At 43.9% G+C, this 72,089-nt stretch overlaps 2 protein-coding genes across 2 annotated transcripts in view; both read left to right on the forward strand.

Moving 5' to 3' along the window:
• Nucleotides 1-17,743: 17,743 nt before the first annotated feature.
• LOC309560779 (sepiapterin reductase-like) lies at nucleotides 17,744-45,185 on the forward strand (the record flags this gene model as incomplete). The annotated part of the gene is made up of 3 exons (XM_082264438.1): nucleotides 17,744-18,239; nucleotides 28,975-29,265; nucleotides 44,998-45,185. The coding sequence occupies exons 1-3, from the start codon at nucleotides 17,792-17,794 to the stop codon at nucleotides 45,183-45,185; spliced, it is 927 nt and encodes a 308-aa protein (XP_082120564.1). The 5' UTR covers nucleotides 17,744-17,791.
• Nucleotides 45,186-69,196: 24,011 nt separating this feature from the next.
• LOC309560800 (sepiapterin reductase-like) overlaps nucleotides 69,197-72,089 on the forward strand; it is a 22,762-nt gene continuing 19,869 nt past the window's right edge. The window contains exon 1 of the mRNA XM_082264477.1: nucleotides 69,197-69,547. Within this exon, the coding sequence (XP_082120603.1) occupies nucleotides 69,232-69,547 (316 nt within the window). The 5' untranslated portion in view covers nucleotides 69,197-69,231. The remainder of the gene's footprint in view (nucleotides 69,548-72,089) is intronic.

A 72,089-nucleotide genomic window follows, 5' to 3' on the forward strand; every position in this document is an offset into this window, starting at 1 on the left:
CCCGATCCTCCTCTTCTGGGGTGCCCCGGTGTCGCTTCTGGCTCCTCCTCTTCATAGGGTGCCCCCACGGAGAGCTGCTTTCCATGGGGGCACCTGTGCGGGCACGCTCCCGAGTTCTGCTGCTGCGTCCCTTGACACAGACAGCAGGACTCGGCTCCACCCCTGCTCTCATGTCACTGGATTTGATTGACAGCAGCGAGAGCCAATGGCTCCTGCTGCTATCAATCTATCCAAAGAGGACCCGATACAGCGGCTGGAGCTGCTAGGCTCATGCTCATTGCTGGAACATTCGGGTTCAGGTAAGAATAACAGGGGAGTCTGGGGGGCAGCTGCAACCAAGAAGGTTTTTCACCTTAATACATTCTAAAAACCTTGAGACTTTACAACTCTTTTAATTTACTTGCAAAGTACAACTTTGCTTTCAAAGTTAAGCGCCTATTTGCCTTTAGTAAATCAACCCCAATTTCTTAAGACCAATAGATGCACTGGGGTTGATTTACTAAAAGCATATAGACTGTTGACTTTGCATGGGAATTGTCCCTTAGCTTAGTGAATGCGGTGAAAATGTACTTTGCAAACAATATACAATTACATGCAAGAAAAAAAACTGTTTTTGCTTGCCCATGACCGGATGACTGAAGTCAGCAGAGTTTCCCCTCATTCACTGAGCTGGGGGGAAATTTCTCTACAAAGCGAACATCCTTTTTGCCTTTAGTAAATCAGCCGCTTAAATCCTTAGATGTTCAGCAAGAAACAAATATGTACTGACTGCTCAGAGACTAACCTTTCCACCACAAATGTATGAAATGACCGTGTCAGTAGTCTTTGACATTTAGATGTTTGGTTGTGTTCTATTCCTATACTATAATTGGGCATGGAAAATTTCCCCGGTCATCATATGCATCATATGCATAGCTTATTGTAAGTCACATGAAAGAAACACAGGTCAATATACTATTTATTTTCTTTTTCTTGATGGGAAGTGAATTAGTCATGTTAACCACTTTACCACCGGAGGATTTTGCTGTCTTCCGTCCAGGCCACTTTTTGCGATTCGGCGCTGTGCGACTTTAACTGACAATTGCGCGGTCGTGCGACGCCGTACCCAAACGAAATTTACGTCCTTTTTTTCCCACAAACAGAGCTTTCTTTTGGTGGTATTTGATCACCTATGCGATTTTTACTTTTTGCGCTATAAACAAAAAAAGAGCGTTTATTTTGAAAAAATAACAATATTTTTCACATTTTTTTATATGAAATTCCCCCCCAAAAAAATGTAAAAATCAAATTTTTTTAAAATTTTTGGCCAATTTGTTTTCTGCTACCTATTTTTGGTAAAAAAAATCACGATAAGCGTATTTTGATTGGTTTGCGCAAAAGTTATTGCGTTTACTAACTACGGGAAAGATTTCTGTCATTTTTTTTTTTTAACGTGTAATGGCGGCAATCTGCGATTTTTTTGCGGGACTGCGACATTGCGGCGGACAGATCGGACCCTTGACTGACATTTTTGACACTTTTGGGGGTACCAGTGACATTACTGCAGTAATCAGTGCTATATTACTGTAAAAATGACACTGGCAGTGAAGGGGTTAATTTTATTGGAGAGGGAGGGGTTAATGTATGCCTGGTGCTTACTGACGTGTGGGGGGGGAGGTGACTTTGTGAGACAGGGACAGATCGGATGTCCAGCTATGCTGAACACTCCGATCTGTCACTTCCTGTCACTATGGAGATCCGCCCGCTGTGTTTACACACAGCGGGCGGATCTCCAGACTCGATCCCCGACGATCGGGTAAGAGCAGCGGCGATCGCCGCTGCTCCTCCCCTGGCCCGACTCCCGCTGTGAATGAAAACAGCGGGAGCGCGTCTCCGGCGGCGCGCGAGCGCCGCCTACAGGGGAAGGAGTCCAGCGACGTAGGTCTACGTCGCTGGACGGGATCGTGGCAAAGTGCCGCAGTAGCCTCCATGTGAGCGGAGGTAAAGTGGTTAAAGTGGACCTTTCATCTGCTTTTCAAGTCTGCATTGGAAAATCAACACATCAAATTATACAGCAATACTATTATTTTAAAAAAGCATCACTTTTTATCATTAAAAAGCAGTTCAAGTAAGATGATGTTGCCTAGGCTGAGATGATGTCATCGGTCTTCTGCTGGTAGGAGGAAGCATTTCCACCCTTCCCGTGATCAGACTGAAACATTGTAACTTTGCAGCAAGTCACAAGCCAAAAGGAAGAAGTTGAATCCAACCAGGAAAACAATGACCACCAGAATCCTTTACAGTACAGAGGCGTAACTAGAACCTTCAGGACCCCGGTGCAAGAAACCATGAAGGGCCCCCCTGACTCCCCCCCTTCCATCCGAGCTCCGGACTTCCAGTTCTGGGAGGGCGTCTATGGACATCCCCCCCCCCCCCAGAATCCTGCCTCTTACGTGCCCCCTGGGGTGCGCATCCAGCATGCTCTGTGACTGCTGTGTTCTTCAGACCATCACAGTGGCCCTTTACCATGTGATCAGCTGATCAAATGTAAACAGACTTGTCGGTTATCGGCACTCCTTTCTTCCCATGCTGTGTCTGTGTGAGCAAAGGAGAGCGGTAACCAGCAAGACTGTCAGTACATTGTTTACATTGATAATCAGGGCTCTGATCATCAGTGTCCTGATTATCAGTGCAGCCCCATCAGTGCTGCCTATCGGTGCTCAAGAATGCCGCCTTTCAGTGCCCAATAGTGCTGCCTAACAGTGCTCATGAATGCCTCCTATCAGTGCCGTCTTTTAGAGTTGCCTATCAGTGCCACCAATCAGTGCTCCTCAATACCGCCTATCAGTGCTCATCAATGCTGCCTATTAGTGCCACCTATAAGTGCTCATCAATGCTGCCTCTCAGTGCTCATCAATGCCTGTCAGTGCCCATCGCTGCCTATCAGTGCCACCTATCAGTGCTCATCAATGCTACCTATCAGTGCCAATCAGTGCTGCCTATCAGTGCCACCTATCAGTGCTCGTCAATGCCGCCTATCAGTGCTCATCAATGCTACCTATCAGTGCCACCTATCAGTGCTCATCAATGCTGCCTATCAGTGTTCATCAATGCCACAAATCAGTGCTCATCAATGCTGCCCATCAGTGCTCAACATTGCCGGCTATCAGTGCTCATCAATGCTGCCCATCAGTGCCACCTATCAGTGCTCATCAATGCTACCTATCAGTGCCCATCAGTGCTGCCTATCAGTGCCACCTATCCGTGCTCGTCAATGCCGCCTATCAGTGCTCATTAATGCTACCTATCAGTGCCCATCAATGCTGCCTATCAGTGCTCATCAATTCCACAAATCAGTGATCATCAATGCTGCCTATCAGTGCTCAACATTGCCGCCTATCAGTGCTCATCAATGCTGCCCATCAGTGCCACCTATCAGTGCTCATCAGTATTGCCTATCAGTGCTGCCCATCAGTGCAACTTATCAGTGCTCATCAATGCCGCCTATCAGTGCCCATCAGTGCTGCCAATCAATGCCCATCAGTAGTACTCTGAGCTGAGAGTGTCTCTCTCATACAGCTCAGACTCAGAGCCTGCACTGACAGTCCCTCCTACCTCGCACAAATAGGAGACAGACGATCTTCTCCCCTCCCCCCCCCCCCTCTCCTGTGTGCACAGTGGGAAGGGTGGAGCTCAGGAGCTGAATATGATCATTCACACTTCCCGTGGTGCACACAGGAGAGGGGCAGGAGGAGAAGATCGGCTGTCTACTATCTGTGCTAGGTAGGACGAACTGTCAGTATAGACTTTAAGCCACTGACAAAACAGGTGGGCAGGGGCGGCCCCCTCATCTCGCAGTGACTCCCCCTCCCCTCGCAGTGGCAGAACAGGCGGACAGAGGCCCCCTGTTCTCGCAGTGACCGCCCCCTCCCCTCACAGTGACAGAATGGGCAGGCGGAGGTGGGTCCCCTCCTCTCGCAGTGACCGCCCCCTCCCCTCGCAGTGACAGAATGGCGGGCCCACCCACAGTGGCGGGAACTCCAGGGTCCAGTCGCAAGTGCGACTGCTGCTACCCTGGTAGTTCAGCCACTGTTACAGTATGTAAGAGAGTGTTGTCACCCTAGTACAGAAATTGGCACCAATGTAAGTGGGATTTCACCACTAATTACCAAGGTAAGGGAGTGTAACACTCATGACTAATGGAGAACTTCTCCCAAGACCAGTGAGGTAGGAGGGAGTTGTCAATGCAACACTAAAATAGGGGGGCACTTCTGCCCTTACCACCAATATAACTTGAAATGAAAAAGGCACCTTACCAGTGATGACCATGTAAGTAAGTGCTTCATCACAGACTACCAATGCAGGGGGGACTTTATCACTGACCATCAATGAAAGACAACACTTTACCACCGACCACCAATAAAAAACAACACTTCTCTCTAAATTGTCTAACCTCAGATATATAGATGTAGCACCCTCCTAGGTAGGTGCTGGAAGAGAGAGTATAGTTTTGGGGTCTTTCTGCTTACCAGAGAGATGGCCAGGTACATTTATATTGCTCTCTGCCTACCAGAGAGGAGGATCTGCTAGTGAGGTCTTCACATGGTGTTCAGGTGCAGCTCAGTTTGTCTGAAGTGTTTCACACTGGTCCAATAGGGAGACATATTGGACAGTGGGAGGAAACCTGACAAATGAGCGCACGGGCATTTAGTACAGCCCTGGTGATTGACAGAGGAAAGTGCCTCGGTGCATGCTGGGTTACTGTATAAATGCCAAGGGCACATGTGCTCAGGGTCTTTTCGCTGGAGATTGGGGTTCCAGAAAGAGAGGGTGGCTGCCCCTCCTCTGTAGAAGCTGCCATGTGGCCTCAGGTGGTCAACCTGAGGGCCTGAGAGTCAGAGAGGAGCCGAACCCAGATGTCCTGCAGCGCTGACTGGAAGGAAGACACTGGGGAGGATCTGATTCGGCCTACATTGAGTACAGAGCTATGTAGTGGGGTCTGTTCTGTGAGTGCTAGAAAAAGTCCTGAAGATAATATAGTTGCATCAAGTCTGCTGCGGAGAGCAAGAGGACCTAATTCTTCCATACAAGTGGCAGTATGGTTAAAGCAGTGTGTCTGCTTCCACAAGTACCCCGGTGAGGCCAAGTGAGAATTGTCCTTATCTACTGTGAATAGTTCAAATTGGAGTATCCCACTATTCCCTTCTCCCATCCAAGTTCCACAATAAATACCAAAAACCAAATCCCCTGGACTGTTTATTGAGTAACGAGCAACTGGGTGTAAGGATGAAAGAGTGAACTGTCCCTTAGTGACTGTCTGCAGGTAATCAGAGGAGATCCAAGAAGTCATCACACAGCAAGCCCTACGGGGACAGTGCTGCTACATATAAAATATTAAATTTGTACAACATGGACAGTCAGGGCAAACATAGCTATATGACCAAATGGGAGCGAGTTCTTGGGAAAGAACTTTCCATTTACCATTGGCAAACTATATGGTCTCAGACAGCCAAAAGCTTTATCTGCACTCTCTACAAAGAAAATACATAAAAAGTGCTATTTGTTTGGTACATGACCCCACCCGTCTGCATGCCATATATCCATCATCCCCAGATTGCTGCTGGAGGTGTTGTAAGGACGGGGTACCTTAGACCATATCTACTGGCAGTGCCCGTATTTGCAGTCCTATTAGCGCTCGGTCCAGGGGCTCCTCCACCGTCTCTTCGAGGTAGAAATCCCTCTCCTCCCAAAAACGTACCTTTTTAGAGCTACTCCCCCTAAATTAACTGGTTTAGATAAAAAAAACTGGCCAGTCATGTCTTGGTGGCAGCCAGATGCTTGATTGCCCTTCAATGGAAGAGACGTTCTCCGCCAACACCAACAGAGCTTTACGCTAGGATCAAGGATGTAGAGATTATGGAGTCCCTGAGGGCATGCCTGGCTGATAAGACATATCGTCATCGCCCAGTCTGGGAGTCCTGGCATCTCATAGAGGACTCCCCCAGGCTTTGAGCCCCCTCTCAGCTTGGGAACCCAACTCTTTGTGGACCCAGGGGTGATGAGCCTTTTCTTCCCATCTTTCTTATTCTTCCTTCTTTCATTTCTTCTTCTATTTCTCTCTCATTTTATGTTGGATTATTTCATCTTTGTGAATCCAGTGAGCATCTGGTTTACTCTATTGGGCCTGAAGTTGCTGGAACAGTTTCCTTGGGAACCTACCATAATGTTTCTATACGTATGATATGCCTGTTCTCCAGTAGTCCATGTCCTATGTGTTAGCTGAACATGGCGGAAGAATTGGAGCCTCACTACAATACTTGAGAGAGTACTAGTGTATGTATGATGTGACAGATTGCTCTTGGAAATTTTGTAACATATTCAGTGTTTACTCTTATTTTGTTTTTATTTTTGTATTTTAAAAATATAAAAACCTAATAAGAATTGTCAATTTTTAAAAAATAGAAAGACAACACTTCAACACTGACCACCAATGAAATAGGGCACTTCACTACTGACAATTAATGTAAGAAAGTGCTTCATAAGTGACCACAAATACATGGGAGCACTTCACCACAGATGACTAGTGTAAGGATGCACTTCATTACTAACCCCCACTGGAAAAGAAAACTTCTCCCCTGACCATCAGTATAAAGAGGCACATCATCATTGACCACCATTGGCAGAGGGCATTTCACCACTGATCACCAATGTAATGAAGCACCTTGTCACAGACCACAATTGCAAGGCAGAAACTTACCACTGACCACCAAAGTAAGGATGCACTACATCACTAACCACCACTAACCACCACTGGAATAAAGAACTTTGCCACTGGCCATTAATGTAAGGAGGAACTTCACCACTGACAACCAAAGTAAGTGTCAGGACCCGGACTTGAACCTGGGACCTCCATGGTGTCTGGCAATGACTCTACTCGCTGAGCTACCTGGTTGATCCTGCCAGTAGCATATGCTTGTCTCAAAGATTAAGCCATGTCTTTGCACTTCCTGGTTGCCAGAATATTGTGCCTTCAACAGCCGATATCTCGCTTGTCTCTCCTGCTGCCGTCCGTATCTTTGCTATCATCCGTTATCGACACTTGGCTTGTTCCTCGACTACTCTTCTGCTTGATCCCAACCTGCAACTACTGGTTACCGACCTTTGGCTACTCCTTGACTACGCTTCAGCTTAATCCCTATCTGCTACTGGACTCTGACTTGATCACCTCCTGGTGGGGCGATCTTGAGGACTGCGACCTGGTGCTAACACGCAGCAAAATCCATCTCCACCTTCAGGAGCGCTGGTGAACACCGGTTAGTACTTAGACCTCATGTGAGCCTGCGTCATCTGCCTGGGTGACCTGCCAGTGTTCCTATCCTGCTGGTTCCTGTGTGACCTGCGACTGCTATAGCTACTGGTCTTCGAGCCTGACCACCAGGTAGCTTAGCGAGTAGAGTCATTGCCAGACACCATGGAGGTCCCAGGTTCAAGTCCGGGTCCTGACAGTAAGGAAGTACTTTTTCACTGACCACTAATGCAAGGGGGCACTTTACCACTTACCACTAAAGCAAGGAAGAGCTTCATCAGTGATGACCAATAAACGGGGGCACAGCACCACTGATGATCAATATAAGGATGCACTTCATTACTAACCCATACCGAAAGAGAAAAATTCTCCACTGACCATCAGTATAAGTAAAGCCCCGTACACACGTACCGATGGTCGGCTTACAAATGTTCCTCTTTTCTCCCCGGGATGTCGGTGTCTGCTGAAAAGTGCAAAGACAGCACAAGGACAGCACAAGAATTTTGTCCGCCGACTGCAGAAGTGATGTCATGTAATGGTTAACTTTCCCTGTGTTTTCTATTTTCTGAGCATGCCCAGTCTTGCAAATCTGCGGTCTGTCGGCCGAATTGTGTACTGACAGGCGAACAATCGTCCGTTCTGGTGTCGGCATACAAATATTTTCATGTTTGCACGAAAGACTTTTGTCCGCGGATTGTGCGCAGACATCTGTCGGAGGCACCATACTAACACGCGTACAATCGGCAGATCCTTCGTCCACCGACGTTTGTATGCCGACGATCGGTACGTGTGTACGGGCCTTAAGGCTTTCATCGCTGACAACAAATGCAACGCAGGAACTCACCACTGACCACAGAATGTAAGGATGCACTACATCACCAACCACCACTGGAATAGAGCACTTCTCTACTGACATCAATGTAAAGAGGCATTTATTCAATGACTGCCAATGGAAGAGGGCACTTCACCCCTGACCAACATTGTAAGGATGCACTTCGGGCGTGTCCAAGATGGCGACTTGAGAGGACGTGTTGGAAAGAGCTCCGCTGACTAGCCCGGTTTTTATCCTGCTTTTTATCGTGATTTTAATATGGCCCCTGAGCCGGCTCTGGACAGGTTGGGTAGTGACCCGGCGGCTGACTCGGCACTGGCCCGTTGGGCGGAGGTCCTGGGGCTGGGGCTGGGGGATGCATGGCGCTGGAAGCATCCCACTCTACGACAATACACTTGCCATTCGGCCACACATGCCTCGTTTTCGCGTATAGATGTGGTCTATGTTGGCTCGTCCCTATTGCCGCGGGTGGAGGAGGCTACCATTTTGCCCCGGGGCATTTCTGATCACGCCCCTGTACTAGTGAGTTTCCTGACTGATACGGCTGCGGGCCAGGGCCTGTGGAGACTGTCTAGATTCTGGGTCACAGATGAGCGGGTAGTGCCACCAATGTCCTCTGAGCTGCTGGAATACTGGGGTCACAATGATGGTACGGCCCCTCCGGCCATGGTATGGGATACGTTTAAGGCGTATGCCAGGGGACGATATCAGTACACGATTGCTAGGGTTAGGAGGGAGTCACGGGCCCGTCTTTCCCTGGCGGAGTCCACAGCGGCATCCCTTGAGGCGGGTTATCTGGCCTCGCGGGATGGCGGTGCTTATGCTGACATGCAGGCGGCCTATAGGGAGGTGGCACTGAGCCGTGCGGAGTCCTGTCGCAGGTTTCTCCTCTCCCAGTCCCAAAGAGTATTTGAGCAGGGGGAGAGAGCGGGTAGGTTGTTGGCATGGTTGGCGTCGGAGCGTTCAGGGACCGTGGGCATTGCCAATATCAGGGCGGGGGACGGGACCCTACTGTCTGATCCGGGTTTAATGAATTCTCGGTTTGCGGAATATTATGCTCAGCTATATGAGTCCAAAGTCACTTATTACCCCTCTGAGTTGTCGGATTACTTGGAGAGCATAGACTTCCCCTCACTCTCTCCCGCCAAGGCCCAGCTTCTTGACGCCCCCATCTCTTTGAAGAAGGTTTGCAAGGCTATTAAGTCTCTCCCAGTTGGCAAGATGCCTGGGCCTGACGGGCTCCCTACAGAATTTTATAAAACTAATCTGGAGATGGTTGCCTCTCACCTTCACGAGACGTTTCGCAGTACGCTGGAGGCGGGCGCCCTGCCACCCTCTATGTCGGAGGCTGTTGTGGTTGTCCTGCCTAAACCCGGGAAGGATCCCGAATTGTGTGCCTCTTACCGGCCTATTTCACTTTTGAATGTAGACGCAAAAATCCTTACTAAAATATTGGCCAACCGCCTTAACTCAGTGATACTGTCTCTGGTGCCTGGCGACCAAACTGGCTTTATGCCGGGTAAGGGCACGGACATAAACATTCGCCGCCTACATGCCAACTTAGCACACGGGGTGGCCAGTGGGTCCCGGGGGGCAGTGGCCTCTCTTGATGCCGAGAAGGCTTTTGACTCAGTGGAGTGGGAGTACCTGTGGCAGGTGTTGTCCCGCTTTGGCATCGGACTGCGCTTCATTGCCTGGGTTCGCCTTCTCTATGAGGCCCCTGTCGCCCGGGTCCGCACTAATGGCCTCCTCTCCCCATCTTTTCGGCTATTCAGGGGTACTAGGCAGGTATGCCCGCTCTCCCCAGGCCTTTTTGCCTTGGCTATTGAGCCTCTTGCAATTTTGCTGCGGACGTCGGACGTGGTGGTTGGATTGGTGGTCGGCCCTGTAGTAGAGAGGATCTCCCTATATGCTGATGACACTCTGTTATACTTGAACGACACCACTGATTCTTTGGTGGCGACCTTGAGCATAATTGATCGTCATGGCGGTTCTCTGGGGTACGGATCAACTGGTCCAAATCTAGCCTGCTCCCTATTGATGCTGCGACGCTCCCTCCCTCCCCTCCGGTGGCCCCACTAGAGTGGGTCTCTCAGTTCCGTTACTTGGGGGTCATCGTGAAACTTGATCTCTCCTGCTACCTGGAGGACAATCTGGAGCCGGTGTTTCGGCAGCTGGTCGCTAAGTGTCAGGTGTGGCGAACGCTCCCCCTGACTCCTGTAGGACGTATCAATCTATTGAAAATGACCTTTCTCCCCAAGTTTTTATACGTTTTTAGGAATACCCCCGTACCCATACCGGCGTCTTTTTTCCGTCGCCTGGATAGTGTTGTCTCTTCCTTCGTTTGGGCGGGGTCGGTTCCGCGTATCTCTCAGCGGAAATTGCAGCTGCCCCTATCCTCAGGGGGACTGGCCCTGCCGTGCTTTCGGAAGTACTACTGGGCTGCGGTGCTGGTCTCTGTTTGCTGGTGGTTTGCTCAATCTAGGTCCAATCCGGCGGTCAATCTTGAGGCGGCGATTCTGGGCTCCTATGCAGCGTTGACTAACCTAGTGTACAGGGGGGCCGGGGGTTGCCCCTCAGGTGACACTTCCTATGCGGATGGCAGTGTGGGTGTGGGAGCAGATGTTAGGGGCCACTGGAGAGGCTGGCACGATCTCGCCTTATAATCCATTGTGAGGTAATCCCAGGTTGTCTCATTTTCGCTCCATTCCTGATCCGGCCGTGTGGGCGCAATATGGAGTGACTATGCTACAACACATAATGCCCTCGGGTTCTCTGCTGACCTTTCAGGCCCTGCGGGATAGGTTTCACCTCCCGTCCCGTATGCTGTTTCGGTTTCTACAACTTAGACATGCTGCCCAGGCCCAGTTTCCAACGTCTCCTACGCTTGCTCCCCATGTGGTGGAGAGATTCTTGACTACGCGCAATGCTGATAAACTGCTCTCCTCTATTTACCTCAGACTTACGTGTAGTCGGCTGGCACAAGATCCTCATCTGCCCCAGCAGTGGCGGCAGGATATCCCTGGGTTGCTGGAGCAGGATTGGGATCAGTGTATTCCTCATTATATCCCTACAGTAATTTCGGCCAGAGATAGATTTATTCAATTGAAGTTTTTGCATAGGGCGTACTACACCCCGCAACGGTTGGCTAGGATATACAGCACCCACTCTGACTTGTGCACTAAATGCCAGCAGGCGGTGGGCACCTTTCTCCATGTTACGTGGGAATGCCAGCACCTTCAGGATTATTGGAGGGGCGTTGCTCGGGAGATCAGCGCGGTGCTACAGGTGCCGGTGCCCTTGGACCCTAGAGTCCTTCTTTTGGGGATGGGGGAGTTGGTGACACAGGCGAAATACTCTAAGCTGCTATTGTTTTTCCTCTGTTTTTATGCCCGGAAGGCGTTATTGCTGAAATGGAGGGGTGCTGACCCCCCCACGGTTACACAATGGAAGGCGTTGGTGGATGCGGCCCTGCCCCTCTACAAGCTGACCTATATGGGGCGTCAATGTCCTCAAAAATTTGGGAATATATGGGATGTTTGGATTGCGGCTAGACCACTGCAGATCTAATCAAGATATGTTGTTCGTTGCTCCCGGGGCCCTGGTGGCGAGGTTGCTGCTGTGTGGCTATGGGCTGTGGGGTGCTGTGGGGGCGCTTTTGTGTCTCTGCTCACCCGCGGCTCGGCCTCCTGGGACTCCCCCCGATGCCTCCCCCTCCCGGGGGACCTGGGGTCTAGGGGGGCTGTGGACTGTTGAGGCCCTGTAGTTAATACTATATCTATGGATGAAGGCCAGTATCTATGTCTGTTTAATTACCTTGTCTATCATTAATGTGCATTTGTTCTCTTTGGATCATTTGTTTTTTTACTCTTGCATCTTGCGTATCCATACCTTGTTGGCACTGTTAATTTATTATTTGTTTTATATCAATAAAACGTTTCTGTTAAAAAAAAAAAAAAGGATGCACTTCATCACTATCCACCAGGGCCAGGACAATGGGTGGGCCGAAGGGGCGGCTGCCCTGGGCACTGTGGTATCATGTGAGGTCCGGGGGGAGCACCATGAGGAGATGGGAGGGGGAAGTTGGAGGGTGGCAGAGGATGAGAATAGGATGGGAAATTAGGAGCGGTGCTAGGAATGATGATTTGAGGGGATTTGTGTTGATGGGGAATGGGAGATGAGGATTTGTAATGTTTGTTCTAGAAGAGGTGATATGGTAGAGGGGGAAGGAAAATTGTGCTAGGAGGTGAATTTTATGCTGGTAGGTAGGGATGATTTGTCCTAGAAGGGGACATTTGGGGGAGAGAATTTGTGCTAGGAGGGGGAATGGGAGTGGGGGGAGAGGATTTGTGCTCGGAGGGGAAATTTGAGGAGTGAGGATTTGTGCTAGGAGGGGAGGGAATTTATGCTTAGGAGGTAAGCATTCTGATTAGTGCTCAATTTTTTTGGGGAGGAGGAGGAGGAGATTTTTGCTGACACATGATGCTCATATGTGGGCTGGGGTGTAGCGGCGCGCAGTTTGGTATGTTTGCCCTGGACTCTAGATGACGTTGTCCTGGCACTGCTAACCACCACTAGAAAAAGGGCACTTTATCACTGACCATGATTGTAAGTTGGACTTCACCACTGGCAACCAATGTAAGGAAGCCTTTCAACACTGAAAACAAATGCAAGGCAGAAACTCACCACTGACCACAGAAGGTAAGGATGCACTACATTACCAACCACCACTGGAACAGAGCACTTCTCTACTGACCATCAATGTAAGGGGAAACTTCATCATTGACCACCAGTGGAAGAGGGCACTTTACCACTGACGACTAATGTAAGGAAGCGCTTCATCACTGACCACTAATGCAAGGCGGCACTTCACTACAGACCTCCAATATAAGAATGCACTTCATGAATAACCACCACTGGAATAGAGCACTTCTCCACTGACCAGTAATGTAAGGAGGCTCAGGCCAGGGGTCGGCAAGGTGTCCGCTCACGGGTCCTTGCTGGGTCCGCCGCACCGCCGCTGACTTTTTTCACTCAAGTCTCACTGTCTCTGAGACTCAAAGTCACGACCAATCCCAGACCCGATGGCTCAGGGGCAAGGCTTCACCGCCTCTGGCCTCCCTCGGCTCGGCCCAAGTTCCGCCTCCCGCTCGGCTCTCAAGTGAAGTGGTGGTGGCGAGAGAGGAGAGACACCTGCCTGCAAAGCGATCTCTCTGGGCCCTGGCTGGGGGAGGGACTGTGAGTCTCTAGAGTCTAGACTACTAGACTGTCTCTGTGCACTGTGCAGCGCGGCCGCCTAGCGCGGGAGAACTGGATGGAGGGGGGAATATATTCTTCTTTCAGCAGGGGGGACTGGACTGGGGACTGGAGAGAGAGGCTGGAGGATTCAAGACAGCCTAAGGTAGGAGAACTTGTAAGAACTGTCTTGAAGTCAAGTTACTCACTAAAGGGATTGGATCTATTCAAAGGGGGGAGGGACCTGCCCTGGCTTGCCCTACTTTAAGGTGATCTATAATGGGAGGGGCACCCTGGCCTGCTCTAAGGGGGATCTATAATGGGAGGGGGACCCCGGTCTGCTCTAAGGGGAATCTATAATGGGAGGGGGACCCTGACCTGCTCTAAGGTGATCTATAATGGGAGGGGGACCCTGACCTGCTCTAAGGGGGATCTATAATGGGAGGGGGACCCCGGCCTGCTCTAAGGGGAATCTATAATGGGAGGGGGACCCTGACCTGCTCTAAGGGGGATCTATAATGGGAGGAAGACCCTGGCCTGCTCTAAGGGGGATCTATAATGGGAGGGGGCCCTGGCCTGCTCTAAGGGGGATCTATAATGGGAGGGGGGCCCTGGCCTGCTCTAAGGGGGATCTATAATGGGAGGGGGGCCCTGGCCTGCTCTAAGGGGGATTTATAATGGGAGGAGGACCCTGGCCTGCTCTAAGGGGGATCTACAGTGTATAAAAGGGGGACCCTGCCTGGCCAGCTCTAAGGGGGATCTATATGGGGACCGTCACCCTTGCCTGCTCTAAGGGGCACCTATGGGGGACCTGCCTGTCCTTGCCTGTGCTAAAGGGGGATCTATGGGAGATGGTGGACCTGCCTGCCCTTGCCTGCTCTAAAGGGGATGTATAAATATGGGGGACCCTCACCCTGGCCTGGCCTGCTCTAAAGGGGGATCTATGGGGGACCTGCTTGCGCTAAAGGGGGATCTATTGGGGACCTGCCTGCCCTTGCCTGCTCTAAAGGGGGATCTATATGGGGGACCCTCACTCTGGCCTGGCCTGCCCTAAAGAGGGATCTATGGGGGATCTGCCTGCGCTAAAGGAGGATCTATGGGGGACCTGCCTGCCTTTGCCTGCTCTAAAGGGGGATCTATATGGGGAACCCTAACCCTGGCCTGGCCTGCGCTAAAGTGGGATCTATGGGGGACCTGCCCTGGGCAAAAAATGTAAAGTAAGAATTTTGAAAATCTTTTAAACCGTTTATAACAGTATACCATAAGCAGTCTTTATATATATGTTATTTTGAATGTATTTGTACTTGTAGAACTAGGCCAGAGAGTAGACAGTGTTTTTTGATGGTTTTAATTTGAAATGTACCTCGGTGTACTTCACTAAGGTCTGTACTTTGGAAAATGTCTGCCACAGCCTTGGTCCGTGCCTATTCCTGGCTCAGTCTCTTCATTAATGACCACCAATAGAAGAGGGCACTTCACCACTGACGACTAATGTAAGGAAGGGCTTCATCATTTTCTGTTTAACCATTTGCATAAATGTCACAGTTCAGCAGGTGGCTCTAAAGCCTCTGAAACTCGTTGGGGTCAAAATACTGGATAGCGCACTTGGTATTCAGGGGTTCATGGACTTTCTGTCCTTGATCTGCAGTATCTGGAGGTAATGAAGGCATTAGACTCCATAAAGAGCACTTTTAGATGCCTAAGTACTATCCCAAAGGGAAGTGAGGTAGCAAAGTTCAAAAAGGAAAAAAAAAAAAAAAGTGTAATAAAAAAAAATTAATATACCACCCTCCCCTAACCAGTGTTGGGGTAGTTACTCAAAAAATGTAACTAGTTACTAGTTACTTCTGTAAATTGTAACGAGATTACTTTACTAGTTACTGCATTTGAAAAGTAACTTCACTACTTATTACTTTACTTTCCTCTTTCTTAACTGACCGTGTAGAACAGGGGTGTCAAACTCCATTTCATCGCGGGCCACATCAGCATTATGGTTGCTCTCAAAGGGTCGGTTATAACTGTAGGATTAGATGTCCAGAGCACCCCATGTCCTGGGGGGGCAAAGAGGAGCCTTTCTACAGCTGCACAGAGGAGTGCAGGATCTGGCAAAGGAGTTCTGTCCTCTCTGCTGTCGACTACTGAGACAAGGTGGGGGCAGAGACAAGGGGGGTGTCACTGCTGCAGGAGAGGTGCGAGGGCCACATGAAATGGCCTGGGGGGCCGCATTCGGCCCGCGGGCCTTGTGTTTGACACTTGTGGTGTAGAAGAAGATACATGACACTCTTTCTGCATAGAGTTTATTGTATAAACACAGGCTTTGGGAAACATGAGAACAAAACCTGAAAAAACAGAATAAAACATAAAGTGCAACAAAAATTCATAAACTTCATCCCTCTCTATTCTTCTAAATAACGTTTGTATCGCACGGCTTGGGTAACACAGGAAAGCGCGTTCCTATAGCCTAGTAAAGTAGTGTAGTTACCTCCTATAGTCTAGTAAAGTAGTGTAGTTACCTCCTATAGCCTAGTAAAGTAGTGTAGTTACCTCCTATAGTCTAGTAAAGTAGTGTAGTTACCTCCTATAGCCTAGTAAAGTAGTGTAGTTACCTCCTATAGCCTAGTAAAGTAGTGTAGTTACCTCCTATAGCCTAGTAAAGTAGTGTAGTTACCTCCTATAGCCTAGTAAAGTAGTGTAGTTACCTCCTATAGCCTAGTAAAGTAGTGTAGTTACCTCCTATAGCCTAGTAAAGTAGTGTAGTTACCTCCTATAGTCTAGTAAAGTAGTGTAGTTACCTCCTATAGCCTAGTAAAGTAGTGTAGTTACCTCCTATAGCCTAGTAAAGTAGTGTAGTTACTTCCTATAGCCTAGTAAAGTAGTGTAGTTACCTCCTATAGCCTAGTAAAGTAGTGTAGTTACTTCCTATAGCCTAGTAAAGTAGTGTAGTTACCTCCTATAGCCTAGTAAAGTAGTGTAGTTACTTCCTATAGCCTAGTAAAGTAGTGTAGTTACCTCCTATAGCCTAGTAAAGTAGTGTAGTTACCTCCTATAGCCTAGTAAAGTAGTGTAGTTACTTCCTATAGCCTAGTAAAGTAGTGTAGTTACCTCCTATAGCCTAGTAAAGTAGTGTAGTTACCTCCTATAGTCTAGTAAAGTAGTGTAGTTACCTCCTATAGCCTAGTAAAGTAGTGTAGTTACTTCCTATAGCCTAGTAAAGTAGTGTAGTTACCTCCTATAGTCTAGTAAAGTAGTGTAGTTACCTCCTATAGCCTAGTAAAGTAGTGTAGTTACTTCCTATAGTCTATTAAAGTAGTGTAGTTACCTCCTATAGCCTAGTAAAGTAGTGTAGTTACCTCCTATAGCCTAGTAAAGTAGTGTAGTTACCTCCTATAGCCTAGTAAAGTAGTGTAGTTATCTCCTATAGTCTAGTAAAGTAGTGTAGTTACCTCCTATAGCCTAGTAAAGTAGTGTAGTTACCTCCTATAGCCTAGTAAAGTAGTGTAGTTACTTCCTATAGTCTAGTAAAGTAGTGTAGTTCCCTCCTATAGCCTAGTAAAGTAGTGTAGTTACCTCCTATAGCCTAGTAAAGTAGTGTAGTTCCCTCCTATAGCCTAGTAAAGTAGTGTAGTTACTTCCTATAGCCTAGTAAAGTAGTGTAGTTACCTCCTATAGCCTAGTAAAGTAGTGTAGTTACCTCCTATAGCCTAGTAAAGTAGTGTAGTTATCTCCTATAGCCTAGTAAAGTAGTGTAGTTATCTCCTATAGCCTAGTAAAGTAGTGTAGTTACTTCCTATAGCCTAGTAAAGTAGTGTAGTTACCTCCTATAGTCTAGTAAAGTAGTGTAGTTACCTCCTATAGTCTAGTAAAGTAGTGTAGTTACTTCCTATAGTCTATTAAAGTAGTGTAGTTACCTCCTATAGCCTAGTAAAGTAGTGTAGTTACCTCCTATAGTCTAGTAAAGTAGTGTAGTTATAAAAAATTAGTATTGTAACTAGTTACTTTACTTAGTTACTAAAAAAAGTAATGTAGTTACTGTAATCAGTTACTTTGTAACTAGTTACCCCCAACACTGCCCCTACCCCACCAACATAAACATCTATTACACTTTAGATTTCACCAAAAATGCCATAGAATCAGTTTAGGGACAGGGTCCACGTTAATAAAGGCTGAAACTCTTTCTGATGAATCCAATGTTACTATAATATTTTTGCTTGCAGTTTTATGTGTGACCTTTTGCACAGAAATTCATTACATAAAAAGAGAGATAGAGCCACTGTGGGTCTTTGTAAGGCAGGGAGGGGAGATATGTCATGGTTCATACAATAAACAGACAATTACCATGTTAGGAAGGAGGATGAGTATAAATTGCCTGGTACATGCAATGAACAGACAGCAGTAAGGAGAGGAAGAAGGACGTGTATATAGACAGAGTATTGTATACAATGATCAGGCAGAGCAGGGAGATGGGGAGCAATGGCCATGTAGATGTCCCAGTGCATACACTGAATGGACACAATGGTAGGGAATGTTGGGAGAAAACAGATTTTCAGTCTGGAGACTTCACACTAAATGCCACAAACGGGCACAGCAGCCACAGCCTGGGCACTGTGCTGTGTGTTATCACAGGGGCCTCCCGGGGGTTTGGCAGGGGCCTGGCATGGGAACTGTGCCACAGAGTGATGCCAGGCTCTTCCCTTCTGCTGGTGGCCCGCACAGAGCAGGCGCTGCGTGTCTTGGCAGAAGAGCTGACACTTGAATACCCGGAGATCGGGGTGAAATGGGTGGCAGCAGATCTGGGCACAGTGGACGGGGTGAAGAAAACGGTACAAGCTGCACAGGAGCTGAATGGACGGGACGCGGCACAAAGGATCCTCATTGTCAATAACGCAGGTAAGGACGCAATGTCACATGGGGCTGCCAATAATATAAAATTATTAACAACACATTGCTGCTTAAAGGACAAATATTGCCAAAATATGGTATTCTGATAAATGTTTCTCATGTCACTGCTTACAGAAATGTTACAGTTCTTCCAAGGATAGAGGAAGTGCATTTGTTTTTTTCTATGGAAGGGTTTAAAGGTATCTAAAGTCAAAAATTTCTTGAGTTGTGGAACAAGAAGCTTCATTTTATCATCCCAAAGAGATACAGACAGCAAAAAAAAAAAAAAATACTTTAACCGCCTACATATTAATATATTCTACAAGCTTGTAAGTGTATGGCTACTCTATAACTGTCTACGGTTTATAGTTGTATCATACAATCTGTTCAGATGTATTGATTTATGCTGGGCCACATTAGATCCAGTTCACCCATAAACACTGGATGGTCTTTCTGTAATCCAATATAACCTGTAGGCCAGGGGTGTCCAAACTTTTTTCAAAGAGGGCCAGATTTGATGAAGTGAACATGAGTGAGGGCCGACCATTTTACCTGACCATTCAAATTAAATACAAACGAACTAATTTATGCAAAGTTTATTGCAAACGGCATACTTTTCCTTTCATCACATGGATGACAAATCTAAACGGATGTTAAATCGCTCCGCCTTTCATATCTGAAGGCCAGATGAAAAAAAATCCAGGAAGCTGAAATATATGTCAGGAACATTGTAAAGTAAATTACATATTATTGGTAATAAAGGTTGTCTGTCAACTTTTAAGTAAAAAAAAAAAAAAAAATATGAACAGGAACATAACACCAAGTATACATGTTGTGTTCAAATATATTGATAACTGATTTACAGCAACTGACGTTAACTGAGATTTTACAATGTATTCATCTCAATCCGGAGCATGCGTGCTCCCTAATCAGTCACAAGGGTTAACCACATATAAGCGCTATATGAACCCACCGATGATGATTAATGAGGGCAGCAAAAAAAGTCATGAATGATGCCAATGTATTTTTCCAAATGACCTGTGGGGGCCGTATTAAAGCAGCCCGGGGGCCGCATTTGGCCCGCGGGCCGGACTTTGGACATGCCTGCTGTAGGCCCTCAAAGGCTATAGAAGCTACCAATAGCTACATATGAAGCTTATCTGATATTGTCTAACCCAGGGTTTCTCAACCAGGGTTCCATGGAACAATAGGGTTCCTCTAGATATTGCTAGGGGTTCCTTGAGCAGAAATTAGCAATTTCTACCTCTCAGATAAGTTCCCACTATCACCAGTTATAGTTATCTGTGAGCAGGTAATTCTTCCGAATGATCACAAGTGTAAGGAGCATTCTTCCCACTGACCATCACACTAATGTATCATGAGTTGTAGATAAAGTACATTTTAGCAGGGTCTCTCTGAGAACACTGCTCTAACCCATACTTCATACCCAATGATATCAGTGTCTAAAAAACTACCCAACTTTAACCACTTGCCGACTGCCTAACGCCGATCTACGTCGGCAGTCAGCCCCTCACAGGCAAAGTGACGTAGGGCTACGTCACTAGCTTGTGAGGGTCTAGGGAGCGAGCGCGCGCCCCCGGAGGCGCGCTCCCGCGTGGTCACGGACCCCCCCCCCCGCGCGTGTGACCAGCGGACCCGATGTCCGCCGGTCACTCGGCGATCGGCGGGGGAGAGGGAGAATGTCAGGCAGCTTGTGTAAACAAGCCACCTGTCATTCTCCTCGCTGTAAAGACACTGATAAAACGGATCTAGTATGTAGATCCGTTGATCAGTGTCCTTACAGCTCAAGCCACAGCCAATCACAGTAGAAAGCACGCCCCTAGGGACACACAGCCCCTCCCTTCCAAATAAAGTTAACCCCTTCACAACCAGTGTATTTTTACAGTAACAGTGCATATGTATAGCACTGATTACTGTAGAAATGTCACTGGTAACCCCAAAAGTGTCACAAATGTCAGTCAAGGGTCCGATCTGTCCGCCCCAATGTCGCAGTACCGCAAAAAAAATCGCAGATCGCCGCCATTACGCGTTAAAAAAAAACAACAAAAATGACAAAAATCTTTCCCTTTGTTAGTAAACGCGATAACTTTTGCGCAAACCAATCAAAATACGCTTTTTGCGATTTTTTTTACCAAACATATGTAGCATAAAACAAATTGGCCGAAAATTTTAAAAAATTTTGATTTTTACTTTTTTTTTGGGGGGAATTTCATATAAAAAAATGTGAAAAATATTGTTATTTTTGCAAAATTGACGCTCTTTTTTTATTTATAGCGCATGATCAAAAAATCGCACAGGTGATCAAATACCACCAAAAGAAAGCTCTGTTTGTGGGAAAAAAAGGACGTCAAATTCGTTTAGGTACAGCTTCGCACGACCGCGCAATTGTCTGTTAAAGTCACGCAGTGCCGAATCGCAAAATACCCCCTGGTCAGGAAGGGGGTAAAATCTTCCGGGGCTTAAGTGGTTAATGTAGTAATGGGTTTTTGGTATGACAATTTAGCTTAACTCTTTTAAATAGTAACAAAACTATGAGTCTTACCCATGCTTCTCAACAGTCCCAACACAGGCCAGCAGCTTCCAAGCTTACTTAGTGCTGAATGGCAGAGGTGGGGGATTCGAGTCACATGACTTGACTTAAGATCTGCGGCTCTCCTGACAGGAGGGGGTCTGCACTGGTAATCAGAGCATTGATTACCAGTGCAGACCCTTGGGGGGGGGGGGTGCCACTAGAATCACCAGGGATGCCCACCCAAGACCCCAGGGATGCCCACCCATGACCCCAGGGATGCCCACCCATGACCCTAGGGATGCCCACCATGGCCATCAGGGATGGCAATCAGGGCTCAGGGAGCCCGCCAGTGCCCTCCCCATCAGTGCTGCCCACCAGTGCCCATCATTGCCATCTATCAGTGCCGCCCACCAGTGCCCATTATTGCCCACCAGTTCCGCCTATCAGTGACCATTAGTGCCCATCAGTGCCACATATCAGTGCCCATCAGTGCGGCCTATCAGTGCCCATCAATCCTGCCTATCAGTGCCCAGCAGTGCCGCCTATCAGTGCCCACCAATGCTGCATATCAGTGCTACCTATCAGTCCCACATATTAATGCCCATCAGTGCCGAATATTAGTGCCACCCCATCAGTGCCTCCTCATCAGTGCCTGTCAGTGCGGCCTCATCAGTGCAGGAAAAACTTATCTATTTACAAAATTGTATAACATAAACAAAAAACAAACTTTCAAACTTTTCGGTCTTTTTTTATTTGTTTACCAAAAAAGAAAAAGCCTTGCGGTGATCAAATACCACCAAAAGAAAGCTCTATTTGTGGGGGAAAAAATGACAGAAATTTGGTGTAGGTACAGTGTTGCATGACCGCGCAATTGTCATTCAAAATGCAACAGCGCTAAAAGCTATAAATTGGCCTGGGCAGGAAGGGGGAAAAGTGCCTGGTATTGAAGTGGTTAATATGACAAGAAAAAAGCACTAAGCAGTTTTGTTAATTTTGAAAAAAAAAAAAAAACCTTTCCTGACCACTGACTTTTAACTGATTTAAACGTGAAAATCGGGGTAGATCAGTATTTTGACTTGATTTGTGACTTGACCAAAATAAATGACTTGACTTGCTTGACTTCCAGCAGGGACTCAACTTGACTTGCTTGCTTTTCGCCACAGTAACTTGGGACTTGCTTGAGACTTGAAGGTTAAGACTTGAGACTTGCTTGTGACTTGCACATGTGTGACTTACAGTACTCCCATGTCTGCTGAATGGTACCAGTTAACACGATTGTTAACCACTTGCCGACTGCTCACAGTATATTTACTGCGGCAGTCAGCCCCTCACAGGCAGAGTGACGTAGGGCTACGTCGCTCGCCTGTGAGGCTCTGGGGAGCGAGCGCGCGCCCTCGGAGGCGCGCTCCCGCGCGGTCACGGACCCCCCCCCCGCGCGTGTGACCAGCGGACCCGATGTCCGCCGGTCACTCGGCGATTGGCGGGGGAGAGGGAGAATGTCAGGCAGCTTGTGTAAACAAGCCACCTGTCATTCTCCTCGGTGTAAAGACACTGATCACATGGATCTACTACGTAGATCCGTTGATCAGGGTCCTTACAGCTCAAGCCACAGCCAATCACAGTAGAAAGCACGCCCCTAGGGACACACACAGCCCCTCCCTCCCAAATAAAGTTAACCCCTTCACTACCAGTGTATTTTTACAGTAACAGTGCATATATATAGCACTGATTACTGTAGAAATGTCACTGGTAACCCCAAAAGTGTCAAAAATGTCAGTCAAGGGTCCGATCTGTCCGCCCCAATGTCGCAGTACCGCAAAAAAAATCGCAGATTGCCGCCATTACACGTTAAAAAAAAAACACCAAAAATGACAGAAATCTTTCCCTTTGTTAGTAAACGCGATAACTTTTGCGCAAACCAATCAAAATACGCTTTTTGCGATTTTTTTTACCAAACATAGGTAGCATAAAACAAATTGGCTGAAAATTTTAAAAAATTTTGATTTTTACATTTTTTTTGGGGAATTTCATATAAAAAAATGTGAAAAATATTGTTATTTTTGCAAAATGTACGCTCTTTTTTTGTTTATAGCGCAAAAAGTAAAAATCGCACGGGTGATCAAATACCACCAAAAGAAAGCTCTGTTTGTGGGAAAAAAAGGACGCCAAATTCGTTTAGATACAGCATCGCACGACCGCGCAATTGTCTGTTAAAGTCACGCAGTGCCGAATCGCAAAATACCCCCTGGTCGTTTAGCAGGAAAATCCTCCGGGGCTTAAGTGGTTAAATCAACACCAATAACTCCTAACTCCTTGTAACGCTCCGTAGGAAAGTCTGCTGTTATTAATATACAGGATTTATATAGCGCCAACAGTTTACACAGCACTTTATAAACAATAAGCACTAAGAGCCCATTCAGACTAGCGCAACACGACTTCGGGGGGCGACCTGTGAAGTCGCGTGCACCGCGACTTCGGCGCGACTTGCAGAGACTTCACATAATGGAAGTCTATGCAAGTTGCTCCGAGGTCGCCCCAAAGTAGTACAGGACCCTTTTTCTAAGTCGGAGCCACCTGTGTCGCTGCTATTAGAACGGGTCCTGTACTACTCAATGGACCGCGACCAAGCGCGACTTGTCAGGCTGACAAATCGCCTGACAAGTCGCGCTAGTCTGAATGGGCTCTAAACGTTCAGTTATAATCAGGTTTTTTTTTCTCTGAGAATAGGTGCAGGAACTCCCTGCCCCCTACCCACCTCCCAGTACCGTCCCTTTTAGAGAATACAGAACCAAGTTTAATTTTGTGCTACTAAGTAATTTGTATGGAATTTTATAGACCCCATCCCAGCAACAATAGACCCCCTAGCAACAACAGACCCCACCACAGCAACAATAGATCCCCCACGCAGCAACATACCCCCCCCCAGCAACCATGGACCCCCGCAAACAAAATACCACCCCAACAACAATAGACCCCCAGCAGCAACAACAGATCTCCCAGCAGCCAGCAACAATAGACTTCTCCTTCAATAGTAGATCCCTCCCAGCAACAATTGACCCCCCAGCAACATAGGACTTCCCCTCAGCCAACAGCAATAGACCTACACAGCAACAATAGACCCCTACAAAAAAATAGATCCCAACCAGTGACAATAGACCAATCCCCCAGCAGCCAGCACCAATAGACCCTCTAGCACACCTAGTTATAAAATACATTCAGTATTGGAGGTGCTGGAGCTGCGTTCCCCCGCGTTCCCGCTGAAGAAAAGCCCTGGTTATAATACAATTCAAGGCAAGAGGGTTTCAAGGGAGCCTTTTAATTGTGTACCCAACAAAACCTTGTAATGTTTAGCTTGCATTTCACATTTGGATATACCATCATTATAATTTTTTATTTTTCTTTCTTTTTCTTCTGTTTGTTTATTTGGAATCGTATAATCCCACAAACTCTCCCCTAGTATGTCCCATTTGCGGGTCCATATATGTTATTATGGGATAGATACCCACTCACATTCAGGTTTTCGGAACACAGCATTATAGGGTTAGGAGACCTTACAATCTGAAAGGGAAAGGGCAAGTAATACTAAATATATAACTGTGTGGGGATGAGTTTATTGGGAAAGTAAAAGTTCAATTGTTAGGTAGAGGTGGGATAAGTCTTCCCTGTAGGGATGAGTTTTCAGGCATCGCCCAAAGGTGGACAAAGTAGGAGGCAACTAGACAGACTTTTCTTGGCGTGGTTTCCTTTAGGGCAGGCATTTCCAACATGCGGCCCGAGGGCCGCATGCGGCCCAGAACCACAGGCAATGTGGCCCACTGCCCCCTAACCATTTTTTTTTGCTGGGGGGGGGGGGGAGGAAGTCGGGTCAGGGGCACGGCCACAGCAGCTTCTAACTAACGGTAGGCAGAGGCTGCCTTGGGGGGGGGGGGGGGGGGCGGAGGCGAGCATGTGCAGTGTTTCTGAATCCTACCACCATGACCACTTCAAATCACTCAAGTGGTCATGGTGGTTAGAGTGTTCCTTTATTATCTCTCAGAAGTAAACCTCTGTATACTGATTCCATTTCATTTGATCATCCTCTAGTTGTCTAAAATTAGTTTGGGGGCGCAGCGGCGTGGGGGGGGGGGGGGGCGCAGCGGTGTGGGAAGGGCGCAGCGGCATTTTATTACTTATTTACCTTAACTATACTATATATTGTATATGCAGCCCGAGAAAATTTCTCTACACTCAATGCGGCCCAGAGAAGCCAAAAGGTTGGACAGCCATGCTTTAGGGCTTCTGTTCCCTTCTCCATAGGTACATTATGGCTCGTTTCCACTGAGCTTTCTGGTACGGTTCAGTTCGGTACGGTACGCTATTTATGCCGTTTCCATTATGAATGATACCCTCATTCCGAACCGTACCGTACCACTTTTTTGGTACCCTTTCGTTGGGGTACCAAGCACATTAGTATCGTACCAACAGGGTGGAGCTACACTCTGCAGAACTTTGATTGGTTGACAGAGAATCGTCTATCACAGCTTTCCTGCTACACCACGCCTATCATGAAAGGGTACTATTGGCAGTGGAAACGCAATGTGTACCATTCTGAACCGTACCGTATTGAACCGAACCGTACCGTACCACTCAGTGGAAACGAGGCATTAGATGGCAGGTGGTCACACACACAGCACAAGCACGGAAGACCTATGTACTAAAAGATCTTTGTACAGTGGGGTGATCAGACGTCCCCAGTTTCCAGGGACTGTCCCTGATTTAGAGGGCTGTCCCCAGGAAAAAAATATCTCAGATTTATCCATAGTTAAAAGAATTTGTCCCCGGTTTCTTTCCAGCTTTAGTAATGGTGTCCCCAGCCAAGGCAGCTACAGGGTAATCCATCTTAACTAGGTTTCTGTGATTGGCCTGGAGCAAGAGGGGGGGGGGAGGGGTGTGTCTGCTCATGGCTGTGTCTGGGGTTATGGATGATGTCACATGCAGAAATTACATGGTCTTCCCAGTCCCTCCCCTCTCGGCTTGTGCAGACTTTGTTGCGGCAGGTATGGATATGGATCATTTACGGCATGCTTGTGATGGTTACCTGCAGTACATAACTGGGCTTGCACTTTTAACTCAGAGCAAAATAGACTCAGGTAAACTATACCCCTTTAATCCCCTCCCACTGATAGCACCCAGGCCACACCCAGCATTTGATGTGGCACATTTCGCATGTGGCTATTATTTCCATCCCCTTCTCTGCAGGGGCGGTGCTAGACTGTTTTACGCCCTAGGCAAGATCAGCTATTTGCGCCCCCCCCCCAAAAAAAAATAAAATAAAAAAGGAAGGGGTTAAAAACTGTCATATCCAGTGACCCTGATCTGATGGTTCCCCCCATGACACCTGGGGACCCTGATGTCCCCCTATGTCACACCCAGGGACCCTGATGTTTTTCCATGTCACATCCTGGGACCCCAATATTCCTCCATATACTGCTGTCATACCCACTGGCCCTGATGTTCCTCCATGTCATACCCAGGGACCCCTGTGTTCCTCCATGTCATGCTGTCATACCCAGTGACCCCAATGTTCCTATATGTCACATCAGGGTCCCTGATGTTCCTCCATGTCATACCCGGAGACCCTGATGTTTTTCCATGTCACACCTGGGGACCCTGATGTTCCTCCATGTCGCACCTGCAGACCCTAATATTCCTCCATGTCACACCTGGGGACCTCAATCCCCCATGGCACACCCAGGGATCCCAATTCCTCATGGCACACCATGTGACCCCGAACCCCTGTTACACTTGTGACCCCTCTCCACCATTTTACACCTGGTGACTCCGATTCCCCATGGCACACCTGGTGACCCCAATTCTCTTTCACACCAGGGAACCTCCATGTCACACCCAGGGACCCTGATCCCCTGTTCTGGGGACACTCACTGGGCAGTATGAAGAGAGTGGCCCGCACTCTGCCCTCCTTCACTGTCATCCTGCTTATTCCTTCTCCCAGGACGCTCCTCTCCTGGACCACAGTGCTCACCACAGCTCCAACCGGCTCCTGGTGGAGGGAGAAGCAGCAGTCAGAGAGCTCCGCACCTCCTTCATCACCAACATCCTCAGACCATTCCGGTGTCTCGTCGCTTCTGCTCCAGTAAAGGTGCCGCCCTCCAGTGCCGAGCTCCGGTTCAGCTCTCCTCCATTCCCTGCTTAATACTGACCCAGGGAAATGAACGGCTGCCCACCAGCTCAGTGTAGAGAGTCACTTCCCGCCCAGGGATTAGGCCGCTCAGCTCCACACGAAGAGGATCATTATGCAGCTAGCACTCTGGTGGGCTCCTTTCCTGCCCCTTGGGGTTCCCCTAACAATGGTGGAAAGTCAGGGCCTGGTAGTTCTGCCACTGCCCCAGACACCTGGCATCTTCCTCTGTCCCTTCTTCCTCCCCCACTGCCGCCCCTCCCCTCAGCTCACAAGGATCATTCATGACGGAGAGTGAGTGCTGACTTGTGGCTGTGCCCCTAGGTGGCAATGCGCCCTAGGTGGCTGCCTAGTTTGCCTAGTGGAAGCACCGGCCCTGCTTCTCTGCCCCTCTTCTTCCCCCAGTAAAAGTTGGTTTGCAGAGTGTCCCTGCAGTTTATTTTGAACATTTGGTCTAGTGATGGAAAGTTCGGATATTTTATGTGAATCGGTTCATTTTGAACTACTCATTGAAATCAACCGAATCGATTCTTCAGGTTAACTTGCTGAGTCTGCTGCCAAGCAAGACAACTGAAACTCTGGATCTGACTCTATTAAATGATGTGAATCAGAAGACTGTGATTCACAGAAGGTTGGGAGATCCTTGCTTAGTAAAAAAAAATAAAAAAGTGATAAAAAAATAAAAAGAAAATAAAAACCAAAACCATCCCCACTGACCCCGATATCTGCATCTAAATGAATGTGCGTAGGGCATGCACGTGTACATAAACAATGATTGCTTCACACGTTAGGTGTCGCCACAAATGTCAGAGTGAGAGCAATAATTCTAGAAACATATTTCATGGGTAATTCTAAATTGATGTCCTGTACAGGCTTTGAAATTGTCACCTATGGAGTATTTAACCCTTTCCTTTTTTGATCAGTATAATCAGTGTTGTAATTAATGGGATTATAGGGTTCTTTGTTATAACTATTACAAAGTGTATCATAGGGATTTCTTTAGGCTACGTCGCTCCGACTTAGGGAACGACCTGTGAAGTCGCGTGCAGCGCGACTTCGGCGTGACTTGCACGGACTTCATCAAATGAATGTCTATGCAAGTCGCTCCAGGTCGCCCTGAAGTAGTACAGGATCCTTTTTCTAAGTCAGAGCGACTTGTGTCGCTCCTATTAGAACCGGTCCTGTACTACTCAATGGACCACGATGGTGCGGGACTTGCCAGGCTGACCAAGTCGCCTGACAAGTCGAAATAGTGTGAATCGGCACTTAGGCTCCGTTCACATGTCAGCGTATGGATCGCGGGCAGAGCCGCCGCGGTTCCGCCCGCAATCCGGAGATTATGGCAAATCGCGGGACGCCTGTGCGTTGCCCGTTGATTTGCAATAGCCCCCCAAACGCTGAGCGATGTTGCCGCGATTTCCGCCTGCCGAATCGCGGTAACATCGCGCAAAAAAAAAATCACGGAACGCATTACGCCCAAAAAAGTACAAGAGCTTCTTTGGAGCGTATTGCGTCCCGCGATTTTTTTTGTGCGATGTTACCGCGATTCGGCAGGCAGAAATCACGGCAACATCGCTCAGCGTTTGGGGGGCTATTGCAAATCAACGGTCAACGCACAAGCGTCCCACGATTTGCAATAATCTCCGGATCGCGGGCGGAACCGCGGCGGTTCTGCCCGCGATCCATACGCTGACATGTGAACGGAGCCTTACTGTTTCATTTAAAAAAAAATAAATAAATAAAAAAACTCACTTTTTAAGGCAAAGGGTGAAAGAAATATTCTGAATGAGGATCTCCTTTCATCCAGACTCTGCGTCCCCGCTGTCTTTAAGGCTTCGTACACACCATGGCGTTCCAGATCGTGGGCGGAATCGGCGCGATTCTGCCTGCGGATCTGAATCGGCGTAAAACACTGGAGGGGCTTGCCATCCCCATTACTTTCAATGGCACCCCAATCGCGGCGCGATATTGCCGCATTCGTCACCTGTTGAATATTCTTGATAACAAGTCTGTGTCTTCTTCTTCCTCCACAGGGTCTCTGGGTGATATTAGCAGATCTTTTGTGGACTTTACAGACCCTCTAGAGGTGGACAGATATTTCTCCTTCAATGTGTCATCAGCACTGTGTCTGACCTCCTCCCTGCTGAAGGTTTTCCAGGGACGTCTGGGGCTACAGCGGCTGGTGGTCAATCTCACGTCTTTGGCAGCTCAGCAGCCATTTAAGTCCTGTATGCTTTACTGTGCTGGGAAAGCGGCTCGGGAGATGATGTTCAAGGTGCTGGCCGAAGAGGAGAAGGACGTCCGCGTACTCAACTACTCACCAGGTAACTACTCATTTTCAGTAAAATTCAATGTGCTAAACATTTAGAGCAAAGTAGCAAAAAGAAACAAAACATAAAATGTGTGCTAATGTGTGCCAAGTAGTGAAGTTGGCAACCCTGCTAAACACCTGCTGAAAAAACTTTAAAGCGGAGTTCCGGCCACAAAATCGACATAATCGATTTTGGGCCATACGCTTGCTTTTGGTCACATGAAAAACAAATGGATAATTACAATTTTTTTTTTTGTTTACTTACCTTGTTATTGAAGAAAAATATACTCACCTTTCTTCCACTTCCTCCCTCTGCGGCCGCGGCCGCGCCTCACTTCCTCTTTGCATTGATTCCTGGGAGCTGAACGTCATCGCTCCCAGGAATCAATGCGCCTGCACCGGCCCCGCTCGTCACTTCCGGTGCGGGCGCCTCATTCCCTGCTAAACAGCTTCTGGGCATGCCCAGAAGCTGTGGAGGAATGCGGCCCGGCACCGGAAGTGACGAGCGGGGCCGGTGCAGGCGCATTCTGGGAGAAGAGGACACGGAAGAGGACGCAGAAGAGGATCGCGCTGGCTTCAGCTGCCCACATCCGAGATGGCAGAGCTGGAGAAGAAATTTTCAAGGTAAGTATTTCTTCTAAAAGGTAAGTGCGACCCGGGACAGATGGGACAGATCAGAGGCTATCCATTGTGGAATGTACTAGCCCTGACTGTCCCAGGGGTATTTTTATTGAAAATACATTTTCGTGGCCCGGAACTCCGCTTTAAGTGGTAATTCATTTGGAGAGTGCAATGTTTTCTGAGCTCATAGATGAGGACCATTAATGGACAGTTGCACCACTAAGCAGGAAGCAGAATCATCATAAAATCAGGACCAACTATGGCTGATTTAAAGTACAATAATAATTACAAACTCGACATGGGAGCAAGAGTTTTGAAACAAAAGTCCTGTTGATGAAATGATTAATTTTTACCTAAAATTTAAATGCCAACGTCATCTTTGGTTAATAAACTCCCCCCACCCCCCGCCCCCCTGAGTGCAGGCAGACTGGTCTTATACTTATATTAAGCCCTGATTGAGTGGTCTTACCCAGGGCTTTTTTCCTCAGAAAAAAGGTGCAGGAACTCAACCACGACCCCTGTGATTACAAGTGATAGTGATGGTCAGGGAGCAGAGGGCTTGAGCCAAAGGTGGTGGAACTGAGTTCCACCAAGTTCCAGCTGAAAAAAAGCCCTGGTCTTACCACTGACACGGACCTGGCTGAAACTTCCTAATTTTGTGCATGTAAATGCTGGAGAGTTTGTTCACCTGTAGGGTGGCGCCAGGACTCATTTATACATGGGCCTCACGTGCAGCCAAGCGCCAGCCTCAAGTGCACAAGTTGTTCTACCCATACCAATCAGTGCATAGTACATAGATTTTTGCCAATTCTTAGCATCCTCCTGGTCATCTCACAGTTTTTTATAGATAACCCATTCCTGCCTTGAGTACTCACTTACATGAGTCTATGCTTGACACGTGGTACAGAAGATGGCCCCAGAGTCCAGCTGACCACCCAAGGCCCATGAAAATAAGGGCCCTGGCCTCCCTGATGCATATCACTCTTACTTCCAGGTGGGAAACTTCTCCACCATCACCACCAACACCGACCAGGCTTGCACTAGTAGAACACAGAATTCACTTCACCTCCAAGGTATTGACTGAGCTGAGCACTTCACCAATTTCACCAAAGGTTATCACATAGCTCCTTGTTGTTGGAGTAAACTCTTTTACCTAAATGCTCCTTCAACTGAACAGTCCAAATAATGGCATCAATATATTCCCAATGCTGGTTTTAGATCAATGAATGGTGGTTTGTGGCTTTCATCTAAAATTGGATACTCGTCCTCTCAGTTCCTAACTGAATCTCCTCCCATAGGCCATCCTGTTCCTCGGGAGGGAAAAACCAGGGGACACACAAACGCCTCACTCTTCCTTGGGCACCTTCCCCAGATATTAAGATCTTAAGACCTTGTGCCAATTCTCCTTTTTTGCGAGCTTCTTAGATGGGAAGCTGACCCCAGCCCCTTCCCTGAAGGGGAGAGCAGGAAACCTGGAACGGGATTCCTTCTCTCTCTCAAACTCCCACCCAGAAGACCTGAGCCCAAAACTCCACCGACCATAAAAAGGGACTCTCACGATGCTCTGCAAATAGGAATAGCAACATTGGAACTCCACCTGTCTACACACCAATTAGCATGAATGGGCCCACGATGCACATGTGCAAAAAAAGAGAAGATTGACAGGTCCATGTCGGTGATATGATTGTTGGAGTTAGGCTACGTTCACACGTGGGCACAGCGGATCACGGGCAGAATCACAGCGGGAAATCATTGCAAATCGCGGGACGCCTGTGCGATGCCCGTGATTTGCAATGGCACCCCAAACGCTGTGCGATGTTGCCGCGATTTCCGCCTGCCGAATCGCGGTAACATCGCGCAAACAGAATCGCGGGACGCCCAAAAAAGGTACAAGAGCTTCTTTTGTGCGTCATGCGTCCCGCGATTCTGTTTGCGCGATGTTACTGCGATTCGGCAGGCGGAAATCGCGGCAACATCGCACAGCGTTTGGGGTGCCATTGCAAATCATGGGCATCACACAGGCGTCCCGTGATTTGCAATGATTTCCGGATCGCGGGCGGAATCACAGTGATTCTGCCCGGGATCCGCTATGCCCACTTGTGAACGTAGCCTTAAGGTAAGTATAAGCCCAGGCTGCCTACAATCAGGCATGCATTATTATTAATCACTTCAATACCGAAAACTTTCACCCTTTTCCTGCAAAGGCCAATTTTCAGCTTTTAGCGCTGTCAATTGCGCGGTCATGCAACACTGTACCCATATGACGTTTTTATAATTCTTTTACACAAATAGAGCTTTCTTTTGGTAGTATTTATTCATCACAATGTTTTTCTAGTTTCTGCTAAATAAACAAGAAAAGGCCAAAAATTTTCTTAGTTTCTGTTATAAAATTTTGCAAATAAATAATCTTTCTTCATGAATTTAGGCCAAACTGTATTCTGCTGCAATTCTTTGGTGAAAATAACCCAAACCCGTGTATATTATTTAGTCTGTAGGAAAGTTATAGAGTCCACAAACGATGGTATATACAGTATGTGAAAATCGATCAATCCTGTTGTACTGATGGCCTATCTCATTTCTTGAGACCCAAAAATGCCAGGACAGTACAAATATCCCCCAAATGACCTTTTTACAAAGTAGGCAGTCTAAGGTATTTAGTAAAAGGCATGGCGCGTATTTTGAAGTTGTAATTTTTTGGAGAAATTAAGAAAAAAATGTTTTTTTTCACCTTTTTGTTATTTTTTACATACTGTCACCAGTGCAGTACAGTGCCATCATATAACTGGTGTGGCGGTGACCAGGGACTGGTGACAGTATGTAAAAAATAATAATAACAATATTAAGAATAATATTTTTTTTTTCGATTTTTTTAAAATATTTTGTCTTTTATTTTTTTTCTATTTTGTTTTACATTTTTTTTACATACTGTGACCAGAGCAATACAGTATTACCATAGTAACACTGCACCACTCTGGGGAGATGATCATGATTTTTTTTTTCTTTACATGCTATGTTTGCTTATAGCATTGATATTCATCACTATAAGCAAATATGTTTACGGAATGACAGTGTATAGTGATTAGTCTATTGTTGTGATTAGCAGTAATTGGTCACAGCTAATCAAATGGTTCAAATGAGCTGTGATTGGCCATGTCTGTACCATGTGATCACTGTGACCAATCACAGCCAGCAACACAATTGTATACAATGAATGGCATGAAAGGAAGCCATTCTTTGTTTACAACTGTCATGTGATCTGCTGTGATTGGTCACAGAGATCACATGGTACTTGCAGTGAGTTAGTACACTGATCAGTCATGTGACAGATTGCACTCATATGACGCCCTCCGAAACCAATATGGTTCCCACCCAAATGCCATTTTGCAATGATGTGGGCAGGAAGCAGCCAAAGGACAGGAAGTGAAGGAAAGTCTCCCCTATGGGCACAGTTGGCAAAAAAAAGGTGTTTACATCCCCAGCCATACTGTAAGTGACTGAGCACACTGTCACTACATACAGCCCTAACCTACCACAATAATACCCTATACAGCCCTAGCCTACCACAATAATACCCTATACAGCCCTTACCTAGCATTATAATACCCTATAAAGCCCTAACCTACTACTATAATACCCTATACTGCCCTAACCTACCACAATAATACCCTATACAGCCCTAACCTATTACTATAATACCCTATACAGCCCTAACCTATTACTCTAATACCCCATACAGCCCTAACCTACTACTATAATACCTTATACAGCCCTAACCTACCACTATAATACCATACACTGCCCTAACCTGCCACTATAATACCCTATACAGCCCTCGCCTGCCACTATAATACCCTATACTGCTCTAACCTACCACTATAATACTGTAAAAAGCCCTAACCTACTACTATAATATCCTATACAGCCCTAACCTACCAATATAATACCCTATAGAGCCCTAGCCTACTACTATAATACCCTATACAGCCCTAACCTACAAAGATAAAAAGCTTTACAGCTGTCAGAGACTCAATACCCTGCACAGGCGCTGTTAGGAATGCTTCCTGAGCACACTGATGTGCTGTCATGAGTCTCCAAAAGGGTTAACCTAGAGCAGACTAATTGCTGTAATTGGCAAACAGGCTGCCTTATTTAAACAGCCCAGCAGCACTGCACTTTGCTGTGTTGTCTTCAGCTCTCCTGTATCCTGTGTCTGTTATATCTGCTGTTCCTGTTTACCTGACCCGGCTTGTCTTTGGATTCTGATTACCTGCTGCCCGCCCTGATCTTGGCTTGTCCTGACTATCCTCCTGTCTCGTCCTGATCTGTTTACCTGCTACCGGCTATTGGTCCTGGATCTGTTCCTGGCTCTCCCAGGGAATCCGGGGGGCCGCGACCTGGTGTTAGCAAGCAGCCAAATCCATCCCCACCTTCTGGGGCCCTGGTGAAGACCGGCTTACACTTAGACTCCGCGCCTCTGGTGAACCTGTGCCACGCCAGTTACCCGGTAAGCCACTCCTCTTACGTCAGGCTCTGCCACGTTACCCCGTGACAGTACATCACAGCCAAGACTGAGCCTGCTAGAGGAGCCTCTCCTATGGATGACATCTGCCAGCACCTTGCGGCCCTTACCCAAGCCGTTAAGTCCCTGCAAGAGGGCTATACCCAGCTGGAGGGGCGTGTTCAGTCCCTGACCCCCTCCACGGACCCTACAGTTTCTGCTGCTTCCATGGCTCCCTCCGGTCCGACCGTGGTGATGCTGCCTCCTGAGCCAAGGGTCCCTACGCCGGAAAGGTTTTCTGGGGATCGGAGCAAGTTTAGAGCCTTCCGCAATGCCTGCGAGCTGTACTTCTCCCTGCAACCCCGAACCTTCTCCTTGGAAGCAACCAAAGTGGGGTTCATCATATCCCTGCTTCAAGGTGAACCTCAGTCCTGGGCTCACCGCCTGCTTGAAGAGCGCAATGACCAGCTGGACTCCATGACGACTTTCTTTAACGCAATGGCGCAGTTATACGAAGACCCGCAGCGCACTGCTACCGCAGAAACCGCGCTTACTTCACTTCAACAGGGCCGTAGAGCCGTAGAGGATTACGTCACTGACTTCAGGCATTGGAGTACGGACACTCACTGGAACGACGCAGCCTTGCGACATCAGTTCCGCCTGGGTCTTTCAGAAAACTTGAAAGATGAACTGGCCCGAGTGGGTATACCCGAGACCTTGGAGGCATTAATCACCCTGGCCATACAGATAGACCGCCGGCTCCGTGAACGTAGAGCAGAGAGGTCCACGCAGCAGACCCGCCCAGTCTGGATGTTGCCACAGGTTCCTAATCCCGTCCACACCTTCTCCTCTGGTGCCCGTTCCAGCAACACTGCTCCGCTTATTTCTGAATCGGATACGTCGGAGCCGATGCAACTTGGGCTTATGCGTCCTTCCTTATCAACAGAAGAACGCTCACGACGATGTCAGAACAACCTGTGCCTGTACTGCGGAGAGGCCGGACACTTTGTACGCTCATGCCCAGCAAAGATGCGTAAGCGTCTTTCTATATCCCCCTCAAGTTATCCAGTCTCTGTCAACAATACCAGTCACCTGGCTCTCTCTATCTCATTTCAGCTCCCAGAAGGCCCGATCCCGGTCACCGCTATTATTGATTCCGGGGCATGCAGCTGCTTCATTGATCTTACCTTTGCTGCCCATCAACGCATCCCACTTCGACCCAAGTCGCAGGGACTCTCCATCTTCCTAGCAGATGGGTCCCACATCAAGTCTGGGCCAGTTACCCAAGAAACCCCTCCATTGCCTGTGGCAACTCTCGAAGGGCACAAGGAGTTGTTATGCCTGGATGCCATCTCTTCTCCCTTGTTTCCCGTTATTCTGGGGTTACCCTGGTTGCAGGCGCACAACCCGCAGATTAATTGGACTTCTGGAGACGTCAAGTTCCAGTCCCCTTACTGCCAGAATCATTGCCTGCCAGTACGCCATAGTGCTCCTAGCACCCTACTCTGTATGGACGCTGATAAGGAGATACGTTCCTCTGTCCCAGTATCTTATCACGAATACTTGGATGTCTTCAGTAAACAGGGGGCTGAGACCTTACCCCCCCACCGCCCCTATGATTGTCCAATTGAATTGCTTCCGGGGGCCGAGATCCCTTTCGGACGTATCTATCCTTTATCGGAACGAGAATTGGGTACCCTTAAAGACTATGTGACGGAGAATCTAGAGAAGGGATTCATCCGACCCTCTACTTCTCCGGCAGGAGCTGGGATCTTTTTTGTGGAGAAAAAAGACCATTCACTTCGGCCATGTGTGGACTACCGTGAGTTAAATAAAATTACGGTCAAAAACCGGTACCCCCTACCCTTGATTCCTGAACTTTTCCAGAGACTAAGAACCGCCTCTGTATTCACCAAACTGGACCTACGGGGAGCCTACAATTTGGTCCGTATTAGGGAGGGGGATGAATGGAAGACAGCATTCAGCACCCGATTCGGGCATTATGAATATTTGGTGATGCCTTTCGGGCTCTGCAATGCCCCGGCCACCTTCCAGCACTTCGTCAACGACATCTTCAGAGACTATCTGGACATCTTTGTTATTGTCTACCTGGACGATATCTTGGTCTTCTCTTCCTCCCTGGCCCAGCACCGAGAACACGTTAAAAAGGTACTCCACCGACTCCGGCTACACAGGCTCTACGCAAAACCAGAGAAATGCGAATTTGAACAGCAGAGTATCCAATTCCTCGGGTTAATAATCTCCTCTGAAGGGGTCAAAATGGACCCTCAGAAGGTCTCCGCCATCCTGGATTGGCCCGCACCGGTGGATAAAAAGGGGATTCAGCGTTTCATAGGATTCGCAAATTTCTACAGGAAATTTATCAAGGGGTTCTCTTCCATCATCGCCCCTATTACCCTGCTCACCAAACAAGGTACCCGCTTCCACTGGTCTCCCGAGGCGCAAGTCGCATTTACAGCCCTGAAGGAGCTGTTTACTTCTGCTCCTATCCTCAGCCACCCGGATCCCGCCCTGCCTTACATCCTTGAAGTTGACGCCTCGGAAATCGCAGTAGGAGCAGTCATCTCCCAGCGTCAAGGTCTCAAGGACCTGATTCATCCGGTAGCTTTCTTCTCCCGTAAGCTTTCTCCTGCGGAGAGGAACTGTGATGTAGGGGATCGGGAGCTCCTTGCCATCAAGACCGCCCTGGAGGAGTGGAGGTATCTATTGGAAGGGGCGGCACATCCCATACTCATCTACACGGATCATAAGAACCTGGAGTATTTGAGGACGGCCAAACGCCTGAGACCTCGCCAAGCAAGGTGGGCACTTTTTTTTTCCAGATTTACGTTCCATATAACGTACCGACCGGGTTCCAAGAATACGAAACCCGATGCTCTCTCTCGAATGTACGACAGTTCTAAAGAAACCATTGTACCTGACACCATCTTAACCCAAGGTAACTTTCTGCTATTACAGTCTGACCTTCTTACCGCTCTGAGACAAGCCACAGTAAATGCTCCCCATCCTGCTGGAACTATACTGGTACCCAGAAATGGACTGCTATGGAGAGGGGATCAAATTTTCGTTCCAGAAAGTGCTCGTGTGTCCATCCTAGGACTGTGTCATGACCACCCGATGGCTGGTCACTTCGGGATCCATAAGACCCTGGATCTTGTGCAGCGCACGTTCTGGTGGCCCGACTTGGAGAAGTGTTGTAAACAATATGTTTCCTCCTGTACTGTTTGCACATGAAGCAAGGCAACCCGAAATAAGGCATGGGGCCTGCTCAGACCACTACCAGTCCCTGACAGACCATGGAAGATGATTGCCATGGATTTCATTGTGGAACTTCCTCCATCAGACGGTTATTCTGCAATCTTCGTGGTAGTAGACCGTCTGTCGAAAATGGCTCACTTCATACCACTAAGAGGTACACCCTCCGCGCTTGAGACGGCACAGGTCTTCATCAGAGAAATTGTAAGACTTCACGGGGTCCCAATGAACATTGTGTCGGATAGAGGTGTCCAATTTACTTCTCGCTTCTGGAGAGCGTTATGTGATTCACTGAAAATCAAGCTGTCAATGTCCTCCGCATACCATCCCCAGACTAACGGGCAGACTGAGAGGACCAACCAGACCCTCGAGCAATATATCCGATGCTTCACCACCTTTGTTCAAGATAACTGGGTCTCGCTACTTCCATCAGCAGAGTTTGCATACAATAACGCCAAACACTCGGCTACAGGTCAGTCCCCATTCTATGCCAACTACGGGTTTCACCCATCTTTCTTGCCCTGCTTTATTCCTGAATCTACAGTGCCAGCAGTCCGGGATATCTTGGAGTTCCTTAAGGAGAACAACAAAATCTTACAGGATGCCATGACCAAGGCTCAGACCTCCAATAAAGAGTTCTTTGACAAAAGAAGGAGAGGTGAGTTGGTTCTCCAGCCCGGCAACCTGGTATGGTTAGCCACCACCAATCTCCGATTGGCATGCCCTTCCAAAAAACTGGCACCCAAGTTTATTGGCCCATTCCCTGTGAGGAGAAAATTAAATGAGGTATCTTACGAATTGACGCTTCCCGATTCCCTCAAGATCCATCCAGTCTTCCATGTTTCACTCTTGAAACCTGCAGTACCTGACTCCTTTCCTGGTAGAAGTTCGGAACCACCTGCTCCTGTCACCATCAACGGGGACGAAGAATTTGAGGTGGAGGCCATCCTAGACTGCAGAAGGCGGAGGAACCAGCTACAATACCTGGTTAAGTGGAGGGGCTACGGCCCCGAAGAAAATTCCTGGGAACCGGTACAGAATTTCCATGCCCAGGACTTAATCCGGAATTTCTTCCGCAACCATCCCCACAAAAGGAACCTTTTGGGCACCCGGAGGTTGTCCTTAAGGGGGGGGCAATGTCAGAGACTCAATACCCTGCGCAGGCGCTGTTAGGAATGCTTCCTGAGCACACTGATGTGCTGTCATGAGTCTCCTAAAGGGTTAACCTAGAGCAGACTAATTGCTGTAATTGGCAAACAGGCTGCCTTATTTAAACAGCCCAGCAGCACTGCACTTTGCTGTGTTGTCTTCAGCTCTCCTGTATCCTGTGCCTGTTATATCTGCTGTTCCTGTTTACCTGACCCGGCTTGTCTTTGGATTCTGATTACCTGCTGCCCGCCCTGATCTTGGCTTGTCCTGACTATCCTCCTGTCTCGTCCTGATCTGTTTACCTGCTACCGGCTATTGGTCCTGGATCTGTTCCTGGCTCTCCCAGGGAATACGGGGGGCCGCGACCTGGTGTTAGCAAGCAGCCAAATCCATCCCCACCTTCTGGGGCCCTGGTGAAGACCGGCTTACACTTAGACTCCGCGCCTCTGGTGAACCTGTGCCACGCCAGTTACCCGGTAAGCCACTCCTCTTACGTCAGGCTCTGCCACGTTACCCCGTGACAACAGCCTTAACCTACCACTATAATACCCTATACAGCCCGAACCTGCCACTATAATAGCCTATACTGCCCTAGCCTGCCAATATAATACCCTATATAGCCCTAACTTACCACTAAAATACCCTATACACCTTTAACCTACCACTATAATACCCTATACAGCCCTAGCCTACCACTTTAATACCCTATACATCCCTAACCTATCACTCGAATACCCTATACTTCCCTAACCTGCCACTAAAATACCCTATACAGCCCTAACCTTCTACTATAATACCCTATACAGCCCTAACCTACTACTATAATACCCTATACTGCCCTAGCCTGCCACTATAATACCCTATACTGCCCTAACCTACCACTACAATACCATATACTGCCCTAACCTACCAGTATAATACCCTATACAGCCCTAACCTGCCACTGTAATAACCTATACTGCCCTAGCCTGCCACTATAATACCCTATACAGCCCTAACCTGACACTAAAATACCCTATACAGCCCTAACCTACCACTATAATACCCTATACAGCCCTAGCCTGGCACTTTAATACCCTATACTGCCCTAACCTACCACTATAATACCCTACACAGCCCCAATCGGCAACTATAATACCCTATACTGCCCTAACCTACCACTATAATACCATATACTGCCCTAACCTACCACTATAATACCCTACACAGCCCTAACCTACCACTATAATACCTTATACTGCCCTAACCTACCACGATAATACCCTATACAGCCCTAACCTACCACGATAATACCCTATACAGCCCTAACCTACCACAATGATACCCTATACAGCCCTAACCTACCATAATAATACCCTATACAGCCCTAACCTACTACTATAATACCCTATACAGCCCTAACCTACCACTATAATACCCTATACTGCCCTAACCTACCATTATAATACCCTATACTGTCCTAACCTACCATTATAATACCCTATACTGTCCTAACCTACCATTATAATACCTTATACAGCCCTAACCTACCACTATAATACCCTATACAGCCCAAACCTACCACTATAATACCCTATACTGCCCTAACCTACCATTATAATACCCTATACTGTCCTAACCTACCATTATAATACCTTATACAGCCCTAACCTACCACTATAATACCCTACACTGCCCTAACCTACCACAATAATACCCTATACAGCCCTAATCGGCAACCATAATACTCTATACTGCCCTAACCTACCACTATAATGCCATATACTGCCCTAACCTACCACTATAATACCCTGTACAGCCCTAACCTACCACTATAATACCTTATACTGCCCTAACCTACCATAATAATACCCTATACAGCCCTAACCCACTACTATAATATCCTATACAGCCCTAACCTACCACTATAATACCCTATACTGCCCTAACCTAACATTATAATACCCTATACTGTCCTAACCTACCATTATAATACCCTATACTGTCCTAACCTACCATTATAATACCTTATACAGCCCTAACCTACCACTATAATACCCTATACTGCCCTAACCTACCACAATAATACCCTATACAGCCCTAATCGGCAACTATAATACCCTATACAGCCCTAACCTACCACTATAATACCTTATACTGCCCTAACCTACCACGATAATACCCTATACAGCCCTAACCTACCACTATAATACCCTATACTGCCCTAACCTACCATTATAATACCCTATACTGTCCTAACCTACCATTATAATACCCTATACTGTCCTAACCTACCATTATAATACCTTATACAGCCCTAACCTACCACTATAATACCCTATACAGCCCAAACCTACCACTATAATACCCTATACTGCCCTAACCTACCATTATAATACCCTATACTGTCCTAACCTACCATTATAATACCTTATACAGCCCTAACCTACCACTATAATACCCTACACTGCCCTAACCTACCACAATAATACCCTATACAGCCCTAATCGGCAACCATAATACTCTATACTGCCCTAACCTACCACTATAATGCCATATACTGCCCTAACCTACCACTATAATACCCTGTACAGCCCTAACCTACCACTATAATACCTTATACTGCCCTAACCTACCATAATAATACCCTATACAGCCCTAACCCACTACTATAATATCCTATACAGCCCTAACCTACCACTATAATACCCTATACTGCCCTAACCTAACATTATAATACCCTATACTGTCCTAACCTACCATTATAATACCCTATACTGTCCTAACCTACCATTATAATACCTTATACAGCCCTAACCTACCACTATAATACCCTATACAGCCCTAGCCTGCCACTATAATACCCTTTACAGCCCTAACCTACCACTGTAATACCCTATACAGCCCTAGCCTGCCATTATAACACCCTATACAGCCCTAACCTACCACTATAATACCCTATACAGCCCTAACCTACCACTATAATAGCTTATACTGCCCTAACCTACCACGATAATACCCTATAGAGCCCTAACCTACCACCATGATACCCTTTACAGCCCTAACCTGCCACTATATTATATTACCCCATACAGGCCTAACCTACTACTATAATACCCTATACAGCCTTAACCTACCACAATAATACCCTATACAGCCCTAACCTACCACGATAATACCCTTTACAGCCCTAGCCTACCACTATAATACCATTTACAGCCCTAGCCTACCACTATAATACCCTATACAGCCCTAGCCTGCCATTATAACACCCTATACAGCCCTAACCTACCACTAAAATACCATATACAGCCCCAACCTACCACTATAATACCCTATACAGTCCTAGCCTGCCACTTTAATACCCTATACAGCCCTAAACTATCACTCTAATACCCTATACTTCCCGAACCTGCCACTAAAATACCCTATACAGCCCTAACCTACCACTATAACACCCTTGTACAGCAGGGGCAGACTGGCAACTTTCAGCCCAAGGGGCAAGTACAAACCAGTTTTGTGTAATCCTACTTAGGAGAACCAGTCAGGATTGATTGAGATTTCAGTGGAGCAGAGGGCCGTGCCTCTGATGATCCTGCCAAAAATTCCGTGAGCTCCGGACTTCATGTCTGAGCTCACAACAGTTGTTTTTTTTTTTCTTTAAGAAACAAGACATGGGGAAATGTGTATGTATTGCAGTGATGTCAAACATTATGGGATATCCGCGCTAAATGATAAATTAATACAAAGGAATAAAGAGAAAGCAGCCAGTATAAATTGTGTTGATTGCAATAAACAAATATATATAAAAGTCCATATGCAGCGCTGAAATTAAAATACATAACAATCCATGATCCAAACGAAAGGATGAGATCCCATCACCAGCGTCAATGTAAATGGACAGTACACCACACCGCCTTGCCTAAAAAATCTCCTTACCAGAGCCAGCAATGACTATAGCCTTGTAAAGCCCCGTACACACGTACTGATCGTCGGCCGAACGATCGGCTGTCTTTTGTCCAGGGCTGTCGTGTCTGTTGAAAACTGCAAAAGACTGCACACGAATTTTGTCGGCCAACAACAGCCAACTGCAGAAGTGATGTCATGTGATGGTTAACTTTCCTTGTCTTTTTTCTTTTATGAGCATGCCCAGTCTTGCTAATCTGCTGTCTGTCGGCCGAAATCTGTACTGACTGGCGAACAATCGGCCGTTCTGGTGTTGGCCAACAAAAATTTGAATGCCTGCACGACAGATTCTGTTCGGCCGAAAATGCGCTGTCGGCTGTCGGAAGCATCATACTAACAGGCCTACAATCGGCCGAACGGTCGTCGGCCGAATATTTACGGCCGACAATCGGTACATGTGTACTGGGCATTAGTGATAAGATGTAATCAACAGCAGTGTTCATGTGTGCGGCTCTTACTCAGACATTTCCACTTGGCAGGTAATCACCAAACTTTACTCCTTCATACATACACCACTACTATGCTGAGATTGTCAACTTTACATTCATGTGTGGGGATGACACCACCAAGAAGAGACAATGAAGCAGCATATACTGAATATAGCACTGTCCCCGTAAGGACTGCCAGTTATTCACTCTATGGGCCCCCCTGAGTTACTAGCACACAGTCATGACAGATAAAATTTCTTAATTCCTTCACTCGGTTCACTCCAATAATCAGTCCAGGGGTATTTGGTTGTTTTGTGGGTTATTGTAAAATGGGAATAGGAGAAGGAAATAGTGGGATACTCCAGTTTAACTATAGACAATGTTGAGGACTCCTATCTTCTTATATAGCCAGGCTGTTGATTCACCCTGCCACTTTGGATTGAGTCTCTTTTTCCTAAGACGTTTCGGTGAACAAAAAATGATCTTCAGGACACTCTCCCCAGTATCCTCTTTCTTTTCCTCTGCTGACACCCGTCCACTGACTGTCCTACAAGCAGGGGTGGCCCCCCTCAGGTCAGGCCCCTTGACACGAGTTCCTGTACTTACGATACTGCAGTCCCAGGGTCTCCAGTGTTTCCCCTCTCACTCAGCTTTCCTGGACCTCAGGGTTCAACTCCTCTCATCCGTTCCTCTGGTCCTTAGGACGACCTCCTGCGACCACATGACACCTCTACAGAGGAGGAGGCAGTCGCACCCTCCCTCTGGGACTCTGCTCTCCAGCCAAAGACCCCGCAGCACATGTGCTCCTGGTATTTATACAGTATCCCAGAATGCACCGAGGCGACCTGCCCTCTGCCAATCACCAGGACTGTATCAAAAGCCTATGCATCCATTCGTCAGGTTTCCTCCCACTGTCCAACATGCCTCCCTAGACCAGCGTGAAACACCCTTCAGACTGAATGATTTGCATACTGAGCACATTGAGCAGACCTCACTAATAGATCCTGCTCCCTGATAGGCATTGAGCAATATAGATATACCTGCAGCTCCTCTGGTAAGCAGACAGAGCTCAAAACTATACTCTCTCACTAGCACCTACCTAGGAGGGTGCTACATGAAGGTCCACATAAAATCATAGGGAGTTTAAATAAAAGGTACTTACAAAAGTAATCGGTCAGAATACATCATAAAAACATCAAGAACTGATGTGTTTCATCCGATAGGATTTCTTCCTTCATGCCTCTGAAGAAATCCTTTTGGATGAAACGCGTCGGATGGGCCGCTTAATCACAAGTACGCTACGAGCTGCGGCAGATCTTGATGTTTTTATGATGTATTTTGACCAATTACTTTTGTAAGTACCTTTTTAATAAACTCTCTATGGTTTTATGCAGACCATTACATTATGCTGCTTCGTTGTCTCTTTTTGGTGGTGTCATCCCCACACATGAGAGTAAAGTCGACATTCTCACCATAGTAGTAGTGTATGTATGGAGGAGTGGAGTTTGGTGATTACCTGCCAAGTGCAAGTATCTAAGGAGCCGCTCACCTGAACACTGCTGTTGATTACATCTTATCACTTACAAGGCTATAGTCATTGCTGTCTCTGGTATGGAGATTTTTTGGGCACGGCAGTGTGGTGTGCTGTCCATTTACACTGAGGCTGGTGATTGGATCTCATTCTTTTGTTCGGATCATGGACTATTGCAGTGATGTACTGAATAGGTTTCTCTTTTTTTTTTAAAAGACTTGGACTTTCCTTTATATGAACCCAGTTTGATGGTATTTCTTCCCTGCTTAATGTGCTCTCTTTTTCCCTTCCATACAGGACCCCTGGATAGCGCCATGCAGGAGCAGATGCGGAGTCATACAGCAGACCCTGATGCCCGCCTTCATTTTATTAATTTGCAGAAAAGCGGACAACTGGTTGACTGTCACGTCTCTGCGAAGAAAATGCTGGACATTGTCCAGGGAGACGCCTTTCAATCTGGCAAGCCTGTTGATTTTTTCGATTAGTCGTTTGATTAATGCCAATTGTGTGGGATCTGGTTATGGAAATCTTACAATGTCTTGTGCTTATGGGCCTATTTGTACAGCTCCTAGTGTGCTGTGGGTGCTGTGGGGTAAGCATTGGAGTACCTGTGCGCCTGTTTCCTGTGGTGGCAAGGTCTTGATAGCATGTATTTTTCAAACAGGAAAGAGCATGTGAACTGCCTTAGGAGTTGTAATTCTGTCCAGCTAGTCTTGTGATTCCGGCACCCCTGTCAAACTGCATGGCCACATTCTGTACTCCCTTAGACCCCTCCTTTTCCTTCACTGCAGCTAAGCAATACCACTGTTCTGGGACTCGCCCTGTCTGGTAATGGGCAATGAAGCAGTACACTGATTATCACTATGTTCTCTCCTACTCCCAGGAAGCTCCTAATGTTAAATAGACATCACATGTGCACTGCAGCAGCGCCTGATTGGCCAAGAGTGCTGCCCCTTTGTTTTGTTTTTTTTTTTTAAGATATGTTTATTAGTTTGTTATAAACATATACAATAAAGAACAAGTACAACAATCAGACTCGTCTCTCACATCTCTTTACAGAAGATTATAGTAAGCATTGTACAGCCAATAATGGGCATAGCCATACTGTACTTCCCAACTTTCTGAGAAAGGAATGAGGGACACCTATTTCTAAAGTATGTTGGCAAAGGACACACCCCCTTATATTGGCTTTTGAAATTTACAAACGCAGCAATTTAGAAACTGGATGAAAGGTTTAGCACTGTTACACACTTTTTTTTATAGATAAATAGTGCATTTTATATACATCTATATAGAATAGACAAAAATGAGGGACAAATAAGGAGGGACTTTGTTCCAAATGAAGCGCAGTGCACCTTGCTGTTAAAACCAGTTATAGGTGGGGGAAGTGACCATTTTTTGTATATTTGTGTTTTTTTGTACAGTCCCCCAAAAGCAGGGACAGTTGGGAGCTATGGGCATAGCACACCAGTAACAAAAACAGATCTTTATGATAAATGTGCTACACGGATTAATCAGTTTCCTCCTGGATCCAGAAAATGAAATGTACGAGGGTTTGACACCAATCCACCCCATATTTTATCAAAAGTATGTGTTTTCTTCATAGGTCAAGGTTATAAGTTAGTTTGTATAATGGCGGATTGTCATTAATCAGTTTCTTCCAAGTTTCAAAAAGATGGGGAGGAGGGTTTGTTCCATGTTGGGAGAAACAACATTCTGGTGTAAACAGTAGAGTATGCATAGCAGTGTATTGGCATGCATAGAAATGGGTAAATCACCTAAGATACTTAATGGTCAATTTTTGGGGTGTGAAATATTGGGAAGCCCCAATGATACATAACCAAAAGTTATGAACATATTGACAGTCCCAAAAACAGTGAAAAAAGTCAGTAGCTCAAAAGGAAAGGGCAGTAGGGTGTAGGCCCATTTTTACAATCTAACCAGTGTAAGAAGACAATGATTAAACAACTATAGTTGTATCACTTTGTCCCTTGAGGAGATCACTGAGCCCTTATAAGTTTCTTCAAATTCCAACCAATTTTGGTGAGTAAGTTGAAGACCAGGCAAGGACCACTGGAGTTGACTCGGTCCTGGAGCCCTTGCCACTGGTTCTGGGGCCCTTCCCACTGGTCCTGGGGTCATTCCCATTGGTCTCGGGGCCTATCCCTCTGAGCCCAGGGCCCTTCCCACTGATCCCAGGGCCCTTTATTACAGTCCTGCAGCAAGACCCTTTCCCATGTTCTGCCATCTTGGGGCCCCCCACACTGGCGGAATGCCAGGGCCCAGTCGTACCTGTGACCCTGGTAGTTCCGCCACTGGGTAGGATGGAAGTTAGCCTCTTACCAACATCCTTGGTAATTCTAGACCTACATACGTAACCTCACCTTTACGTTCAGCTCATACATCATGGTGCTCTTGATAACCCACAAACTCAGTAGTTGATTGAGATGACCTTAATCTTATTATATCTTACAGGGATTAAAAAAACTATTAAATATTACACAATGGAAAGACTTTGCATTGCTGCTTGGCTTTTTTATGCCTTTTTTCTTTCTTGATTTCTACCATTGTTTATAATTGGCTACTTAAACCTTTCTTAAACCTTAAAAATGGGAAAAAATATTTTTGGAAAGACAACCTTCTATCTATTGATACAAAGATGTTACTAGAAAGTCTATGGTTATCTGACCAAAATATCTGTCCTGACCTGATGTTGGGAAACCTGATAACTGCACTTCATACAGATCACTACTGGACTTTGTAACTATTTTGTGGCATATCTATATGTGCCTGTGATATAGGTTTATCTTTTCCTGAAAACTGAAATAAAATGCATCTTGAAACAAAAGTTACAATTGTTGATATTAATGTATATACAGTATACATGGCTAGACCAGTAAGCATATGGGTGACCCAGGAAGTTGTAAAGGTGTAAAATAGATAAATAATGAGTGGCTAAGTGGTTGGCACTTCTGCATAGTAGAACTAAGGTAGTCAGTTTGAATTCCAACCACAGCCCTACCTGCCTGGAATTTGCCTGTTCTCCCTGTACCTGTGTGGATTGCCTTTGATGTGCCGGTTTCCTCCCACACTCCAAGGACAGGCTAGTAGGTAAATTGGATCCTGTCTAAATTGGCCCTAGTATATCAATATGACTTAGGGACCTTAGATTGTACGCTCCACGAGGGCAGGAACTGATGTGAATGTACAATATATGTAAAGAATTGCGTAAATTGATGGCGCTAAATAGGTACCTGAAATAAATAAATAATTGTGTTACTCTCCTAGCTATGTGGTTTGTAACGATGTGTGAATCACAAGTATGTCTGAACAGAATGACAAGCAAGTAAAACAGCTCTGTATTACAAAGCATTGGTGTGAGAAGTCTTTGGTTGAAGCTGATTTCTTCTGACCATATATCTGATTACTTATGCAAGCCCACAATGAAAGCATACAATAGCAATTTTATCACCACTCTTCTTCATTTCCTTTAATACATCTGGTCCATTAAATCCAAATGGAGATGATAGATTCAGTAAAATCTGAAACTAATTTGGATTTGCTATATGGAAATCAAGGCGGTTTAGGTGGACCATTCGACCTGCTGACTATCACACTTGTGTGTCATGTGCATCAGCAATCACTATTTTATAACCCTTCTTGCTGTGGAAAAAAAAAAAAAGCAGCTGCCAAACTCCCTCATATGACCCAAAGCCTTGAATGACCTTAAGGTTCTCTGGATTACGTGGTGTCTATCATCAGCATTGTGGGGTTTCATGTCATTAGAAACTACAGAACCTCCATTGTTATCAGTCTGTCACACCCTGCCTGGTAGACTTGCATTGGGATCGGAGGACCACAAACAAAAGCAGAGCTTAAAGAACAAATAAGGACCCCATGTACTGTTACATTTTGTGCATAGAAAGAAAACTCCTTTTTTATCTTTTGAAAACACACTGATAAGATTATTTACAAAAAATTGATATTTAGTTATTTATAAACTGATATTTACAATAAATTTATAAACTGATATTTACAAATTTATATTTATAAATGGATATTTACGATAAATATATACACTGATATTTACAATTTAATATCTACATATGGATATTTACAATACATTTAGAAACTAGGAAGTATATGTGACTGAGTTTGTCCAATAAATCCACTCCACATCCCTAAAGTCATGTAAAAGTCATTGAAAAGACAAAATTGACTGGTCCCAATATCCAATCAGTGTCTTATACGGTTGTGGGACTGTATAGGAGTGGATTCAATAGTAATGGAGGCAAGCAGAAGGATAAAATCCAATAATTTATTACAGAGAATCATACAAAATCCAACATTAACACAAACAAAATTGTATATACACATATATAATATGATACATGGTGTGTAATCTCAAAGAGGCGTCCAATATTCAACGTGTTTAGTTTCTCTGAATCCTTTATTTGCTCCCTTGAATACCAAATATGACAGGGTGGAAGAATGGATAGACAACTTGATTATCTGTCTTTCCAACTGATATTTTTTATATTTGTCTGATCTCCAGAGTGAACCATACGTGAAATCCTTTCCCTGCCATGGGACAAGCCCGCACTGAGTAAGCCGGTCCAGCCTGCAATATACAGCCGGAGTCTGGGGAGCCGAGTTTTCGTCCCCTGGGACTCACGGTCAGTGGCGTACATAGAGCATTTGGCACCCGGGGCGGATCCTATATCTGGCACCCCCCGACTTTAAAATGTAAAAACACCCACAAAAAAATGTAATGTTTTCAAGAATATTTTTTGCACAAATTTCACAGCCCCCCATCACAGTGCCCCTTGCAGTCTGCCCTCCGTCTCTCTAATCACAGTTCCCCCTTTTGCACTCTCTGCCTCCCCTGCACAGTCCTACCTTCAGCATAGATAGATAGCTATTATTAGCAATGTGTTTAAGTTTGAGTAAGAGATTGGAGACTTGCTAAAGGAGATATTCAGAGACTACAGACATGATACAGTAGATGGTCAGAGACTGCAGACGTGATACAAGAGATGGTCAGAGACTGCAGACGTGATACAGGAGATGGTCAGAGACTGCAGACGTAATACAGGAGATGGTCAGAGACTGCAGACGTGATACAGGAGATGGTCAGAGACTGCAGACGTGATACAGGAGATGGTCAGAGACTGTAGACGTGATACAGAAGATGGCCAGAGACTGCAGACATGATACAGGAGATGGTCAGAGACTGCAGACATGAAACAGGAGATGGTCAGAGACTGAGGACATGATACAGTAGATGGTCAGAGACTACAGACATGATACAGGAGATGGTCAGAGACTGCAGACATGATACAGGAGATGGTCAGAGACTGCAGACGTGATACAGGAGATGGTCAGAGACTGCAGACGTGATACAGAAGATGGCCAGAGACTGCAGACATGATACAGGAGATGGTCAGAGACTGCAAACATGAAACAGGAGATGGTCAGAGACTGAGGACATGATACAGTAGATGGTCAGAGACTACAGACATGATACAGGAGATGGTCAGAGACTGCAGACATGATACAGGAGATGGTCAGAGACTGCAGACGTGATACAGGAGATGGTCAGAGACTGAAGACATGATACAGGAGATGGTCAGAGACTGCGGATATGATACAGGAGATGGTCAGAGACTGAGGACATGATACAGGAGATGGTCAGAGACTGAGGACATGATACAGAAGATGGTCAGAGACTGCAGACATGATACAGGAGATGGTCAGAGACTGAGTACATGATACAGTAGATGATCAGAGACTGCAGACATGATACAGGAGATGGTCAAAGACTGAGGACATGATACAGGAGATGGTCAGAGACTGAGGACATGATACAGGAGATGGTCAGAGACTGCAGACATGATACAGGAGATGATCAGAGACTGAGGACATGATACAGGAGATGGTCAAAGACTGAGGACATGATACAGGAGATGGTCAGAGACTGAGGACATGATACAGGAGATGGTCAAAGACTGAGGACATGATACAGGAGATGGTCAGAGACTGAGGACATGATACAGGAGATGGTCAGAGACTGCGGACGTGATAGAAGATAGAAGAGCACTAGGGGGGCCGGAGAGCACAGACGAAGCAGAGAGCACTGGAGGTGCTGAAGGGCACGGTGGGGGGGGGGGGGGGGGAACTGGAGAGAATTAAAAGAGGGTTTGGAAAGCATTGTAGGGGGGTTGGAAGGTGCAGGGGGTGGATTGCACTGGGGGGGACAGGGAGCACTTGGGGGGGCGAGCAGGGAAAATCAGGGGGGTGGAGAGCACTGGGGGGACAGGGAGCACTTGGGGGGCGAGCAGGGAAAATCAGGGGGGTGGAGAGCACTGGGGGGACGGGGAGCACTTAGGGGGGAGGGAGAAAGCACTGTGGGGAGTTGAAAAGCATGGGGGGGGGGGCTAAAGAACATGGGGGGTCTAGTGCACTGGGGGGAGAGGGGCTAAAAGCACTGAGGGAGGGATTAGGAGCACTGGAGGAGGTTAAGAACTTTGGGGGGCCAGCAAAAGAAGTTGTATAGGAGGGGGATGGGGCAGCTGCATATAGATGAATTGATCTTTCCCTATTCTTCCTGCAGGAGGGAGAGGAGGAGAATCAGTTATTCAGCAGGAAGCTGCAGGAAGAATAGAGAAAGATGAATTCCTCTATATGCAGCAGCCCCATCCCCCTCCTATCCAGCACACACTTTTGCAATGGGCACTCACCTTCTTCCCGCTGAGGCTCCGCCCCTTATTCCCGCCGCGGCTCCGCCCCCTTATTCCCGCCGCGGCTCCACCCCCTTATTCCCGCCGTGGCTCCGCCCCCCACTAGCAGCACGGACTGAAGGCGCTGCCAGCCACTGCAGCTGCCTTCACACTGCGGGATCTGTCTGACTCTGAACACACTGGGCAGGACACCGGCTGACACCCCCCAGTGAGTGGCACCCGGGGCGGGCCGCACCCCCGCCCCCCCCATTGGTACGCCACTGCTCACGGTCTGAACTGTTGGTCACCTGCCTTGGCGATACACCTGTCAGGAGCCTGTTTTTTCTTTTTTTCTTATTGTCAAAGTTTGTAAAGTATGGTAAGCTGATACGAAATGGTTAAAATGGATTTATATGGCAATATGCATATGCCATTATATTGGCATTCTATTATGCTGTTGAATTTACTGATATATTTTTTCTATTATTAAAGTTGTGGTAGATGTATCTCTGTCCATATTCCTGACGAAGCAGATTCGGCTCTAGCAGCCTGCGAAACACGTTGAATATTGGACGCCTCTTTGAGATTACACACCATGTATCATATTATATATGTGTATATACAATTTTGTTTGTGTCAATGTTGGATTTTTTATGATTCTCTGTAATACATTATTGGATTTTATCCTTCTGCTTGCCTCCATTACTATTGAATCCACTCCTATACAGTCCCACAACCGTATAAGACACTGATTGGATATTGGGACCAGTCAATTTTGTCTTTTCAATGACTTTTACATTTAGAAACTAATATTTACAAACTGATATTTCCAATAAATCTATACACTGATATTATTATTATTTCAGGTACTTATATAGCGCTGTCAATTTACGCAGCGCTTTACATCTACATTGTACATTCACATCAGTCAACAATTAGATATTTATAAATGTATATTCACAATAAATTCACAAACTGATATTTACAAATTGATATTTATAAACTGATATTTACAATAAATATATATACACTGATATTTATAATTTGATATTTATAAATGGATTTTAACAATACATTTATAAACTAATATTTACAAATTAATCTTTACAATGAATATATAAACTGATATTTACAAATTGATATTTATAAATTATTATTTACAACAAGTATATACACTGATATTTACTATTCTATATTTAAAAAAAAGATATTTACAATAATTCATAAACTGCTATTTACAAATTGATATTTATAAACTGATATTTACAATAAGGCTCCTTTCACACGGCCGCTCCGCTGCTTTCCGTGTGTCCGCAAATCATCCTATTTTTTTGCGGATGATTTGCGGACATCAATGTAAGTGAATGGCACTGCGGATGTCAGCGGAATACCATCCGCTGGCACCCGATTTTCCTCCTTTCAGTTCTGTTCCGTTTTTTGGAACGGAACAGAACCCCATTTTTTCATCCGTGTAAAAAACGGAAAGGAAGGAAAATCGGATGTCAGCGGTGTCATCCGCTGACATCCGCAATGCCATATACTTACATTATGTCCGCATATCATCCGCAAACGGATGGGATGATATGCGGGCACACGGAGCGGATGACACAAATGTCATCCGCTCCGTGGAAAAAAAAAAAAAAAAGTCCCGCAGCGGACTACAGCAGCGGAGCGGCCGTCTGAAAGGAGCCTTAGGCCCCTTTCACACATGCTGTCCGTTTGTCCGTTTTTCATCCATCCGTTGACGGATGAAAAACGGACATCAATGCATCTCTATGTAAAAACGGATGACAACTGATGATCATCAGTTAACATCCATTTTCATCCACTTCCGTCAATGTCCGTTTTTTTGAACGGATGAATGCCCTATTTTTCATCCGTCAAAAAAACGGATCGGACGAAAAACGGATGACAACGGATGAAAAACAGATGTCAACTGATGACAACGGATGAAAAACTGATGTCAACTGATGACAACGGATGAAAAACGGACGACAACGGATCGGATGAAAAACGGATGAAAAACGGATAACAACTGACGAAAAACGGATGAAAAACTGATGACAACTGACGAAAAACGGATGAAAAACTGATGAAAAACTGATACATTGGACGTGACTGAACTGATGAACTGAACGGACTGTATGTGTGAAAGGGGCCTTAGTGTATACACTGATATTTACAATAAATCTATACACTGATAATAACAATTAGATATTTATAAATGGATATTTACAATAAATTCACAAACTGATATTTATAAATTGATATTTACAATAAATATATATACACTGATAAAAAAAATATTATAAAAAACTATAAAAATATAAATACAAATTTATATATAAATAAATAAGTGGTGCAGCTGCTGTTCACCAAGTAAAAACTCTGAAAAAATAGTAGTAAAACAGGACAACGCAGCGTTTGTGTCTCAAATAACCAAACGTAATAAAATTCATAAAGATAAGTGCAAATATCCAGTGCATAAAGTGCAAGGTGTAACTATAAACGTAAATTTAAATTTACTATTAATTAATAAAGTGTCCAACAAACTGATGGTAAAGTCCACAAAATTCATGTGCACAAAGGTGCAATATATAACCAAAAAATGCTGATAAATAAATGCAAGATACAATAAAGGTGCAGGTGTTAAGGTGCTCTTAAGATGATCACTACTGCCAGGTGACTTGGACCCCTTCAGGAACCCCACTCATCAGAAAGGGTGGACCCTTGTTAGGGGTCAAAAACCGCTTGTATTCATAGCTAATTGGAGATTAAAGCATGCCAAATCTTCTCCTTGGTGAAAGATACAATAGACTGGATAGTATCCCTTCAATTTGATGGCCCTTGACAGCTCCAGAAACAATAAGGATTCCAAAATAGTGAAGCCCGTTTTTGATCATTTTATTAACGCAAAAAAAAAAGAAATATACTCACAAAGCTGATAGTGGTAAAAGCAGAAAACAATATCACAGATGGTTCCGGGAACGCCGCGGCCGCGTGCGTTCCATGAAAAACCAGGAAGTGACGTCAGAAGGTGCCGCACTGGAAATACGTCGACACCTTTCGCCCTCCCACTTGGGTGTTATCACAGACTATACATTAAATTCACAAACTGATATTTACAAATTGATATTTATAAATTGATATTTACAATAAATATATGTACACTGATATTTATAATTTGATATTTATACATGGATATTTACAATACATTTATAAACTCATATTTACAAATTGATCTTTACAATAAATATATAAACTGTTATTTACAAATTGATATTTATAAATTATTATTTACAACAGGTATATACACTGATATTTACAATAAATTCACAAACTGATATTTATAAATTGATATTTACAATAAATATATATACACTGATAAAAAAATATTATAAAAAATTATAAAAATATAAATACAAATTTATATATAAATAAATAAGTGGTGCAGCTGCTGTTCACCAAGTAAAAACTCTGAAAAAATAGTAGTAAAACAGGACAACGCAGCGTTTGTGTCTCAAATAACCAAACGTAATAAAATTCATAAAGATAAGTGCAAATATCCAGTGCATAAAGTGCAAGGTGTAACTATAAACGTAAATTTAAATTTACTATTAATTAATAAAGTGTCCAACAAACTGATGGTAAAGTCCACAAAATTAGAAAAGTTCAAATTTCATGTGCACAAAGGTGCAATATATAACCAAAAAATGCTGATAAATAAATGCAAGATACAATAAAGGTGCAGGTGTTAAGGTGCTCTTAAGATGATCACTACTGCCAGGTGACTTGGACCCCTTCAGGAACCCCACTCACCAGAAAGGGTGGACCCTTGTTAGGGGTCAAAAACCGCTTGTATTCATAGCTAATTGGAGATTAAAGCATGCCAAATCTTCTCCTTGGTGAAAGATACAATAGACTGGATAGTATCCCTTCAATTTGATGGCCCTTGACAGCTCCAGAAACAATAAGGATTCCAAAATAGTGAAGCCCGTTTTTGATCATTTTATTAACGCAAAAAAAAAAGAAATATACTCACAAAGCTGATAGTGGTAAAAGCAGAAAACAATATCACAGATGGTTCCGGGAACGCCGCGGCCGCGTGCGTTCCATGAAAAACCAGGAAGTGACCAGGAAGTGACGTCAGAAGGTGCCGCACTGGAAATACGTCGACACCTTTCGCCCTCCCACTTGGGTGTTATCACAGACTATACATTAAATTCACAAACTGATATTTACAAATTGATATTTATAAATTGATATTTACAATAAATATATGTACACTGATATTTATAATTTGATATTTATACATGGATATTTACAATACATTTATAAACTCATATTTACAAATTGATCTTTACAATAAATATATAAACTGTTATTTACAAATTGATATTTATAAATTATTATTTACAACAGGTATATACACTGATATTTACAATTTGATGTTAATAAATGGATATTTACATCAAATATATAAACTGATATTTACAAATGGATATTATAAATTGATATTTACAATAAATATATAAACTGATATTTACTATTTGATATTTATAAATAGATATTTACAATCATTCATAAACTGCTATTTACAAATTGATATTTATAAACTGATATTTACAATAAATGTATAAACTGATATTTACACATTGATATTTAAAAATTGATGTTTACAATAAATTGATAATTATTTACAATAAATTGTTATTTTAGGGGTCTATGTAGAAATATTTTCAAACAAGATTCACACTAATTAAATCCAATTGAAAAATGGGTGAATTTTGTTTGTACAATCACTTATAAACAGAAATTAATCATGTGTAGATATGTAAATACTTTAAAAAGACATCCATTCTCCTTTAAAAGTCAACCATGAGGTTACATTTTAATTTATTTGCTAAAACTTATGTTTTATATCTGTTTTTTACTGTACTGTATAAAATATATGTTTTACAAATAAATATTTAATTTACAGAATGCAGAATTTAGGGAAGGTTCACATCAGAACACAGTGTGGGAAAGTCTCAAAAATAAATGGGAAATGGTCATGCTCTTTTTTCAAACAAAAATGTTAATAATGTGCAGCAATAAAAAAGTTTTCATAATTTTTTTTTGTATTTTTTTTCTTTTTTTTAAGCTTAAAGCTAAAAAATACTATTATAAACAATCTACCCCCCCCCCCCCAAAAAAAAAATAAAAATAAATAAAATCTATGTGTGTAAAGCCCTTAGAGCTACTGTTTTTCTTAAATTTGGTTCTTAGCCTCCCTGTAACCACGGAGAGCACCTATTGATTGGCCAGGCCTGCTCTGGGCTCTATAGGCTTGGGCTGAATTGCTTCCCCCTGTATTATTATTATACAGGATTTATATAGCGCCAACAGTTTCCACAGCGCTTTACAATGTAAAAAGAGAGACAGTACAGTTACAATACCATAAAATACCAGAGGGTTAAAGGGTCCTGCTCAAAAGAGCTTACAATCTAATAGGGTGGGGCAAGTGGTACAAAAGGTAATAGCTGTGGATGATGAGCTGATGGAATTAATAAATCATAAGTTGGAGGCGTGATAGGCTTCCCTGAAGAGATGAGCTTTCAGGGATCTCCTGAAGGCAGCTAGAGCAGGAGATAGCCCGACACATTGGGGTAGAGAGTTCCATAGGATGGGAGAAGCTCTGGAGAAGTCCTGGAGACGAGCATTGAAGAAGGAGTGTACATGGTATTTTTTTTATTTTTTTATTTTTAATAAATTTGCAAAGATTTCAAACAAACTTCTTTCACGTTGTCATTATGGGGTATTGTTTGTAGAAGTTTGAGGAAAATAATAAATTGAATCCATTTTGGAAAAAGGTTGTAACATAACAAAATGTGGAAAAAGTGAAGGACTGCGAATACTTTCAAGATGCACTGTAAAAGCCCCCAAAAAAGGCAAACCAAAATACCAATATAAAAAAAATATATAACATAAAGCATAAACACTGCACAAAAATTGATCCATTGTACATGAAAGAAAAAAAAAACATACAAAACTGCTATACAGTACATTCCCTCTGGTATTTATAGTATAGTAGTACTATTAAAGATAATTCGATTAGATAAGACAGTGGTGAATCTTTCACAAACTATATACTGCAGTAATAGTTTGGGTTTTTAGTACATTTAGTTCCTTAATGGAGATTCCATCCACAGATTATTGTGGGTTCACAAGCCCTGTATAGGGCCATCTTTAATATTAATTGGACCGTGGGCAAACACTTTCCTACCCCCCCCCCCATGCAATTACGCTCTCCCTCTGTTCTGAGACATACAATAAATAGCAGCTAGACTCAAAATCAGTTTACTGCAGCAGATCAGGTAGAGATTGGTTGCCAGAGGTTACTGCCCATCCATACCACTCACTGATTGGTTGCTAGAGGTTACTACCCATGCTTACCGCTCACTGATTGGTTGCTATATGTTACTGCACATCATTACCGCTCACTGATTGGTTACTAGAGATTACTGCACATCATTACCGCTCACTGATTGGTTTCTAGAGGTTACTGCACATTATTACAGCTCACTGATTGGTTTCTAGAGGTTACTGCACATCCTTACCACTCACTGATTGGTTGCCATAGGTTACTGCACATCATTACCGCTCACCCATAACTTTGCTAAAACGATCCAACCAGCTTTCCAATGTGCTGTCCACAGCACCCTGTACTTTTCATAGCCCCGCTCACAATGCCCTCTCTACTCTCAACAGCCCTGCTCACAAAGCTCCCTCTCTATAGCCCACCACAAAATGCTGCTTAGCTCTCCATAGCCCCAACCCTAAATGCCACTCAACTCTCCATAGCCCCATCCTTAAATGCTACTTAGCTCTCGAGAGCCCCTCCCACAAAGCCCCTTCTACTTTCCAACACTCCACTCCCAAATGTCACTCCACTTTTGATAGGGATACCACCTTAAGCCCTCTAAATTCCAATAGCCACTACAGCACCCCTTCAATCACCAGAACCCCTCTGGCTATTCTCTGTGCCTGGTGGAGCCCCATAGATGAGGCTGACAGTGTGAGATCTCCACTTAACCCAACTTCCCCCTCATCCCATATCGACCCCCTGTCACTGAATAGCTTGGCCCGTGTTAAGCTCCATCCCAGAGGAGACATAGAAGAGACTTCACTGATCTCACCGGACCAGGAAGAGGAACCGATCCACCACCTGAGCAACCCTGGACACAGCACTTTCCCCTCTCTCTCCATCCCACACAGTACATACACAGAGCCAGGAAACAGCAGACCATCATCTCTGAGTAGTGGCAACCCATTCCTGTGAAACTTCTCAAACACCGAAAACCACATCTCCTCTACCCCAATACAAGACCAAGACACCATGTACTATGGATGGAATGATAGGACTGACCCCTTCTCTACAGGCTTTAAGAGTTTGTCTGCTTTTTAACTCTAGACTCTGGAAGAGTAGTATAGTTCTGCCACTGGCGCAGGCTCAAGGGACAGCTGCTTAGGGCACCACAACAATGACTGGGCCCGGAGCAGCTGCCCCTTTTGCCCCACATTAAAGGTGGCCCTGAGCTTCAGTAATATCCTTAAGGACAAAAACAGGTCTGGTCAATAATATTGAATGGCATCCACTAATGATCTTTGTTCCTAAACCTTGCGCATGGGACTCATACAAGGACCTTTAGAAAGTTAGTTAGACGTTGGGGACTATTAGAAGTTCTACTTCAAGCTGGCCTACACTAGTAGAATTTCACTCCAAGTTTTTCTTTTTAAGAACATTTGCCTTTAGCTAATAGTTAATAGCCTTTATATCGAAAGGGAGGGAAAAGATGTCAACACAGGATGACGCTGTGGACACTTAAAATAGCATGTGCCACGTCCTATTCAAAATATGTATGGGAAGAATAAGGGCATATGGACTTTATTGGCACTAACAGCTGGACACTGATGTCATAAAATGAAATATTTTATTTAGAAATTATTAAAAACATATATATACAATATGTGAGTCACCACAAGTGTAAAACATGGAAACATATCAAAAAACAAATATATAGCACGCAATTCAAAAGGCACATATATTCTAAATTGCCGACGCCTCTATCACCGCCATTATGGACAAAAATGACTATACTTAAGCTTGTACAGACTAGAGGTGCTAGAGTAGCCCTCAGGCTATTTCTGATATAGCAAATTGAGGCTCTTGGAGGGATCCATCGGTGGTGAAAATGGGGAGGCTTGGTAATGGATACTGTATTCCAGTCACGGACAAACTCTACATGTTTCGCGACATTGGCGCTTCTTCAGGAGTTTTAATAGAGGCTGAAACAGTTCTACAAAGATATATCAAAAAGAAGAATTTAGGATTTATACATAGCCTATTAGGAGAATATACATATATGTACATGCGTGTATACCTTCCTGAAGCACATGGAAGGAAAACAAAACATAAAATATCATAACAACATTACCAATGGCATAACCCATCTAAATGAATTAGCAAAATTTATTGTTATCTTACCAATGTAGCAATATTGGTAACACAGTGTATAGAGACACTGTTCTCTATTGCATGGATGCCGATGCCTGTGGTCATGGAGCAGACACGAGGACGAAAATCCAAAAATTACGTGCCAAAGACACACCCCAAAGAAGAAAAAGGGGGGAAAAGGGGTGTGTCTTACACACCCCTTTTTCTTCTTTGGGGTGTGTCTTTGGCACGTAATTTTTGGATTTTCGTCCTCGTATATATATGTTTTTAATAATTTCTAAATAAAATATTTCATTTTATGACATCAGTGTCCAGCTGTTAGTGCCAATAAAGTCCATATGCCCTTATTCTTCCCATACATATAATAGCCTTTATAACTTTGCAATACTTTGTACCAAAATCACAAGTTTAGTGTCATTTTAGGCCATGGTTCTACGCAATTTCAAAGCCGCACATCACTGTGATTTGCAATGCGACTTGCGATTGTATTGCGGCTTGTGACTTCATTTAACAGAAGTCTGTGCAAGTCTCAATGAAATCGGTAAAAAGTAGTGCAGGAACCTTTTTCATATGAACAGTTCCATTGCGGGCAATGGGGTGCGACTTGTCATGCGATTTGGAATTGTCAAATTGCATGACAAGTTGCACCGATGTAAAAGGGGGCTTAATGGGACAAATTATAGAATACAATGTATACTTTTTATCTACAGTATTAATGTTTTTTTTTTTTTTTTTTTTAGTTTTGTTACGTTTTTATTATGGATTTCATTAAAAAATAAATACTTTTTTTAGGGCAATATCACCAAAAGAAAGCTTTGTTAAGTATTATTATAGTATGTTAGGTAATAAAATGATTGCCGAATAAATACTGTAGGTCCAAAGCAGAAATATAAAATTTGCTCTGGTCCGTAGAAGGTGTAGTGGTGTGAGAGCTGAACTGGTTATTGGTTCACTGGCATATTTATTCAGCAGACTTGTGTGCCAATGGATAAGCCTTTGGTCATTTAATTGTTTAATGGTTAAAGGTTTGTTGGGCTTGAGTTTGAACTGCTGCGTTTGCTTTTTTTGCTATAGATCAAAGTTCATATTTCTTAAATGTGATGCTTTAGATTTTATTATTTGTTATTGTATTTAAGAATTTTTGTAGAACTCCGTTTAAAAAAGCATTTTAATTACTGTCTGCGTGTGTTTTTTTTAAAATAATTTTAACTATTAAAGTAATATTAAAGGCAGAATTTATAAAAAAAATAACAAACATGTTATTCTTACCTGCTCTGTCTAATGGTTTTGCACAGAGCAGTCCGATCCTGCTCTTCTTGGGTCCCCCACTGGCACTCCTGGACCCTCCCTCCTGCCAATGCCCCCCCCCCCCCAGAACAAACAGCTTGCTATGGGGGCACCCAAGCAGGCTCGCTCCCAAGCTGCTGCTATGCGTGTCCATTTACACGCAGAGTCGTGGCTCGGCCCCACCCCCTCTCCTTTCTAATTGGCTCACTGGCTGTGATTGACAGAAGTGGGAGCCAATGGCTTTATCCCTCTGCTGTTGATTCAATTAGCTACACACCTTGCCCAGCCAGGCCATCTGCCTCATTCCCTCAGGCATTGTCTGAGCAACAGTGTTCCTAGTGCTAGGTGCCCAGTGACCCTGAATTCCAAGAAGATATCTAGTAGAGAAGAAAACAGTCCGCTCAAGAGGACCAAAATAATGGTGCGGGACCCGCTGCAGGGCACCTGAACACGGTGCCGGATTTGCTGTGCAGGTGAGTATGTGTTTTGAAGGGAACACAGAACTATAGGTAATAGGGAAAAAACATGGTATGCTTCACAGTGAAGAAGATTCCTAGTGTCCCCCAGTGCTTCCCAGTGGAGAAGAACCATAGTGTTCCCCAGTGCCTCCCAGTGGAGAAGATTCCAAGCAGAAAAGATTCCTAGTGTCCTCCAGTGCCTCCCAGTGGAGAATATTCCTAGTGTTCCCCAGTGCCTATCAGTGGAGAAGATTCCTAGTGTCCCCCAGTGCCTCCCAGTGGAAAAGACTCCCCGTGTTCCCCAGTGCCTCCCAGTGGAGAAGACTCCCAGTGTTCCCCAGTGCTTCCTAGCAGAAAAGATTCCTAGTGTCCCCCAGTGCTTCCCAGTGGAGAGGATCCCCATTGTCCCCCAGTGCTTCATAGCAGAAAAGATTCCTAGTGTCCTCCAGTGCCTCCCAGTGGATAATATTCCTAGTGTTCCCCAGTGCCTCTCAGTGGAGAAGATTCCTAGTTTCCCCCAGTGCCTCCCAGTGGAGAAGACTCCCAGTGTTCCCCAGTGCCTCCAAGTGGAGAATATCCCTAGTGTTCCCCATTGCCTCTCAGTGGAGAGGATTCCTAGTGTCCACCAGTGCCTCCCAGTGGAGAAGACTTCCAGTGTTCCCCAGTGCCTCCCAGTGGAGAAGACTCCCAGTGTTCCCCAGTGCTTCCTAGCAGAAAAGATTCCTAGTGTCCCCTAGTGCTTCCCAGTGGAGAGGATCCCTATTGTCCCCCAGTGCTTCCTAGCAGAAAAGATTCCTAGTGTCCTCCAGTGCCTCCCAGTGGAGAATATTCCTAGTGTTCCCCAGTGCCTCTCAGTGGAGAAGATTCCTAGTGTCCCCCAGTGCCTCCCAGTGGAGAAGATTCCCAGTGCCTCCCAGTGGAGAATATCCCTAGTGTCTCCCAGTGCTTCCTAGCAGAAAAGATTCCTAGTGTCCCCAGTGGAGAAGACCACTAATGTCCCCCAGTGCTTCCTAGCAGAAAAGATTCCTAGTGTCCCCCATTGCTTCCCAGTGAAAAGCTTCTTAGTGTCCCCCAGTGCCTCCCAGTGGAGAAGATTCCTAATGTCCCCCGGTGCTTCCTATCAGAAATGATTCCTAGTGTCCCCCAGTGCTTACTATTAGAAAAGATTCCTAGTGTCCCTCAGTGCTTACTATTAGAAAAGATTCCTAGTGTCCCTCAGTGCTTCCCAGTGGGGAAGACTCCTAGTGTCCCTAAGTGCTTTCTTTTTTTAATCAGAAAAAAATTTAATTATTGTGCCAAAGAACAAAATATACATAAAGTGGTTACGCATACAGCAAGGGGCAACCATAATATAAAAGAAGAATACAGTGATAGAGAAGTAAAAGGAACACTTTACCCACTAGATCAAAGTTCTCCAATAGATGCAAGTACAAGAGTAGTATAACACATACCCAATGTAAGAGTAAAAGTCCAAATTATAATTTGCAAAAAAAAAAAGTTTTGCTCACTCGCATATGAAAACTTGCTAGGGGACATACATTCACACTGTCCCCCAAATAGGAGGAATAGTAGGTGGGACACACTCAAACCTGCATGATCAACTGAGCTGGAGCTATTCCAGGGATGTCCAGCCATGCCTGCCAAACTGAGCTAAATTTCCTATTAGCATTTCTATGCTGATAAGTTAACCTTTCACAGATAAGTGTCTGATTAACCTGTTCTATCCAATTTTTCATAGAAGGGATTTTTGGGGACAGCCAAAGTCTGGCGATTTGTTTTCTGGCAAGGTATAGCAGTCATACCACAGCAATATTTATTGTGGGGAGGGGGGGGGAGCTGTTTGTCTATTGCTCCCAATAAACAAACTATAGGGTCCAATGGGACCTTAATCATATATACTCTTGAGATGGTATCAGTCACTCCCCTCCTTACAACAGCAGACTGCTGTTCAGTCTTCATAGGGAACGATCGCGAGTAGGTAAGTAAGTAGGTAATTTATTGAGTTTTCCTGCCCCACAAAATCAACTTTACTGAAATGTCATGTTTGCTAGACCTTTGTGGTAATATTGCGTGACAAAAAAAATTGGAACTACCGCTATTTTATTCTCTAAGGTGTCTGCTTTCAGAAAATATATAATGTTTAGGGGTTTTCTGGAATCTTCAGGCCTAAAATTATTTATTAAACACAAAACACAAAAACGGCTCAGGCAGTGAAAAGGTTAAAGGAGAAGTTGACCTTCGGGAACGTGTTACATGTTCTACCAGTAAGATTTCATATTTAAAAAAAAAAACTGGCTCCTAACTTTTATAGCGGACTCCTAGGTTCAAAGCAAGCAAGCCCTGCACTATACTGCAAGCCCTGCACTATACTGGAAGTCCTGCACTATACTGGAAGCCCTGCACTATACTGGAAGCCCTGGAAGCCCTGCACTATACTGGAAGCCCTGCACTATGCTGGAAGTCCTGCACTATACTGGAAGTCCTGCACTATACTGGAAGCCCTGCACTATACTGGAAGCCCTGCACTATACTGGAAGTCCTGCACTATACTGGAAGCCCTGCACTATACTGGAAGTCCTGCACTATGCTGGAAGCTCTGCACTCTACTGGAAGCCCTGCACTATACTGGAAGTCCTGCACTATACTGGAAGTCCTGCACTAAACTGGAAGCCCTGCACTATACTGGAAGTCCTGCACTATGCTGGAAGTCCTGCACTATGCTGGAAACCCTGCACTATGCTGGAAGCCCTGCACTATACTGGAAGTCCTGCACTATGCTGGAAACCCTGCACTATACTGGAAGTCCTGCACTATGCTGGAAGCCCTGCACTATACTGGAAGTCCTGCACTATGCTGGAAACCCTGCACTATACTGGAAGTCCTGCACTATGCTGGAAACCCTCCACTATACTGGAAGCCCTGCTTTATACTGGAAGCCCTGCACTATGCTGGAAGCCCTGCACTATACTGGAAGCCCTGCACTATATTGGAAGCCCTGCACTATACTGGAAGCCCTGCACTATACTGGAAGCCCTGCACTATACCGGAAGCCCTGCACTATGCTGGAAGCCCTGCACTATACTGGAAGTTCTGCACTATATTGGAAGCCCTGCACTATACTGAAAGCCCTGCACTATATTGGAAGTCCTGCACTATACTGGAAGCCCTGCACTATGCTGGAAGCCCTGCTTTATACTGGAAGCCCTGCACTATGCTGGAAGTCCTGCACTATACTGGAAGCCCTGCACTATATTGGAAGCCCTGCACTATATTGGAAGCCCTGCACTATACTGGAAGCCCTGCACTATGCTGGAAGCCCTGCACGAGAAGCCCTGCACTATACTAGAAGCCTTGCACTATATTGGAAGCCTTGCACTATATTGGAAGCCCTGCACTATGCTGCAAGCCCTTCACTATACTGGAAGTCCTGCACTATGCTGGAAGCCCTGCACTATACTGGAAGCCCTGCACTATGCTGAAAGCCCTGCACTATGCTGAAAGCCCTGCACTATACTGGAAGCCCTGCACTATGCTGGAAGCCCTGCTTTATACTGGAAGCCCTGCACTATACTGGAAGTCCTGCACTATACTGGAAGTCCTGTACAATGCTGGAAAGCCCTGCACTATTCTGGAAGCCCTGCACTATATTGGAAGTCCTGCACTATATTGGAAGCCCTGCACTATATTGGAAGCCCTGCACTATACTGGAAGCCCTGCACTATACTGGAAGTCCTGCACTATGCTGCACATTACACACTTCTCACCAAACTATTCGAAGTCTCCACAGTTTCTGGTTGCTGTGCAGTCCCTGACTAATTTAACCACTTGCAGCCCAGGCCTATTCTGGCACTCCTATCCTACGTGTAAAAATCATTTTCTTTCCCTCGAAAATTACTCAGAACCTCCAAACATTATATATGTTTTTTTTTTTAGCAGAGACCCTAGGGAATAAAATTGTGAGTGTTGCAACTTTTTATTTCACATGATATTTGCCAGGTAATTTTTTAATTGTTTTTTTTTTTAACTTTCTCTTTTTATATACTAAAAAACACAAAGCTTAATCTTAATCAAATGTATTTGAGTACAGTGTTGCATGGCAATTGAGTAATTGTCACTCAAAGCATCACAGCACTGAAAATGGAAAAATGTCCTAGTAATGAAGGGGTATTACAGGCTGGTAAGTGCAGTTCACACATGCAGTTTACTGTATTCCTGACAGGGTTTCCTTTCTTGTGGCATGTTTTATTATTATTATTATTATTTTTATTTATGATATATTATTGTGGCATATTTCTATTTATGTTCTTTTAATTTTATTTACTTATAATATATTATTTTGGCATAATTTTAGTTATGTTATTTTTAATTTTTATAACATATTTTTGTGGCACATTTTTTTTGTCATTCTTATTTTTTTACCTTTTGTTCCTGTGTCATTGCGACAAAGGCAACCCACGTCCGGGATTCTGAATATTTGGGGAATATCTACATATTTTTATGTATGTGTTTTTACTTTATTTATTTATTTATTTATAATATATTATTGTGGCATATTTTTATTTATTTTATTTTAATTATTTATAATATATTTGTGTGGCATAATTTTATTTATGTTGCTTTTGCTTTATTTATTTATAATATACTATCGTGTCATATTTTTGTTTTTGTTTTTTATTTTATTTATTTATAATATATTACGGTGGCATATTTTTATTTATGTTATTGTTATTTTATTTATTTATATTATATTATTGTGGCATATTTTTATTTGTTGTTTTTATTTTATATATTTATAATATATTCTTGTGGCATATTTTTATTTATGTTATTTTTTTAATGTATTTATAATATATATTTGTGGCATATTTCTATTTATGTTATTTTTATTTTATTTATTTATAATATATTATTGTGGCATATTTTTATTTATGTTATTGTTTTTTATTTATTTATATTATATTGTTGTGGCATATTTTTATTTATGTTATTTTTGTTATAATATATTTTTGTGGCAAATTTTTATTTATGTTATTTTATGTTATTTATTTATAATATATTTTTGTGGCATATTTTTAATTGTTATTTTTATTAGATTTTTTTATAATATAATATTGTGACATATTTTTATATATGTTATTTTTCTATAGCATATTATTGTGGCATATTTTTATTTATGTTAGTTTTATTTCATTTATAATATAGAATTGTGGCATATTTTTATTTATGTTATTTTTTGTATGTTTTTTTATAATATATTATTGTGGCATATTTTTATTCATGTTATTTTTATTTTATTCTTTATATTATATTATTGTGGCATATTTTTATTTATGTTGTCTTTATTTTATTTTTTTATAATATATTTTGTGGCATATTTCTATTTATGTTATTTTTGTTTAGTTTATTTATAATAATATTGTGGCATATTTTTATTTATGTTATTTTATTTCTAATATAGTATTGTGGCATATTATTTTATGCTATTTTATTTTATTTATAATATATGATTGTTTTTTTTCTATTTATGTTATTTTTTTTTTATAATATAGATTATTGTGGCATATCTTTATTTATGTTTTTTTATTTATAATATATTATTGTGCCATATTTTTATTTATGGTATTTCTATTTTATATTTAATATATAATTGTGGCTTTTTTCTATTTATGTTATGCCATATTTTTATTTATTTTATTTATTTATAATAGGTTATTGTGACAGATTTTATTTTATTTTTATTTATTTTTTTATATTTTTTTGTGGCATCTTTTATTCCAATCTCTTCTTTTAAAAAAATAGTAAAATTGCAGAAACAGCGTATGTAGACTTTTTAAACAATATTGTGGCATATTTTTATTTATGTTATTTTTATTTAGTTTATTTATAATAATATTGTGGCATATTTTTATTCATGTTATTTTTATTTTATTCTTTATAATATATAATTGTGGCATTTTTCTATTTATGTTATTTTTATTTTTGTACTTATAATATATTACTGTGGCATATTTGTATTCGTGTTATTTTGATTTTATTCCTTATAATAGATAATTGTGGCATTTTTCTATTTACGTTTTTATTTATTTTTTATAATATATTATTGTGGCATATTTTTATTTATATTATTTTTAATTTATTTATGAAAGGTTATTGTATATTTTTATTTTTTTATTTATTTATTATTTTTATAATATTTTTTTTGTGGCATCTTTTATTCCAATCTGTTCTATTCAAAAAATAGCAAAATTGCAGAAACAGCGTATGTCGACCTATTAAACAATATTGTGGCATATTTTCATTTATGTTCTTTTATTTATAATATTTTATTGTGGCATATTATTTTATGCAATTTTTATTTTATTTATAATATATAATTGTGGCATTTTTCTATTTATGTTATTTTTATTATTTATAATATATTATTGTGGCATATTTTATTCTTATTTTTTTTTCTTTATAATATATAATTGTGGCATTTTTCTATTTATGTTAATTTTTTTATTTATAATATATTATTGTGGCATATTTTTATTCATGTTATTTTTATGTTATTCTTTATCATATAGTATTGTGGCATATTTTTATTTATGGTATTTTTATTATTATTTTTTTATATATTATTGTGCCATATTTTTATTTATGTTATTTTTATTTTATTTTTAACATATAATTGTGTCATTTTTCTATTTATGTTAATTTTTTTATTTATAATATATTATTGTGGCATATTTTTATTCATGTTATTTTTATGTTATTCTTTATCATATAGTATTGTGGCATATTTTTATTTATGGTATTTTTATTATTATTTTTTTTATATATTATTGTGGCATATTTTTATTTATGTTATTTTTATTTTATTTTTAACATATAATTGTGGCATTTTTCTATTTATGTTATTATTTTTTTTTTCATTTATAATATATATTATTGTGGCATATTTTTATTCATGTTATTTTTATTTTATTCTTTATAATATATAATTGTGGCATTTTTCTACTTATTTTATTTTTATTTTTGTACTTATAATATATTATTGTGGCATATTTGTATTCATGTTATTTTTATTGTATTCTTTAAAATATATAATTTTGGCATTTTTCTATTTACGTTTTTATTTTTTTAATTTATAATACATTATTGTGGCATATTTTTATTTATGTTATTTTTAATTTATTTATAATAGGTTATTGTATATTTTTATTTATTATTTTAATAATAGTTTTTTTTGTGGCATCTTTTATTCCAATCTGTTCTATTCAAAAAATAGCAAGATTGCAGAAACAGCGTAGGTAGACTTTATTTAAACAATAAATACATAGGCTATTAAATGAATAAACCTTCATTTGAGCCAGGACGTCTGTGCACACCTGTAAGGGATGACTTATTCTGATCCTGAATGGGTTAATCTCAAAAAACATCCCCCCAGGTGGTTCACATTTTCACGGTTTTGTTTTCTTTCTTCGGCTGCTAATAAAGGTGGTTTAAAAAAAAAAAAAAGGGAAGGGGCAGGATTTAAAGGGGGAGAATTACAGTCATTGTGCAGCGTGTGCATTGCACAACACAGGAGATGGATGGAGAGAGAGGGCACAGCCTGGGCACCGTGCTGTGTGTTATCACAGGGGCCTCCCGGGGGTTTGGCAAGAGCCTGGCATTGGAACTGTGCCCCAGAGTGGCGCCAGGCTCTGCCCTGTTGCTGGTGGCCCGCACAGAGCAGGCGCTGCGTGTCTTGGCTGAGGAGCTGACACTCCAGTATCCAGACATTGAAGTGAAATGGGTGGCAGCAGACCTGGGCTCACCAGACGGGGTGAAGAAGACGGTGCAAGCTGCACAGGAACTGAAGGGACGGGACGCGGCACAAAGGATCCTCATTATCAATAACGCAGGTAAGGACGCAGCGCCACCGCATATCAACCAATAATATAAAACTACATACAAGAGAAAACCTTCCAATAAAGTCCTGTATGTTATATCTAATGATCACATATCTCACTATACAAATAGATTTCATGTCACGTCTCTTTCGTATTCCTTGGCATGGTGACACCGGAGACGAAATTCCCAGCAAAGGTGACAATGGCAGACTTTAGAGCAAACAAAAAAAAAAAAAAAAACTGCCGGGGAGGGGGAGGGGGAGAAGCTGCTGCAACAGATGTGGGAAAAAAAAAAAAAAGATTTTTTGCTTACTTGGCTCTTTCACCCTTTTCCTGCCCAGGCCAAGTTTTCAGCTCTCACCGATGTCTCACTTTGAATGACAATTGCGCGGTCATGCAATACTGCAGCCAAACTAAATTTATATCATTTTTTTTTTTCACACAAATAGAGCTTCTTTTTTTTTTTTGGTGGTATTTATTAGTGCTCGACCGATTATGGGCAAAGCCGATATATCGAGGGCCGATATGCACTTTGCCCGATATATCGGAATCGGCCTTTTGATTTACCGATATTGCCGATATTTCGGGAAAGTGCTTGTACCGGGGTGATACCTGCAGCTAGAGGCATCACCCCGGTACCCTAGCCGCGTCCATAGCCGATGGTCGGCTGTCTTGTAATGACAACCGATGCAGCTGAGAAGCCACTCAGTTGTCATTCCAAGGAGCGGGAGGGGACGTCCCCCTCCCGCCGCCTTCCGCGGCTCGCCTGGGTCTCCCGTCCCACTGGAAGACCCGTGCATCCTACATTCACCGCCACCATCTGACCGGGTCTCCATCTGCACCGCCGCTGTCTGACTGGGTCTCCATTTAGTTTTAAGTGCAGAGGAGGGGTTTGGGGTCTTTTAGACCCCCAGATCCCTCCACAAGAGTACCTGTAGACATTAACCACTTGCCGACCGCCGCAAGTACATATACTGCGGCAGTCAGCCCCTCCTGGGCAAAGTGACGTAGGGGTACTCTTGGCCTCTAGGGGGCGAGCGCGCACCCCCGCTCGTTCCCTGACATCCCCGCGCGAGTGACCGGGGCTCCAATGTCCGCCGGCCACTCGCGATCTCCCGCTGGAGAGGGAGAAAGGTGTAACTGCAGAGACTACACGATCCTGCTATGTAGGATCGTATGTCTCTGTGGTTACATCACAAGCCATGCCCCTTGACAGTTAGAAGCACGCCCCTAGGGACACACTTAACCCCTTGATCACTAATAAAGTTAACCCCTTCCCTGCCAGTGTCATTATTACAGTAACAGTGCATATTTATAGCACTGATTACTGTAGTAATGTCACTGGTACCCCCAAAATTGTCAAAAAAGCCAGTCAAGGGTCCGATCTGTCCGCCGCAATGTCACAGTCCCGCAAAAAAAAAAAAAAAAAAAACGCAGATCGCCGCCTTTACTAGTAAAAAAAAACAATAAAAATGAGATAAATATTTCCCGTAGTTAGTAAACACAAAAACTTTTGCGCAAACCAATCAAAATCCGCTTATTGCGATTTTTTTTTTTTTTTTTATTTTTTTTTTTGATGAAGCTGCACTGATGGGCAGGGCCGGACTTGGAAAAAAAATCAGCCCTGGAAATAATTTCGTACAAGCCCCATAGCATTATTATACCGGCCCAACAGCATTACGTCATTATTTCCTTGTTCATAAAAGGGAAACCAATGCATTTTAAAGCACATTTGAAGGATTTGAAGAATGTATTATATAAAGATAATACAGATATGAAAGCACATAGGGCTATATATATATATATATATATATATATATATATATATATATATATTATACACAGTATCTCTCAAAAGTGAGTACACGCCTCACATTTTTGTAAATATTTTATTCTATCTTTTCATGTGACAACACTGAAAAAATGACACTTTGCTACAATGTAAACCAAAAATATGTAGCAGAAAACAAATTGGCCTAAAATGTTAAAAAATTTAGATTTTCACATTTTTTTTTTTTTTGAGAATTTCATATAAAAAAAAAATTTGAAAAATATTTTTTTCAAAATTGTCACCCTTTTTTGTTTATAGCGCAAAAAGTAAAAATCGCACAGGTGATCAAATACCACCAAAAGAAAGCTCTGTTTGTGGGAAAAGGACGCCAATTTCATTTGGGTACAGCGTCGCACGACTGTGCAATTGTCCGTTAAAATCACGCAGTGCCGAATCGCAAAATAGGCCCTGGTCTTTGAGCAGCCAAATCCTCCGGAGCTTAACTGGTTAAAAATAAAAAAAAGAAAACATTTTTTAATGTCCAAAAATATGGGCCAATATCGGCCGATACCGATATCCAATGAACAAATTATCAGTATCGGCGGTAAAAAAAACGAGATCGGTCGATCAATAGTATTTATTCACCACTGGGTTTTTTTTTTTTTTTTTAATTTTTTGCTAAAGAAACAAAAATTGACAAAAAAAAAATTTACATTTTTGATATAAAATTTTGCAACCGGATAATTTTTCAACTTCACTTATGTGCGCTGATAAGGCGGCACT

This window comes from Pelophylax lessonae (genome assembly GCF_965119305.1).
Source record: "Pelophylax lessonae genome assembly, chromosome: 1".
NCBI lineage: Eukaryota > Metazoa > Chordata > Amphibia > Anura > Ranidae > Pelophylax > Pelophylax lessonae.